The following is a 72089-nucleotide window of genomic DNA, read 5'->3' as shown; positions in this document are numbered from 1 at the left end:
GTAGGTTCAACTCAGTATTAGGTGCCAAATCTGTAATCTTTCCACAAGTCAAAGCATTCACACAAAAATGTCAAGAAAAAGAGCTTTTTGATGTTCGCTCTTGGGCTCAAATTCAACTCACAGTTCTTGGGTTTAATTTTGTGCTTACTAGTTCTCTCCAAACTCAAGTTTAATATCACATGCCTTCAATTCTTAAGTTATCTACCTAAGTAATGATTTTAGCATTTCTTCAAAAGTAGGGTCTAAATGCAAACTTTAGCTCATGCTTTTACAGATATAAGGATTGTGTCCTACACCTAAACTAGTTGTCATGCAACCTTAGATTTGGTTCTCAGCCCTCAAGGACAAATAACGAAGTTTAGATTCGAAGGAGGTTCACGGTTTTAGGTCCTAAACATGCGAAAACATAAATAAAACCCAAAAAACGCTAGACACGACGCAACAAAAATTTTAAAAATTATACAATTTTTGTAAGTTTGTCTACCCCTCCTCCTCACACTAAAAATGTGCAATAAGTTCCAACATTGCATCACAAACCATAAAATACAAGTGCAAAAAGTTAGGGTGGAGAAGATAACTTACTGATCGGCCGGGGGGTATGGCCACGGCATGTTGTAGCACTCACAGTAGTCCGCCGCTACATATTCAAGACCTATGAGCCTCCGGTCCATGTTCTGCTCAAAGTTAGTGAACCGTTGGTTCATTTGTTGAACGGTGTTGAAGGTCCAAAGGTTAAGGTCTCTCATCTTTGCCATCATGGTGTTAATGGCTTGGAACTGGGCCTCCATCCCCGACTCTTGGTGTTCCGCGTGGTCTCCTGCTACTGCAGCTCCTTCCTCTTCCGCTCCTTCTTGCTCTTCCTCTCTCTGTTGTGGTGGGTTCCGCGCTCGTTTCCGCGCTCTTCCGCTTGAGCTTTCTCCTCTAGATGGGTCCCTATTTAAAACTGCATGAAAAGTAGATCTTCCCAAAAATTTGGAGTCAAGCAAAGTAGGGTAAAAGCCATCTTCCTTAATTTCCAAATCTTTGAATTGGCTACTAAGGAAGTTGGTTACCAAATATCCAAGACCAATCGACCCACGTTTCCTACTTGTTTGGCTTTGAAAGCCTTCAAATATGGCTTTGACATTATCAACGGGTTTATGATTGACCACACACCACAGTATGAGCAATTTTGTGCTCGAGACCTTATTGCTCTCGGTTTTGCCTAGCAAGTTGTGTGCTACAAACTTGTGTATAAGGTTTATCATTGGGTCTAGGAGAGAGACAGGGGTAGCAGTGTGGGAGTCATAATTTGATGACCTTGTTAATTGGAGCCAAGCATCAGACAATGTCACGGGTTCCTCAAAACCCGAGACTGCCCCTGGTGAGTTACGGACTCCCATCAAAGCTGCTATCGTAGTATCACTGAGACGATAAGGTGTACCATTCAGTCTGAAGGAGTACTTATTAGTTCCTATGGGCCCTTCCTTTCTCAAGGTGGTCAGAAATTCTATGGTGTATTCATAATAGGTTAGGGTCCTTTTTGTGGCTAGTTTATACCACCCCTGGAATTTCAGGATTTCGATGAAATCCTTTTCCCAACCTAGAGATGCTAGACACCTCGGATCAATGACAATTCGTGTGGCAAGGTCTTGCTTAGAAAATCGATCATATAACAACCCCTCACGCTCATCGACTAATCCAAAAGGAGGATTATACTTAGCTTGCAGGGCATCGTTGAACACGATGTCAGAATCGGCTTCATTGTCAATCGTGACCTTGGCCTTGCCTTTCCTGCCCATAGTCCCTGAGAGATAGACCAAACGAACTAGTTAGAATAAAATACAACATAAACCCCCAAATAACCAATCAAGAGGCATAAACCATAGTTTAGAAACTTAAGGACCAAAACCATAAGCTTTCGGTCCCTAAGTAATTCACCCGTAATCCTAAATTCGTGTAAAATCAGAGATGCCCAGTGACCAAAATGTGTTAAGAATGTGAAATAGAGCCTCATTGGCAAGTTTCCAACTATAAACTGAATAGTTGAATTTTGAGCTAAAATGGAGATTTTACCTAAATTGGGTAATTTCTCCAAATATTCACAAATTAAGAACTACAATCATGCCCAAAGCACATATTGATCATAATGTTAATATATATTGCAAGAAGATCAAGAATTAAAAGCAAATAAGAGATTATTTGAGATAAAAGATAAAATCCCCAAACCCTAGGTTTATCTCAAATCTCAAAAATTAACACCCTAAACTAAAATCTAAGCCTAGAAACATGTTAGAAATAAAAAAAAAGTAAGAATCCATACCTTGTTTGTTGAATTTGGGTTAGTATGGTGGATTTGGGGGGTTAGGTTGTGAAAGAAAAAGAAAAAGGGAGAAAGAAAGAAAGAAGAAAAGAAAGAAGAAGAAGGTAAGGAAGGGGATGATGAGTCATCCCCTAATATATATATATATATATATATATATATATATATATATATATATATCCCGAACAACCCCGTGTCGGCCGAGATGGCTGGCTCGGCCGACCAGCTCGGCGAGCAGGGCGTCAGCGCCCTGTTGAGCGATTTTCGCAAGTGCACGGTATACGCTTGTAGTAATAAAAGATATCGAACCCACAGGGAACGCTTTTTAACTAAAACTTTATTTAATTCGGTTTTAATCACGTGTTTAGGTTTAATAAAAGAAATACGTTTAATTGATGGAATTGGTTTGGGTAAATTAGGATTAGATTGAAGTATTATATCGAGTTTAGAGAACAGTTCTGTCTCGAGATTTTGATTACAAGACAGATACTTCCGTAATTGGAATAAATAGTAGGTATAAAACTTATTTTCATAAAGCAAAGAAAGCAACTTTAACTTTGTAAAGATTATGAACATGTAATAATATAGCGATTTATTCAATTAAATGGCTTTGAACCGTAGAATCTCTCTGGATCGGAGCAGATTTCTACCTTAATCAAACTAGTATTTTATGTCTGATAAGCCGCGATCAGCGATCATGTCATCCATAAAAACTAAATTTGTTAAGTGTTCAACAAAGTTCTTATATGAATAAGATGGAATAGAACGTTTTTAATAAAAACACCAATTTATCATTTTGAAAATCATTTTGTCAGAACAATATCAAAATAACAACAGTAAGAATGTATTGAATAAATAAGTATATCATTAATGAAATGTGAATTTTCACAAGTTAACAGAGAAGTAGAAACTTGGATAGCATTGCAACAAAAACTTTGAGATCCGGGTTGTCAATCTTTCCCTCAAACTCCGTAGGTGCGTCAAACCTCATACGCTTCAGCCGTCAATTCTTCTCGCTGGATCTTCGGAATAGAGACTGGTCAGTCCACTACCAGAATGAAAACTTGTCTCTGATCAACCTTAGAAACTAAACTAATACTGTGTTTATAACTAATCTAATAACAACTTGTGTATAGCAAGTTTGTTTACACAGAAATGAAATCTAACTTTCTGATTCTTTTCTGAATCAGAAACTCAACATAATAACTTTCTTCTCTAATTTCTCTAACTTTTCCAACCTCTCAATTTCTGAAATGGATCACTTATTTATAGTTGTTGAAGGGTTGTAAATGATGGGTTGTGTCCGTTGGTGAAGGGTCGCTTTTATCCAAACGAACAGTCGCGTTTCTCGGATTAAAACATGTGAATTATGTGCAGAATACTTCGCTGTCGCGACTGAGATTCTGAAAATCTCAGTCGCGATAGGGGGTACAAGGGCGAGTTGAAGACTTCGTTCTTCTTCCGTGACGCCTTTCGTAAGTCGCGACTGAGATTATGAAAATCTCAGTCACGACAGAGAGTTATCTCCCTGTCTCTCGACTGCTTCTCGTCCTCCTTGAGCGTTCTTCTAACTGATATGCATTCTCGGTACGTTTCTTAGGTTTTTCCTCCATTTTAGCTCCGTTTTAGCTTCGTTTTAGCTCCGTTTTAGCTCCTATTTGGATTTAACCAAATAATTAAGTACCTTGCATCAAAGAAGTAAATAAAGGCATAAAAGCATTCCAAATGAATATAATTAGCACGATTTCAATATAAATTAAATGTATTTATGTATCATATTTTAGGTATATTTTGGGCTTAACAAACTCCCACACTTAAGCTTTTGCTAGTCCCGAGCAAAATTTCACTGAATTTATTCTTTAATCAATCTCTTTATAAATAGAACATATATCCATATATTCCTCTTTGAATTAGTTAAACCGAAAGATAAACTTTTCATGGTAAATTTATATGCAAAGTATCAAACTAGCTTGTGTAAAAGAGATATATTATTCGTCTTGTATTTCAATTTTTATATTGAAGTATTCGGGACGGTGTAAGCACGCATGTTTTTGAATCTTTCGTCTCAAGGCATTTCTAAGCACAAAATTTCCTTTCCCAAACCTAAACTATTACAAATATAGATTTATTAAGGACTTTAGGTTTAATATATTTGCTTAGTCACGCCCGTGATAAGGGTGGTCTCGTCCGTGACTTAATTTGAATTAATTTGCTTTCGTGTTCGTTTAAGAGGTACCGACCATGCCATGGGTGGACGCAATCGTTACTTAAAACTTTAAACACGTTTAATTTTGCTTTAATTTCTAACGTTCCTTTCATACCTCGACCGTGATAAGGGTGGTCGCAATCGTGGCCAAAAGTAAACGGTACTTAATGTTCTTCCCTTTCATACCTCGATTGTGATAAGGGTGGTCTCAATCGTGGCCAAAAGTTAAGAATACGACTACTTGATTAAATTAACACGAGTATAAAATTGGGAAAAAGAAAAATAGCACATTCATCCTATATTGACTTGAAATTCAACATGTATTATGGCTAAAGTTTCCTTAAAAACTTCAATTGGTTTTTAATGTAAGACGAAAAATTATATCGAGCTAAAAAGCTAAAGTTGTTAGTTCGATTTATGCCTATAAACCTAATTGAAAATTGAAAATAAGATTTATATTTATCATGAATTCATGATATAAAATAGAGATTTAAAACTAAAGAAATTTTACTTATATACATTTACTCGAGACGTTTTTGATAAAATCGTATCGGAGATTTGTAAAAATATTTGTAAAATATGGCCCGTATAGAAATATTATTTCTAACAATAATGATAACCTTAAAATATGCTTAACATTATTTTGAAAGTTAAAGTGTTTGAAAACATATGAAATATATACTTTAACAAAAATTTATCCTTTATGAAAAATTGCTATTATTTGTGAAAAGTGTTGCACTTTAAAATTAAAATGAATATGAAATATCTCCTCCCACACTTAATTTGGACCATGTCCTCATTGATGCAAAAAGCGATAAAACACGAAAAATAGTACGAAATAAACCATACGAATTAGAATTAAAAATATAGTACGATAACATTCAAACATAATAATAAAAATAATTGTACCAAACATAAATAAAAATATTGTACCAAATTGAACAAGACATAATAATAATAACGAAAATGAGTTAAAGATGGAAAGGATAAAACCTATCAAGGTGAACTCGGTGGAGAAGGCGTAGTCTCAACTCCTTGGCGTCGGAAGAAAGATATCAACCGGCGACGAGTAGATTTGTGCTCACGTCTCAACGTAGTGATATTGACATCCACCGTGTTTATCCTCGAACTCATTTTGGTATTGGCGGAAACGACTTCATCTAACCGCAAATTCATGTGACGGTTATGCTCGTTCATTTGTTGCAAAACACGTTGCCATCCAACTTGTTCTTCTTCATTCGGTTCCACATTTGCTTGCTCGTGGGCATGAACATCAACATTCTCCTCCTCCTCCTCTTTTTCATCAAATTCCTCTTCATCATCCTCGTCATCATCTTGGGCACCTAAACCTTGAGAACCTGAGGCTTCACTACCCATGGTAGCAAAAACACGTCTTGTGCGATCCACATAAGATATAAAGGTGGGCAGTCCCATTTTCTTCAATAAATTGGCCTTTTGAAGTGCCGTGAGATCCAAGAAAGGTAAACCAACATGAGGCATATTTTGATAATCTACTAATTCACCCCGAGCACCCAAAACAATGCCGGTAATTAAATTACCCATTGGCACTTGCTTATTGCGGGACTTGGAAGCTCGAACTAAATTAGTAAATATCATCTCGATACTATCAATGGTCAAACCTTTAAAAATAGCATCTAACACAACCAAATCACGAAATTGCACTTTGGAACTTTCAACCCGACCAAATAAGGAAAATGATAAAAAAAACTTGTGAAAGAAGAAGATACAATCATCCTTAAGCAATTTACTAGATGTATTCTTTGGATTAAAAACATCTAAACCGGTTAAAGATTGCCAAACTGTATTTGAATTAAAAGGCTTTGGTTTGGAATAAAAATTCCGAGTAGGAAAGCCAAACCAACGGTTCATAGCCGCATACCCAACGTCATAACGAACTCCATCATTCCGAAAAGAGATAACTCCTTTCTTCTTGTCATAAGTTAGAGTAACCAAAAACTCAATAATATGCGATTTAAGACTAGGAAAACGCATACTAGAAAATCGTTTCCAACCAAGAACGGAAAGATATTCATCAATATGCTCGGTAAAAGAAAGTGTGTTTACCGTGTCGGTGTCAAGAAAAAGCATGTCGACGAACTCTATTTGGCTATTAGAAAATCGGCGATATTTGCGTCCTTCGGCTTCCGTCGTAATATCGAACGGTGCTCCATATTGAACCCGTAATCGATTGACTTCGGTGGCCTTGGTTTTGTTAGCAACGGTCTTTTGTCTAGGCATTTTTAGTGAAATTTGGGTGAAAGAGATGAAGAAAATATGAAAGGATGAAAGGGAGAGTAAAAGATAATGGTGATGAATTAGGGAAGAAGAAGATGAATAGGGTAAGGATTTATAGGGAAGATGAGTGAATCTTGGTATTGGGAAGAGAAAAGATGATTGATTGGTGTAAAAATAGGTGATTTAAATAGGTGTAAGTAATAGGTATTGATTAGGATAGATGAATAGGTAAGTAATTAGAGTAGGAATAGGAGAAGAATCAAAATTTCGCCCAAATCCCGTGACTGGAAGTCGCAAGTCGCGACTGAGATTTTTACAATCTCAGTCGCGATAGCAAGTACGTAGGGGGTCTAAAATTTTGCTGAAAGTGGTCCTCTTGCTGTCTCAACTGAGAATTCGAAATCTCAACTGAGATTTTGGAAATTCTGGGTAAAATTTGGACTGTTTTTTATGATTTTAACACTTCTAAACCAATTCCTCTTATAATTAAGCGGCATTAATGTGAATATTAATCGCTGAAACTGAGATAAACAAAACTGAAACATTAATTTAAAGGAAAACCAAGGGTTGTTCCTTAAATAAAAAGAATTAAACTAAAGAATTAATGCACTTTTATTTAATCTAAAATATAAACAATACCTTATATCCCTAAGTAGTTGACAAACGACGTGCATTGGCCCTGTTAATCTTCGTTTGAATGAAGACTTGCCTCTCTGGTGCAGAAAGGAATGTTGGACCAGAACGAAAAACTCATTTTACAAGCCCCTCGTTCTCCAAGAACTCGTAGTCTAGAATAGGGAATTGTTCTGTATCAGTCCAAGGGACAGAAATGGTTCCCTTGGCTCCTAATATGATTCCATAAATGATGTTGGCGAACCCAATCTTCCGGTTCTTCGAACGGGAAGCAGCAACTAACCCCTCCATTAGAATCTTCGAGGAGTTCACTGAGTTGCCTTGGAAAATGTCGCCTAACACATAGAGATCAGTATCTTTCACAACATTGCTACTGACTCGACCAAAAAGGCTGTGACAGAGGAATTTATGTAGATACAGCATGGAATTAGAATTGATGGATTTGTTGAAGGCAAGACGTGGATTGAATCGCCAAAATCCTGTTAACATCCTCCATATATCTCTAGAAGTCATATCCCTTCCAGGATGGTGTTGAGTTGTGTTTCGGGGTGGAAATCCAAACCAATTATGTAGTTCTGGATATCCAAAAGTGAAGACCTGCCCCTCACAACGAAAATTGAGACGAACACGTCTCTTATTGACGAATCGAACAGTGGATAAAAATTCCAGAACCCAATTTCCAATTATAGGAAATTTCATAGAAGCAAATTTGGTCCAACCCAAATTAGTAAGATATCGATCAATGTCTTCGCTTATCCCGAGTTCCTCATTCAGAAACTCGTCCATATACATCATGCCAAAGAATTGAGCATATCTGAATTGCAGAAAGCGTTTCCCCTCGTCATGGTTATAAATGGGAAACCAGGCACCATAACGATCGGAGATATCAACTTTCCCGATTTGAGCAGAAGTGTGTTTTTGAACATTTTTCAAAGACTTAGTCATGTCTGTGAGAGAGAAGAAAATGAAGTCTGCAGGATTTGAGAATTTGAGAAAGAAATTCAGAAAGATAAAATGAAATGGTAGAAGTCTGATCCTACAGGAATATATAAGACTTATAAGTGAAAGGTTGTGTCTGTTAAAAAAAAGGTGCCAAAGTGATACCTCTTCGATTCAACTGACAGAAATTTTAAAGAAAGAAGACTGTAATCCCTTACAGTTATTTCAATTTCAAAAAGATAGAAAATCTCAACTGAGATTTTCGGAATCTCAACTGAGATTTCCAAATCCTGAAACATGGAGAATCTCAACTGAGATTTCTGCATATTTAATTTCTTAATAACACTTAACACTTAATGAAATCATTTTCAAAACATGACTAAATTAAAATTTTAATGTTGACAAAACTCATTTGTACACAAAAATAAAAATAAAAATAATAAAAATAAAAATTAATGTAAATTAAATTAAATTAAAAAAATAAAAATAAAAATAAACTAAAAAGAAAAAGAATAAAAATTATGAACATAAAATAAGAAAAACTATAAATTAAAAATATGAAAACTAAATAAATTAATTTCCATAGAATTTATCCACGGATTCAATTGCTTGAATTGGAGCTCCGTCGAAATAAATCTTGCAACGATTACCATTAACCTTAAATCGATCGCCATTGGATTTTTCTAGCTCCAAAGTTCCGTAATCAAATGTTTTAACAACTAAAAATGGTCCAGTCCATCTAGATTTTAGCTTACCTGGAAATAACTTTAATCTCAATTAAAAAGTAAGACTTTATCCCCAACATTAAAGTTTTTAATTTTGATTTTGGCATCATGCCACTTTTTAACTTTATCCTTATAAATTCTTGCATTTTCGTAGGACAAATAGCATAATTCATCCAACTCGTTTAAGTCGAACAAACGCTTTTTTCCTGCGCTTTGCAAATCATAATTAAGGGTTCTTATAGCCCAATATGCTTTATGTTCTAATTCAACCGGCAAATGACAAGCTTTACCATAGACTAATCTATAAGGTGTCATTCCGATAGGTGTTTTAAATGCAGTACGGTATGCCGATAATGCATCGTTAAGTTTATGTGCCCAGTCTCTTCTAGAAGACGAAACTGTTTTCTCAAGTATCCATTTGAGTTCTCTATTTGAAATTTCCGCTTGACCATTCGTTTGAGGATGGTACGGCGTAGAGATACGGTGGTGTACTCCGTATTTTTTCATAAGTGACTCAAACCCTCTATTTACGAAATGAGTACCACCGTCGCTTACCATAACTCTAGGAACTCCAAATCGACAGAATATTGAATTTAAAAACTTAACAACTACTTTAGAATCATTTGTCGGGGTTGCAATTTCTTCAACCCACTTTGAAATATAATCTACGGCTACTAATATGTAATTTTTTCCAAAAGAAGTAGGAAAAGGACCCATGAAATCGATCCCCCATACGTCGAAGATTTCAACTTCCAATATGTTCGTAAGAGGCATCTCATCTTTCCTTCCTATATTCCATGTTCTTTGACATTTATCACAGCGAATAATAAATGAACGGACATCTTTAAACAGAGTAGGCCAAAAGAATCCGCATTCAAGTATTCTAGCTGCTGTTTTGCTTATGCTATTATGACCTCCGTAAGTGCTAGCATGACATTCCAACATTATAGAGTCATATTCAAACTCACTAACACATCTCCTAAGTATTCCATCGCCGCATGTTTTGAACAAGAATGGATCTTCCCAAAAATATTTCTTAGCTTCTGAAAAGAATTTCTTCTTTTGCTGAGAAGTCAATCCATCTGGCACAACATGTGCAGCTAAGTAATTGGCTATATCCGCATACCATGGAGCTATGACACTTTGTACTTGCATGAGATGTTCATCGGGGAAATCATCTCGAATGCCTGATGTTTCACCGATGGGACCCTTTTCATCCTCAAGTCTTGATAGATGATCGGCGACAAGGTTTTCAACTCCCTTTTTGTCTTTAATCTCAATGTCAAATTCTTGCAATAATAAAACCCATCTAATAAGACGCGGTTTTGCATCTTTCTTAGCAAATAAATATCGTAAGGCTGCATGATCTGTATAGATGATGACTTTAGATCCTAACAAATAAGATCGAAACTTATCACATGCAAAAACTACTGCTAACATTTCCTTTTCAGTTGTGGTGTAATTTAACTGTGCACCGGACAATGTGTGACTCGCATAATATAACATGAAGTTTCTTATCCTTCCTTTGACCTAATACACATCCTACAGCTAAGTCACTTGCATCACACATAATTTTGAAAGGTAGATTCCAATCGGGTTTCGATATTATAGGTGTACTGACTAAAGCTGTTTTCAAAGTATTGAAAGCTTGTAAACAATCCTTATTAAAAAGTGGAATCTTTCATAAGCAAATTAGTAAGTGGTTTGGAGATTATAGAAAAGTTCTTTATAAACCTTCTGTAAAAACCTGCATGACCTAAAAATGATCTTACTCCCTTAACAGTGGTTGGTGGGGGGTAATTTTTCTATAACTGAAGTCTTTGCTCTGTCCACTTCTAAACCTTTTTCAGATATCTTATGAACTAAAACAATTCCTTCGTCTACCATGAAATGACATTTTTCCCAATTTAATACTAAATTCGTTTCCTCACATCTAGACAATACTTTATCTAAGTTCTGTAAACATGCATCGAAAGAATCTCCATAAACTGAAAATCATCCATGAAAACTTCCATTATATCTTCAATGAAGTCATTAAATATTGCTGTCATACATCGTTGAAATGTTGCTGGTGCATTACATAGACCAAAAGGCATTCTCCTATATGCAAATGTTCCGTAAGGACATGTGAAGGTTGTTTTGTCTTGGTCATCCGGGTAAATGTAAATTTGAAAGAATCCGGAATAACCGTCTAGGAAACAATAAAATGCATGACCGGCTATCCTTTCGATCATTTGATCAATGAAAGGTAGAGGGAAATGATCTTTCCTAGTTGCTTTGTTTAGGTTCCTATAATCTATACAAACCCTCCAACCGGTGGTGGTTCGTGTAGGTATCAGTTCACCTTCATCATTTCTTACAACAGTTATGCCTCCTTTTTTAGGTACACAATGGATTGGACTAACCCATTCACTATTCGAGATCGGATAAATGATTCCATTGTCTAAAAGTTTAGTAATCTCATTTTTTACTACTTCTTTCATGTTCGGATTTAAGCGTCTTTGCCTATCCGCTTTAGGTGGCTTATCCTCTTCTAAGTGAATTATATGCATTACGATACTAGGATTAATTCCTTTTAAGTCTGAAATTTTCCATCCCATACTTCCTATCCTATTTCTAACAACTTCTTTCAATTTTTCTTCTTGATCATTTGTTAATTTGTTAGAAATAATTATAGGTAGAGAATCGCCTTCGTCTAAGAAAGCGTACCTCAAATGACTGGGTAACTTTTTAAGTTCTAATTTAGGGGGTGTTACAATTGAAGGCGGAACTGGTCCATCTTCTCGAATCAAAGGCTCTGGGTCCTTATCTTCTAATTCCTCACCTATTATAGGTTCAATTATTTCTTCACTCTGAATTACATCATTGACACATTCCTCGACTAAATCAAGTTTCATACAAGCGAATTACTCCATAGGGTATTTCATCGCTTTGTTCATATTAAACTCGATCTTATCTTCTCCTATCCTTAAAACTACCTTCCCTTCCGACACATCTACTAGAGCGCGTCCCGTGTTCATAAACGGTCTACCGAAAATTAAAGGGCAATTTACATCATATGCAAAGTCTAATATAACAAAATCGGTAGGAAAAATAAATTTATCGACTTTGACTAAAACATCTTCAATTATACCATATGGCCTCTTAGTGGTTTGATCCGCTAATTGCAAAACCATATTGGTACGTTTAATATCTTCTTCTAAACCTAACTTGTTAAAAATAGACAATGGCATTAAGTTTATACTTGCTCCTAAATCACAAAGACAACTTGGGAATTCAATATCTCCCAACTTACACGGAATAGTAAAACATCCGGGATCTTTGAGTTTAGTGGGCAAATTACTTGACACGATTGAACTACAGTCTTCAGTTAACGAAATGGATGAAATTCCTTCCCAACTGATTTTCTTTGAAATTAAATCTTTTAAAAACTTACCATAGTTAGGAATTTGTGTGATTGCATCCATAAATGTCAAATTGATGTGCAAATTTTTAAGTTTATCCAAAAACGTTAGAAGTTGTTTGTCATAGTCCTTATTTCGAACTTTGTGCGGAAAAGGTGGCTTGGGTACAAAAGTTTTGGTACTTGTGTCGAATGGTGAACTATTTGTGTTTAAGATATCTTCTTTGGACTTTGGTAAATCAGTTCCTAGTAATGTTGCATCTTTGGGCATTTCAAGCCCTTGATAATTTTTCCCTGAACAAAGAGTGATAGCTTTCACCTGCTCTTTCGGATTTTCTTCCGTATGGCTGGGAAGACTTCCCTCTTTTCGGGATGGAATTGATTTAGCAAGTTGACCAATTTGAACCTCCAAATTATGGATGCTAGATGAGTGGTTTTTAATAAGCTGGTCGAATTTATTTTCGATCCGTTTAAAACCATCGTCGTGATTACTTATTTTTCCACTGATAGCATCTATAAACTTGTCGATTTTAGAAGATAAAGTGCTAATCGTATATCTTGACTGATTTTGATAATTAGTGGTACGATTTTGATTAGCACTTGCATTATTGTTATTGTTATCTTTCCAGTTAAAGTTAGGATGATTCCTCCATCCAGAGTTATACGTATTAGAATAAGGATTATTAGTTTGGTTTTGCCCTTGGACAAAATTTACCTGTTCGATCTCACTCATATTTTCGTAATCCACATCCGTTTGGATTGGATTACCATTCGTATCGCGTGGTGCCATAAATTTGTCAATTTTGTGCGATAAAGCAGAAAATTGGGCTTGTAGCATCGCGACTGGATCAAATTCAACTATACCTTTAACTGATGGTGTGGTTGAGGATGATGGTTTTGCCTCCGGTATATGTCCACGTTCCGCGGGCCACATACTGCTGTTGATTGCCATTTCCTCCAAAAGTTCTCTTGCTTGGGCTGATGTTTTCTTCATAAATAGCCCTCCCGACATAGCATCTAATGAACCCCTAGTTGTAGGATTTAGTCCATTGTAAAATGTTTGCATTAAAAGTTCGGCGGGTAATTGGTGGTGTGGGCATAAACGTTGAAGTTCTTTAAAACGTTTCCAAGTTTCATAAAGAGTCTCATTATCATTTTGAGAAAAAGATGTTAACTCTTTTATGACTCTTGCGGTTTTTGCTAAAGGAAAATATTTTGATAAAAATGCTTGGGCTAATTGTTCCCAAGTGGCAAAAGTTGCGGCTGGCATAGAAGTTAACCATTCTTTGGCTCTATCCTTCAAAGTGAAAGGAAAGAGGCGAAGTTTGATTGCTTCTGCAGTCACATCTGGGATTTTAAAAGTGTCACAAATTTCAAGGAAATTTGTTAGATGGGTGTTGGGATTTTCGTTAGGTAACCCGTAAAATGTTACATTATTTTGCAACATATTAAGCAAAGCTGGCTTAATTTCAAATTGGTTTGCGGTGATTCTGGGTCTAACGATACTATTGGTCACACCGGCCACACCTGGCCTAGCGTAATCCATAAGTGTTGGTGGGTCTGCCATTTTTTCTGGCTCGATAAATGTTTTTACTGGAGTCTTATTTTTGTTTTTCTTATTTTTCTTGTTCTTCCTAATGGTTTTCTCAATTTCTGGGTCTATAGGGTCTGGTACAATGCCTGAACTTCGAGAACTGCGCATGAACCTGAAATCTTGCACGAACCAAAACTACCTACAAAACAGAATTTGAAAAATAAATAAATTAGTAAATGAAAATTATTAAATTATAAAAGTTAAAATAAGTATGTTTAAACCTAGATTCGAAATAAAACACGAAAAATTTAAAATTTTGTCAAAAATTTTGGCGTTCCCCGGCAACGGTGCCAAAAACTTATTGAGCGATTTCCGCAAGTGCACGGTATACGCTTGTAGTAATAAAAGATATCGAACCCACAGGGAACGCTTTTTAACTAAAACTTTATTTAATTCGGTTTTAATCACGTGTTTAGGTTTAATAAAAGAAATACGTTTAATTGATGGAATTGGTTTGGGTAAATTAGGATTAGATTGAAGTATTATATCGAGTTTAGAGAACAGTTCTGTCTCGAGATTTTGATTACAAGACAGATACTTCCGTAATTGGAATAAATAGTAGGTATAAAACTTATTTTCATAAAGCAAAGAAAGCAACTTTAACTTTGTAAAGATTATGGACATGTAATAATATAGCGATTTATTCAATTAAATGGCTTTGAACCGTAGAAATCTCTCTGGATCGGAGCAGATTTCTACCTTAATCAAACTAGTATTTTATGTCTGATAAGCCGCGATCAGCGATCATGTCATCCATAAAAACCAAATCTGTCAAGTGTTCAACAAAGTTCTTATATGAATAAGATGGAATAGAACGTTTTTAATAAAAACACCAATTTATCATTTTGAAAATCATTTTGTCAGAACAATATCAAAATAACAACAGTAAGAATGTATTGAATAAATAAGTATATCATTAATGAAATGTGAATTTTCACAAGTTAACAGAGAAGTAAAAACTTGGATAGCATTGCAACGAAAACTTTGAGATCCGGGTTGTCAATCTTTCCCTCAAACTCCGTAGGTGCGTCAAACCTCATACGCTTCAGCCGTCAATTCTTCTCGCTGGATCTTCGGAATAGAGACTGGTCAGTCCACTACCAGAATGAAAACTTGTCTCTGATCAACCTTAGAAACTAAACTAATACTGTGTTTATAACTAATCTAATAACAACTTGTGTATAGCAAGTTTGTTTACACAGAAATGAAATCTAACTTTCTGATTCTTTTCTGAATCAGAAACTCAACATAATAACTTTCTTCTCTAATTTCTCTAACTTTTCCAACCTCTCAATTTCTGAAATGGATCACTTATTTATAGTTGTTGAAGGGTTGTAAATGATGGGTTGTGTCCGTTGGTGAAGGGTCACTTTTATCCAAACTAACAGTCGCATTTCTCGGATTAAAACATGTGAATTATGTGCAGAATACTTCGCTGTCGCGACTGAGATTCTAAAAATCTCAGTCACGACAGGGGGTACAAGGGCGAGTTGAAGACTTCGTTCTTCTTCCGTGACGCCTTTCATAAGTCGCGACTGAGATTATGAAAATCTCAATCGCGACAGAGAGTTATCTCCCTGTCTCTCGACTGCTTCTCGTCCTCCTTGAGCGTTCTTCTGACTGATATGCATTCTCGGTACGTTTTTTAGGTTTTTCCTCCATTTTAGCTCCGTTTTAGCTCCTATTTGGATTTAACCAAATAATTAAGTACCTTGCATCAAAGAAGTAAATAAAGGGGTAAAAGTATTCCAAATGAATATAATTAGCACGATTTCAATGTAAATTAAATGTATTTATGTATGATATTTTAGGTATATTTTGGGCTTAACACGCCCTGCTCGCCCGAGCTGGGGTGCTGATCGATTTTTTTTTTTTTTTAAAGTATGGGGTGCAAAACTTGACAATGCAATAACAAAAAATGCGAATTAAAATATAACAACCAAAATTAACACAAAAGGAAAAGAAAATTGCAGAAATAATTGTTCAAGTTTTGGATTTAAACCGAGGAGAACCCGATTTCTCCCCCTTACTCAATCCTTTCTCAGGATCTTTGGATTCTTCTCCGTTGTGCTTGAGAGAGACCCATGTAGCCTTTCCTGCCTGTCCCTATTGATCTGGGCTACCTGATTGCTTAGATCTTTGCAGAAAGCTTCGTTATTGGCAAGCCTAGCCGAAATCTCTTTCAAGAGAGTGACCACCTCGTCAGATTCCTTAGGAGGTTGCATTGGCCCTTGGTTCTGCTGTTGATATGGGGGCATGCCAAGCCCCTGCTCTCTTTGTTCCTGAACAAAACCGCTGGGAAGTCTAAGCACATTCTGATTTGAATTTCCGTAAGATTGGTTCGGGTGCTGAGGCCTCCTATAGTTGTTGTTGTTGTTGTAGGAGTTGTGGTTGTTGGGGTTGTAATTGTTATAGTTCTGGTTGTATCTCGGTTTCCCCCCAACATAATTGACCATCTCCACCCCATCTCCAGCGAAAGGGCTACCTGCTTGACAGTCCTTTCCATGGTGGTCGCCGCCACAGTGCACACAGGTGGGAGGTTGGCTAAATTTAGCCAATAGGACGTCCATCTTCCTACTCAAATCCGCAACACCCGGATTTTGTTCTTGTTCTTCCACAGCAAACACCCACTGCCTTGTGGGGCCAGCGAGTTTCTCCTCTTGCCACTACACACTCTTCCTAGCCAGCTCATTAATCATGTCATACGCCTCTGTTGCTATCTTTCTAAACAAATCTCCACCCGCTGCGGAGTCTACAATAGCCCTGTTAGTGGGTGTCAATCCGTGATAGAAGACGCTCACCAATTGATGTTTGGGTATGTCATGATGAGGGCACATGCGCAGTATTTTTCTGAATCGGGTCCAAGATGTGTGGAGCGCTTCGTGCTCGGGTTGGTGGAATGAGGTGATATCACCCCTGAGCATTGCTGTCTTCGAGGGAGGAAAGTAGTAGGACAAGAATTCCTTCTCCAATCCTGCCCAAGTTGTGATTGATCCGGGCTCCAGTGTTCTTAGCCATTCCAAAGCTTGCCCAGTTAGAGAAAATGGGAACAACTTCAGCCTAGCAGCATCTTGGGGAACCCTATTTGTTCTCGCAGTGTCTGCGCACATTAGGAAGCGATCCAGATGATCATTCGGGCTCTCATGTGCTTCCCATCCAAACAGTCCGGTCTGTTGAATCAAGTGAATTATGCCTGACTTGATTTCGTATGTGTTGGCCGGAACATTCGGAGCAGCAATGCCGGACAGATGCTGGTGTCGGTGTGGTGCCAGAATCTCACTCATCAGACGAGTGTCAGTTTCTGGTCTGGTGTTCTCAATGTTCCGGTCATTGTTAAGAGGAGTAGTCTCAACCATTTTGATAGGCTCGATGATCTCATCTTGCTTCAGCGTTCCAATCTGTTTGCTCCTGCGAAGAGTACGTTCAAGTTCAAGGTTAAGAGGGACACACGGTATTCCCGCTGATCGTGTAGGCATATGTTGAGAAGAAATAAATAAAAGAAATAAATGAAAGCAGAAATTTTTCCTACGGAAGAAAAGTATAAACATCTAAAACATTTTACAGTGTTATCATACAAGGTCACACAGTTTTATACAAGTGTTCTTATCGGTTTATATTGACAGATATAGATTGGTGCATATGGTACAAACTAGTAGAGATAAACAAGTATGTACAAGTATGAGTCAAAATATGAACAAGTATAAGCATAAGAATGGACAAGTATAAAAGATATAAATGAGTATAGATAAACAAGTATAGATGATATTAACACGTATAAACATACATTTGTATAAACAAGTATAAACGAGTACCGGTATGAACAACTACACATGTTATAAACAAACACGAAAGGTATGAACAAGTATAGAAGAATCATATATACGTAGGTACAAACGATACAAACAAAGATATTCACAAAAGGAATCGTATCTGAACAAGTATTTGTATATGTAAGTATGAATATAAACAAGTATAAATGATATAGACAAAGGATATTCACAAGGAATGCCAAAACTAACAAATCGACCTTTGGTTCGATATTGCAGAAAAAATAAATCCCCGGCAACGGTGCCAAAAACTTGATGCACCTCCCGTTGAGAAGGCTCACTAAGGGATAAGTGTACCCCGTCGTTATCAAGTAATAAAATCCGAAAAGTCCAGGTATCGAATCCACAGGACTTATTTACCACAAGTATCGAACTACTTGGTCTCAGGTGTTATCTAGGCTTTGTGGGTTTTGAGTTTGTTTGTTTAAGTTAATCTACTCCTAGGTTGAATTACGCTACTCCTAGCTAAATTATACTAATTCTAACTAAGTTATTCTATGCCTAATTAAGTTAAACTACTCCTAATTAAGTTATACTACTCCTAGGTGATCTTTCACTAATGCAATTACCCGAAGGAACATGGTATGAATGATAATAATGAAGTTAGGTTATTAGGTCTATTGATTAAAACCCTAATCTAAGTCACTTGATTCAAGGCGATTAACCCTACTTACCCTCCTAAAGTTCCTAGTGCGTGATTCCCTTGTAAGGCCGAAACTAGGTCTAAGGCTCAGCAATTTGGGCTTAATCAACTAAGAGGTCGTCAATCTCCTAGGCTCTGACTAGGTCAGATTCAGCTCACAATATGTGCCTGCTAGATTTTGGGGCTTTTGAATGAGTTAAACCAATTGAATAAAGCGTAAGACAAAGATTAAACAAATAATCGTAGAACAGAATAAGAGCTAAAATATTATTAAAGGCGAAGAACAATGTCACAGGATACAATTAGCCTAGGATTCATAGACTGTATCAAAGAGTACAAACAAGGAAAGATAAAAGGAGATACGAAAATCCCTTTCAGGGAACCTGTCTACTCTACAGTCGGCTTCCTAGGTCTTAAGGACGGACCTTGAATAATCCTTGGTGGAGATGCGGAGCTTCGGAGCTTCTTCAATGGAGGTTGGAGAAGATGGAAGAGGTGGAGAGGATTTCTCAAGGGGGAAAGGCTAAAGTAAATTACAATAATGAAAGATAAATTCTTATTTATAGACGTGGCTCGGGCCCTCTTTTTGACCTATTTCGTGTCCTTATGCAGGTGGGAAGTCGTGGGACCGGTCGTGGAGTCGTGGGGGCAAAACTGATATTTTTGACCAATTCCTTGCGCGGCCAGCTCACGGCGAGCTAGCCCCCAGCACGCCCGAGCAGGCCCCTGGAGGCCTGCTCCGTGAGCTGGCCTGTCCAGCTTGCCCGAGCTGGACTAAAGGCCAGCTCGTCATGAGCTGGCATGGCCAGCTCGCCCGAGCATGCCCTTAGAGGCCTGCTCGGTAAGCTGGCATAGCCAGCTCGCCCGAGCTGGCCCCTGGAGTCCTGCTCGGCGAGCTGGCCCAAAAAGGCCAGTCCGACGAGCGGTTTTGCCCTGCACGCTTCCGCACGGTTGCTCGATGTCCCATGATGTAACTTTCGCCCGAACTTATCCCTGCGCATGCACGAAAACTCCAAATAGCATTAGTCTCAAGGCTAAATTGACTCGCCAATCACTCATTTTGAGCAAACGCTCCGTTTGGTGCGACTTTTGGCGGATCAATTAGCTCTAAAAGATGACGGAATTATAACATACATGCCATTTTGGCCTTATTTGCCTAAAATGATCAGAAAACGAGCCTAAACAACGAAAAGTTAATAAACCATTTCCAATTCCTAACTAACTCACACAAAGGCATATAAATGCGAGAATTGCTCGCTTATTCATGAAATAACACTAAAAACCGTCCTAAAACCGTACCCAAAGATAGGGGTTTTTGACCCCTATCAATGGGCTGGGCCTCCAGTCAGGCATTCTTCTCTAGAGGCGATGGTATCCATCCGGGTCCGATGGGTGTATGGCGTCAAGGACCCGATTTGATGGTGCTTGGAGAGGGATTTTCATATACTTCATCTCAATGTTTGTTACTACCGTTTAATATTCTGTCAAAGTTAACAATCAACTTTTTAGTCCTATTATTCCGGAGATGGGTCTTTACAAGGGGGATCCTCCTGCTCCCTATCTTTTTCTCCTATTTGTGGAGGGACTTTCGGTGCCTTTCTATTTTTTCAGGCAAGTATTGTTGATTGCATGGTTGCTAAAAAGCTACTTGAATCTTATGAGGCTACTTCAAGTGAAACAATTAATTTTGCAAATTCTAGATATATGTGTAGTAGTAATGTGGCTCCGTAGCTCAGTAATGTTGTTTCTGCTATTTTAGGGGTTTCCAATCCTATTTGTAAGGGTTGGTGTTCGGGTCTTCCTTCTATGGTTTGGTGTAAAAACAAGGCTATATTTGCTCATTTTAAAGGTCGTCTTTGCTAGAAGCTTAAGAGATAGAGAGCTAAACCTCTATCTAGGGGGGAGCTTTGTTGATTTGAGCTGCAAGACAAGCTATTTTTATTAGTGTATTTCTTCTACCTATTTCAATGATGGAGGAGCTGCAACGAACGCTCAATTCTTTCTGGTGGGGTAATAATAACAAAAAGGCCCGGTGCTTAAATTGGATATCTTGGGAGCGCCTTTATGTTCCTAAATTTGTAAGGTGTCTTTCCTTTCGTAAGTTCACAAACTTTATATTGGCTATGTTGGGTAAACAAGGTTAGAAATTTCTAGTTGGTCCAAATTTCTCGCTAGTCGTATCTCCAAAGTTAAATACTACCCACAACAAGGTTTTTTTATGCTCGTCTTGGGCATTCACCTAGTTACATTTAGAGGGGTATTTGGAGCTCTCAATTGCATCAGAATGAGGGGTTCCATTAGAGGATCAGAGATGGGAAAGATGTTAGTGTCTGGAATGATTAGTGGGTCAGAGTGATGTTGTGATGTGGGATGCAAATCCTTTGGGTATGTACTCAGTTAAAATCTCATAGAGACTAGCAATAGAGGTTCTTGAGCCTAATGATCATTTCAATGTTGATGGGGTTTGGCATCAAATTTGGAACGCCGAAGTTCCAAATGAAATTCGTTACTTCTGCTGGCAGTTAGCTCAAAATTATCTTCATGTGCGCTCAAATCTGCAAGCTTGGGGTATGTAGTTGTTGTCTGCTTGCATAAACTGCAATTAGAGGGTTGAAGATCAATGGCACATCTTCGTTTTATGCACGAAATCTGCTGCTATTTGGAAAGAGGCAAATTTATTGCCTTTAGTTTCACCAAAAGCACCAATATCTTTGTCGTTCTAGGAGTTGTTCTTTGCTTTACTTTCATTGAGCTCCAAATAGGTGAAAGCTAAAATCATGGTGTTAATGTGGGCTATTTGATAGGCTCGAATTGATCTTCTTTGAGAGGATATCTCTACAGTGACATGTCAAATAGTTTATCTTGCTCTTGATATTCTCTATAATTGGCTTAAAGCTCAATGCCTTAAAAAATTTGTCAATCCATTAGTCGATCCCATTTGTTCTCTTTGTCATATACCCGCACCTCTTTTCCTTCTATGCAATACACATGCTGTGATTTGTACTCACACTTAATTTACTAGCTTTAGTGTTTTTCTTTGGGATTTTGAGGGTCATTTTGTTGAAGCTAGGATGACCACGGTGAATGAGTTGCCCTCGGTTAAGGAGTGTGAAAGTTTCACAATTCTTGAAACTTTGAATAGGGTCTCATTGAGGGGAATTACACATGCTATTTTGGAATCATATTCGAAGGAGACAGTAGATTCTATTCTTTCTTCTAAAGTGGATCTTTTTGAGTTAGATTATAGAAATGTATTATCATTGGGTCGCATCTTTTAGAGAAATGCTTAAATAGACTTGTTCGGTTTGAGAAAGCGACATGATTTTGGTTGGATAAATAGGTAGATGATTATCGTCTTGGAAAGCTCCAGTGTTAGTTTGGGGAGTTACGCGCCATGGTGCAACAGTACTGGAATGCAAATGGCAGTTGGGATTGGATTCAATTATCCATCTTGTTGCCTCATATGATTGTTTTTTTAGCTTGCTTCTTATGTCATATTGGATCTACAAGATGGGCGATTCTATGCAGCAACGACTTCGAGTGCCTTCTCTGTTAGTTCGGCGTACATCTTATTATGTTCTTCGAATTGGCATGGGAGAATGAGCATCAACTACACTGATTGGTCTGGCATTTAGAAGCTTTAAGTGAATGAACAAGTTCATCATTTCCTATGGATGGTCCACCATGATGCTATCCTCTTGCACTACACTAGATTCAGACAACATTTTTGTACAAACGATCGTTCACCTTCGTGCTTTGAGTCATAAACTACCCTTCATCTACTCCGAGATTGTTACGATGCAGGTTCAATTTGGAACTGTTTTATTCCACGCGCCTAGAGACATAGCTTCTATGGACCTGCTTTGGATGAGTGGCTGAGTGGAAATATAAAATTGAATTACCAGTGACCATCTATTTCTTGGACGATGCTTTTCTCATTGATTTGTTGGTGAATTTGGCGTTGGAGTAATGAAAAGGTTTTTAATCCCGCGGGCAACAGCTGTTGGGACAAAATTGGCTTCATTATTATGCAAGCTAAAAAGTGTAGTCTGGGTCTTTTCAATCTGGATTCTCTTAGACCAGAGGAGTTCCATGAAATCCTCATTGTATGGAAGCCCCCATAGGATTAGGTTAAAGTTAATTGTGACGGGGCTAGCAAAAGAAGTCCAAGACATGCTTTGATTGAGGGCCTGGTGTAAGGTGGGTCGAGAATGTAGATTGGTGGCTTTGCTTGTAACTTTGGGGTTTGTTCTGCTGCCCTTGCTGAACTTTGGGGAATGTGCTATAGGTTAGAGTTGGCATGGACGAAAGGTCTTAAAAAGGTAGTTTCTCTTATGGTAGTCCGGTTTATTCAAGATTCGGGACTTTCAGTGCATCGCTATTATTGGTTAATTGAGGGTTGCAAAACTTTATTGAAGCAGGATTGAGATGTTAAAGTGGCATAATGTTTCTGAGAGAGTAATATAACATCTGATTAGTTGGCGAATTTCGCCAGGAACTCTTTCCTTAGATCATCACGAGTGTATTCTTCTAGTTGATTTGAGTGGAGCTAGTTTCTTTTATAAAGTCCATATATAATCTTTAGCTGTTGTTTTTTCCGCTCTTTTTTTTCCTTTTTTGTTTCTGGGTCTCCCTTCCTAAGTTAACAAAAAAAAATAAAAAAAATAGAGAAAGAAAGAAAAACAGCTACTCTTCTCTTGTGGAAGTATTATTATACCAATTATTAAATTTTTCTTTTTTATATGTGGTGATATACAGAATTTGACAGAATGTATATATACATATAATGCATCATTGAATTGCTTTTTTATTTTAAGAAAAGGGATCATTAAATTATTAATCTATTGTCAATGACATGTTATTAATTAAGTATGGGCATTCATTGATATCCCATCATTTTTATAATTTCCAAGTGGAATTGATTAGCCTTCAATAACAATATGGGAACCGACCAGAAGAAATAATATTAAATACGACAGATTAATTAAATAGAGATCAAAACCTATTTTTGATTGATCTGTTACATAAGAAGAGATGAGTGATTTTTTTTTTTTTTTAGCGGCCCGGTCGCATTACGCGTCTCCGCTGAACGAGAGTTCAAAGAGGGGTCCCACCACAAGGGTGTACTGGAAGCAAGCCTTCTTCTGCTAATTTATTTGACAAGAGGCCGTTTCTATGATTCAAACCCGCTCCTACGAAAAGATGAGTGATATCATTCTTAAATTAATTAGTAAATAATTAGCAGTATTCCATTCTTGAAAAGAAAAGCAATTTTTATTGGACAACAGTTGAGCAGCCGCTTCTTATGGTTATGGTTAAAAACATTATATAAGCAACCGTCCAAACCTAAACAAATCTTAAATCCCCCCAAAACAAACAGCTTTCACATCTATAATTAAACATTGGTTTAATACATATTTAGCCTTCTGTATATGTCAGGAAAAACAAATTTCAATTGCCCTATATGTTTTAAAAAAGTTCTGTTTATAATATAAATTTGTTAGAGTGATAATTGACTCGGGAACGTAACTATTAGCTCTTTGAATTTTCTTAATCAACCAGCTAATAATTTTCTTAAAATGATATATTGCGCATACCTCCCAACCAATTTACTTAAAGCGTAAACATTTTAACTTTTTAAAAATCTCTCATTAAATTGTAAATAGTACGTTTTAAAAGTATAAGGATCAATTCACTTTTTTAAAAAGTACAAAAAGGTATTAGTATATTAGCCTTAAATATTTAAGGTAAAATAATATTACGTGAAGTGCAATTAAAAAACATAGCTCAATTGATATATTTCTAGTTTCATAGGTGAGAGGTTCTAAAGTTGAATATATCCTCTTAAAAATATATATATATATAAAAACTCATTTTTATCTATATTTGAAATTGTATTTTCTACTATTTCAAAATGGAAAAATTTTAGAGTACTCCTGAAGTAATACTCCCGACTAGTGAATTCAGGACATATGTATATATAGTTTTTTCTTCCACCAATCATATCCATGTAGTGGGATTCAAAAATGATTTTTATTGATCAGAAATATTACTCCCGGAATACTATAAAATTTCTCTTCAAAATGATATGTTTACAAAGCATTACTCGTGCAAAAACTGTTTTGAAATTATTAGAGATGCAAATTACAAAAAAAGATACAATGAAAAAAACTATTATCAAATTATTACAAATATGCAAATACTAAACAAGGATTCAATAAATAACACTATGTTGATCAAAACTAAAATATCAGGAGTAAGATTAAAGATCTATTTAGTTCAATGGTTAATGTTTGTATGTGAGGGGTTCATTAACATATTTGAGATACTTCCTTTTCATCTTATAGATCTAAACACTTTCATTCATTTTGAACAAGAATACCCGTATTTCAATTCACTTTTTTCTTCAATCTCAAACGTCCTCTTCGTCTTTTCATCGTTTCATCTTCTCTCTTTCATTCCCTTTTCCATCTCCTTCGTTTTTTATTTTACATACACATTATTCAAGTACGCGATTGGTTAGTTAAATGCTTTCTCGTTGAACCCGTCATTTCCAATTTCCTCTATTTTGTCGCATCGATAATTGCTCCTGTTTCGCATTTGCGACATAGTTGTTCCTGTCGCAAATGTGATTGGAGCAACTATCGATGCGACAAAAATGGAGAAAATCGGAAATGACGGGTTCAACAAGAAAGCAGTCAACTAACCAACTGCGTGCTTGAATAATGTGTATGTAAAATGAAATATATATGAATATGCTTAGATCTTGTATTAAATTTTATTGTAAAAATTTAAAAGAAATGAAAAGAAAAAGAAGGTTAGGAGAGATTACGATATGTTTATCCAAAAAGAATGAAAATGTCTAATTTGGTAAAAAAAAAAAATGTATCAAATATGTTAATAGATCCTTAAAGTTTGAGATTAGTAATTAACGCTAATGTTTAGTGTTCCAATTAGTTATTTATAATTAATTGACTAATATTTTTCTTGAAAAAAATTGACTAATAATTAATACTTAATAACATTATAATAAACTGTTTAATATATAAAATATCTACTATAAATCAGTGAATAAACAAATTATAAAAGTAAATAATATAATATAATACAACAACTTAAATAATTATATAAAAATAAAAGTAATTTAAATAAATAAAAATAATAACTTTCTAAACGAGTGTCAATTTATTAATTAAAAAATAATAATTTTACTAAAACTTTTCGTAAAAGAAAATATTGTTTTCATAAAAAAAATAAATAAAAAAACTACTGTTTTTATATAATTAAACTAAATTTTCTAGTTAAAAAAAACACTTAATTAATTGATTTGAATCACTCAACTTAAACTAGATTTCGAGTTCGAATCCTAGAGAATCCCCCTCAAAGCCTACATTAGTTTTAATGGAAAGAAATTAAAAAAAATCCACCTAAAAAATATCAGACGAATGTCGAACTAAAAAATACATATAAAAAATATCTCACACTTGAACAGACCAACTCGGAGAAATACAAACTTGCTTTACCACGAGACCGGAGGAACTTTAAGCCACTAATAGATAGAGATGGATTGGCCCATGAGTGGATATAACAATCTATATCTACAACTGAGAGGGAATGACTTCTGTCCAATTGATATAGTATTGGACCCATAAATTATACGCTCGCAAAAGACTGAATTAGCCTGCTTGGTACATATTTTGCGACTGAATTGGCATGCCTAGTACATATATCTTGTAAACGTACACCGTGGTTTGAAAAGAAAGGCTCCTATTCGTACCCAAAAATGCATAATCGACAAAACTAGATATAAAGAACACAGAGAGTCTTCCTCAATCAAGAGGAGACCCGGCATATATATAACCAAGTTCATCTCGAAGCTTGCTTCCCAAAAAGAGCTTTCTAGCTACTGGCCCCGACCAATGATATTTAACTAGTATCGAACCGAACTATAAAAATAAAAACTATTTTTAAAGAAAGAAAAACAATAATAGTGTCTTAATATGTTAAACCATAAAATAATATAAGCTCAACCTACCCATTTGTATGATTAGGATTATCATATGTAATTAATATGAATACATAATTCATTTTTTTAAGCACTGAAATCACCGCCCACCATTGATCAGCCATCAGCCTCCACCAGACGGGCTTTCGTAAGGTTTCACCATCTATTGACGCTGACAACTTCCCTCATTATGGACCACTTCACTTTCCTGTCCACACCCGCCCAAGTCGATCAAGTTGCCACTTCTCCGCGCCACCTCTTCCTTATCTTCTTATCTCCTGTTTTTGCTTTGGCGGCATCTTTTTTATTTTATTTTATTCGTATAAAAAAAAACTCAACTATGAATTCATCCAATCCATGGCTAATTTTTCTTCTTTCATCGTATACACAGTTAGTTTCCCAATCGTATTATTGGACGAACCGTACAACCAAAATCAACAACAACAACATCTACTAATTCAATTTCAATTTCATCTGTTACTAACTAAAATTATATATACCTATCCATCACTTTGAATCAGCAGAGCATTTTCGCCATCTCTGTATCTATATAGATTTTTTTCAATTAAAATTAAATAAAACATCAACACTATTACTAATTACTAATCAAGGATCATCATCATCATCATCTAGTCTTCATCGGAAAATTCAGGACTAGGATACTGGTTCAAGTCAGGTTTCTCCGATGCTACTTTGTGGTTGTTACGAGCTGTTTGTTGAAGCGCATCTACCTGAGCTCCGACTTCGGCAGCTTTCTTGCGTATAGAAGCAGCCGACATATCATGTAGATCATCGTGCTCTTGATAAATCAAATCGGGGAAATTAAGTCTAGCAGAAGGACCACGAAGGTAGAAAACGGCGGTGTCGTAGGCACGAGCGGCGGCTATAGGTGTTGAATAAGAACCAAGCCAAATCCTAGAGCGTTTGTTAGGTTCTCTAATCTCGGCGACCCACTTCCCCCACTTTCTCATCCTTATACCTCTATATGGCTTGGGCTTGTCCTGTACCTGCCTGAGCTTCCTTTTCTCCGGGGTAGGATTTGTAATTGTAGCGGAAGAAGTAGAGCTGGAACAGCAGTCCCCAAACTCCATGTCCGATGAAAAAGAGAATATAAAAGCTTAAACGGTTGGGTTAGAGGACATGGGTGTGTATTTATATAAAGAAAAAAGAATGGGTTTGGGATATAAATAATAAATATAGAGTGTTAATTTAGAGAAGAGAGAGAGGATAGAGTTTCTTAGTTGGCTGCTAGCGTGTCGTCCTGGCACGGCCGCCACGTTGATCTTCCCTTAAAGAAAAAGTTAAAATTGGCCGACATACTCCATCCCTTCTTTTCTTCTTCTTTTTTATTCCCAGATTTATAATGTTATGTTTGTACAACTTGTCATTTTTATTCTATATATTCTTATCAGTTCTAGCTTATTCTGTTATCTCTATTTCTCGGTTACAGATTTACATATTTGTACTTTTCTTCATCAACAAATGGAACAAAGTTCATTTTGTATGTATATTCCTTTAAACTATTGTAATATATTAAACTATTAATAATAAGTACAAATGCAGGGTATTTTAGGTTATTTATCAATTATATAAAGGATAGTTTAGTCTTTATCATTGTAAGAGTATAATACTCTTTATTCTTTTTAGATGTAATATACATTTAAGAGTTAATTTTAGGATTAAGAAATTTATATTGTTTTCTCTCCACTCTCCGCCCCTCAACACTTCTCCTATTTTTTCCTTACGTTTGATGTTGTGGTCCATAAAATAAATTTTACTTTTTTAGAAGTATATTGTAATTTTTATTATAAAGTATAAAAAAATAAAAATAAATAAATAATTCCTTTCCGCATCCACTAGTCCCAGCTCATGGAGCTAGAGCCTAGCCTTTCCTAAAGGAAGTTCTAAGCGTCAACTCACATAAAAAAGAAGAAAAAGAAAAAAACCACAAAAACCCTTTTTCAGTACCACCAACGTCACTTCAACTAACCATTTGGAATATCAAAGGGACGAATTTTTCACGAGATCAAAAGTTTCAAAAATTAGCCATTCCGAGAAATCCGAGATATATTCGTGGGCCTAATTCGGATCCATATGTAGAGAGACATAAATTTTAAAAGTTAGAGTACGTGTCTGCCATACCAACGTTACTTCAACTTACAGTTCGAGGCATCAAATGGACAAATTTTTTTACAAGGTCGAAGGTTTCAGAAATTAGACATCCCGAGAAATATGGGATATATTCTTAGGCCTAATAGGAGCAATAAGTTTTGGAAGTTAGAGCTCATGCCTAAAACATGCGCAATACTTAGTTAAGTTAGTTGTTATTAGGGGTGGCAACGGTGCGGGGCGGGGACGGTATTGCATTTCCCATACCCTCCCCAATTGTTACGGTGACGGTTTTGGGGAATCCCCATTAAATGATTCGGGGATATTTTTCATACCCATCCCCTCTCCATACGGATCCCCACGGGTAACGGGGATTCCCCATACCCAATAGAAAAATTAATTATATAAAAAATTAATTACAAAAATAAAAAAAAAATTATACCAACAATTGCTGGTAAAATGTACCAGCAATTGCTGGTACATTTAACCAGCAATTGCTGGTTTGCGTTAACCAGCATTTGCTGGTACATTTAACCAGCAATTGCTGGTTTGCGTTAACCAACAATTGCTGGTTAAATGTACCAGCAATTGCTGGTACATTTTACCAGCAATTGCTGGTAAATTGCAATATAATCCCTATAAAATGTTAACTAGAATTAAAATACATATAATTACGTAAGAAATTCAAATATTATAGATGTAAGAAATTTAATACAATAAAATATCCTAAATACAAATTGAAATAACATCTGAAATAAGAAGTTGTTTTCATAATTGCAAAGCATAATCATTTTGTTGCATTCTTGTTGCCCTGACTTTTTTTTACTCTTGTTTTCATCAATCTGTAAAATATAAACATTAATTTTTATATGCATTCAATAATAAATTAACAATGAGAATTTAAAAAAGGTACCTGAAGTGCATCCATATCTTCTATAAGCATCCATACATTGAACAGCAAAAGAACTCAAACATTCAAAGCATAAACTTTGGATTTTTCACTCCAAAACTAACATTTTTCACAACCTTTACAAGTTAATAGAATTTATAATGTGCTTTACCTAAATATCGGCTCTACTTTTGAACGGACGGAGCAGAGGCACGCAGCAGCGTCGCTGTTCCAGACGAAGTCGGGTGAGAAATTGCAGGCGCAGGATGCAGGTTCTAGGTGGAATGAACGGATAGAGCAGCGGAGAAGCAGGCTGCAGGTGGAGAAGTCGTGAATCGCTGGTGAAGAGTAGATGTAGCGTAGGAGGCGGCTGTTTTTGTAAAAAGAAACGAGATAAGGAGAGTTGATGCTGTAGGGCAAGTTTTTAGGTTATAATTTACTTTAGAAAGTTCAATATTGCCCCTATTGTTTTTTTTTCATAACAGCCCATCTACTAATTACTTTTGATACTTTCATTTATATAAAAATAATATTTAGAAATTAAAATTAATAATTTTATTCGGGAATCCCCACGGGGATTTTTCGGGGATCCCCACGGGAATTTATACGGTAACGGGACGGGGATCCCCACGGGGCGGATATAGCAATTCCCATCCCCATCCCCGTTTAGCTTTCGGATAAAAAAAATTCCCCATCCCCATCCCCAATTTTTACGGTTATTCCCCATCCCCGTCGGTTCGGATACCCGCGGTTTTGGGATAATCCCCTCCCCGTTGCCACCCCTAGTTGTTATCCCTACTCTAATTCTAACTAACTTAACTACCCACCTTCCTAGCAACTAAATAAACTAAAAATATGGGAAGTTAATAGTTAGTGGAGGTAAATTAAAGGGTAGTTGCAACTAAACACACCCTCTTCAACTATAAATAGAGGCAAATCCTCTCAATTCAACACAACAAATACATCCAAAACATCCAACACAAACACAATTCTCTTTTTTCAACTTCTTGAGTTTTTTCCTTTAGCTTGTTGCCTTGATTTTCAAGTTTATCAGCTTTAAGTGAGTTATTCTTAGCTTTTTTTCTTTAGTTCGTCTATTCCAAGTCCGCTTTTTAGAGTTTTCATTGTTCAAAGTTCATAATTTATGCTTTTTGTTCTTCTTTTACACATTCTGTCCAGCCATCTTCATAGCCTTATTTCGATCATTTCAAGTCCAGTTTAGTACTAAAATTTGCTTTATTCTTCCTAACATCTTGAATTTCATTTTAAACTTTCGCTTTGTTCAATTTTGTGTCTGAAAACTCATTTTTATATGCGTTTTTGCATCTAGATCTTCTGTTTCAGCTTTCAAAAATCTATTTCTATTTATCTTTTATGACAACATATCAATTCAATTTAGAGTTGTGCCACTTGTTTATTATTTCAAATGAGAAATTATTATTTCAATCATTCAAATGCTAAATAACATATTAGGCTTCACTGTTTTTATTTTAATTTTTTCATACATTTATTTGATTGTTAGATTCGAAGTTTGTCAAATACTTTTTAATTTTTTTTTAATTAAAGTTTTATGTATACATTAAAATTTAAATATTAAGGGTCTGTTTGGTATGTTGTAAGTAATGTAATCAATATTGTAATGTAATCAAATGTGTAATGTAATATAATCAAATATGTAATGTAATGATGATTCTATTATCATGTTTGGTTGGCAAATTTTAATAAAATTGATAAAGTGCAATTATCATTACAATACGTATGTTTTATTTAGTTAATGCAATTTGCATGTTTTTTTGTGTTTTTCTCATTTTTTTCGTTTTTCACTTTTTCCCATTTTCCTTTTATTCGTGTTTTCATGTTTTTTTCTGTTTTTTATTTATTTATTGCTCCTTTTTTTTCATTTTTCATGTTTTTTTGGCATTTTTCTTCTTTCGTTTTTTACATTTTTTTCTCGTTTTCGTTTTTCATGTTTTTTTTCATATTCCATCATTAATAATAAAAAAATATAATGGTCAATCATAATGAGGATTCATGCCTTTTTTGTTCGTAATGCTCCTTACATAAATTTGCAGAGAAAAATTAAGTGATGTATGTGTGATTCCACTAGGATAAAAACGATATACTAACCGAACATTATAATGAATTTCTATTATTATAATGGATATTCCATTACAAAAACGGAGTCTAAATTTCTAATTTAAACCACTAGAATCATTAACCATTTAAATTGGTGAGTAACCTTAAACAAAATAATGCATTTGACATATTGAAAATATTATTGTATAATTTGTTGATTTAATGTGGAGGTTTGCCTAATTGGCCGAAATGGGAGACCAATCATATCATTGTTTATTCTTAAATTCCTAATTATGAGTCTAACTATACATATAGTGTTACCATTTACGTCTTGTCAATGTACTTAACTTGTCACTCTTTCTCAACATTCAACTATTTTATGTATACAGTCAGTCCATTTTTATTTTGAATTTTTTGAGGGCATGTCGGTTAATGTTATACGAGGTGGAAATCTGATGGATCTATAAACAAATACTAGGGAAAATTTATTATAGTTATATGTTTATTTATGTGTAACAAAAGAAAATAAAAGGAAAAGTATGAAAATAAATCATGGATTAATCCATTTGTAAAGACAATTATCGTGATTTAAGAGAGTGATTGTTTCAGATTTTTGGATAACTGTTTAGCGTTTCACTTCAAACCACAAGAAATGTAACGTTTGATTAGATTTATATAACCACAATGTTTAGCATTTTCTCTCGAAACTGAAGCGTTTTGGAGTTTTTCACGAAAAGTTCTTTTTTGGAGCTTTTTATGAACAGTTGTTTCTAGTTATCTGTTATTGATAAAATTATCCTGATTATTTTCACGAAATAGATTTCTTTTTTAATATTAGTTCTATTTCTATAACATAATTATTGAAAGAATAAAGTTTTGTTGCATTTAATAAAAAAAAATTATTTAGATTATTTTTATTAATTTGTATAATACAATCTTTATTTTTTAATTTATTTAGTGATTAATTTTAAATAAATATCTTGTGGTTTCGTGTTTTTACAGAACAGTATATGCGGGTTTTTGTTACAAAACCGAACCATGTGGTTTGTAAAATTTTTGTTTTTTATTGACTTTGCCAAATTTGGCTCATAACGACCTCAAAATGCAAATTAATAGAATTTTCAGCGTTCGAACATTAATTTTCAAGCGTGATTCTTGAATTTCTAGAATCCAATTCAATCGGAAAAGAGGAAGAGGAAGGAAGGAAAGAAAAAAAAAAAAAGTCAAAATTTTAACTTTCCCAAATTACCCCTCTAATTTAATAGAGTTACCTTTGCCTTGATCTTGGTAACAGTGCAAAACCACATGGTTGCGTTTGTAAAAAAATACCATAGATATCTATCTACAAATCAATGATACCATATAGTACCTATATGTAATAAACCTATAGTTTATATATATATATATATATATATATAGTCTTTTTTGTCGATATGCAAATTCCTTTTTCATAGGCGATTTGCAAATTTAGATACATAATTTTTATCTAAATCCAACATTTTGAACCACATGGCTTTAAAACGCGTCTGCATATACTAATCAAACATCTCTTGACGGCCGACCTTTCAAACAATCAATGCCACTTTGTTCTGCAAACGATCCTCATACGTATTTTGATACCATCCCACAACATACACCACAACATGCATCTTCAAATCCCTTCAACGAATAACATATGCATATCATTTCTAATTCATTCCACACAGGGATATCCAAGGCGTTTAGAAAAACATCTCACACCAAATGTTTCGACCCAGAGCTCCGCCACAAAAGAGGCGACTACTTGATAAGGAATATGGGCCAAAATTCACTAAACCTAGCTCAAGCACCCCCACACAACCGGCTCATCAGGACGATCCAATTCTATACCCATGGAACAAACTCGGCCAATTCAGACAACTCTATATAAAGACCTTCAAGCTCCAATAGGGAAGTCTGCTAAATCTCTCTCTCTCTCTCCACTTAAGACTCTATCTCTCTAAAATCAGTACTAACTTGAGCATCAGAGTGTTCTAGGGACTAATCCCCATGCAAGAGCCGTTCGAACCCCGAAGGCCTACATAAGTTCCCATATCTACATTATAAACTATTTCAAACTTCTCTTATAACTATTGGATTTTTCTAACTAATGAACGGGAAAAGTGCCTTTTTGCTTTATAATATGGTTGCATAAAACAAATCGGAAAATTGAAAAACCGATTTTCAACACCAAAACCATACTGAAAAATAGATTTACCGAAACCAATTAACTAGATTATAATTTTTCATTTTAAAAACCGATTGTTATCCGAAATTAGAAAATAAATTGATTACGTATATACATACACATGGAATTCATAGAAACATATGTAAAATTTTAATTATACATAGATAAATAAATGGGTATTTATAATTTATTTTTAAGTTAAATATTTAAAAGAACTTTAAATTTATTTGTTTTAAATGATTTTTTAATTAAATTTTCATTTAAATATTTTTATTTAATATTTAAAGAATTACATGTTAATTTTAAAAAGGTGTTGTTATACTTAGCAATGGTTTCCTACACTTAGTCTAAGGGAAATGACGAAACTTTCCTTTATTACTTTGAGGAATCAAAATTGATTTTTTTTTTCTCTGCGAAACATGGGCGTATGCACAATACACCTCACCACTTGGTGAGGCGTATGTATAATACGCCTTATCACAAGGTGAGGCGTATGGATAATATGCCTCACCACATGGCGTGGCGTATGGCTGATACGCCTCACCATATGGTGAGGCATACAAACAACACGTCTCACCATGTGGTGAGGCATATTAGCCATGCGCCTCACCACGTGGTGAGGCGTATTTTGCACACGCCTACGTGTGAAAATGTGCTTTTAAAATAATTTTAATTATAATTATTAACATTATAATTAAAAAATATACATAAAGTACTAAAATGTGTTAAAATATACATAAAATGCTAAAGAATTCTAAATATTAAAAAAGTACAATAAGTCAATTCGGCTGGTTCTATTCCTCCATAATCTGATCCAGCCGAGTCCTAACTGGTAGAGCCTGCTCAGCGAGGACGAGTGCGATCGCCTGCTGAGCGACGTCTGCCAAACGGCTAACCTACTGCACAAAATTAAATGTTAAAAAAACAACATAGGTAAAATAATAATAAAAAAATAAAAAAAAACTTACATATTAGTTATTGGAGCAAGAATGGTGGACCAACGCATCCTGAGGGGCACAAAGCAGACGAGGATGTGAATGTCGTTTGTACCACTCCATATACCCAGCAACACAAGCATCGGGATCGGCTCCAACTGTTTGGCATCTCCTCTGATCAACGCCACAAGTAAATGGAAATCTCCACCAAGTATCATCAACTCTCACTCCGGAATGCGTGAGTCTGTACGATATAGACTTCCATGGCCGAAATGCAGTAGCAGGTCTAATATGCTTAGACGGAATAGTCTTAACATAACCGACCTGACGCAGGACTCGGTCGTGCATATATGCGGGTTTTTGTTAAATATCTTGTGGTTTCGTGTTTTTACAGAACAGTATATGCGGGTTTTTGTTACAAAACCGAACCATGTGGTTTGTAAAATTTTCGTTTTTTATTGACTTTGCCAAATTTGGCTCATAACGACCTCAAAATGCAAATTAATAGAATTTCCAGCGTTCGAACATTAATTTTCAAGCGTGATTCTTGAATTTCTAGAATCCAATTCAAGCGGAAAAGAGGAAGAGGAAGGAAGGAAAGCAAAAAAAAAAAAAAGTCAGAATTTTAACTTTCCCAAATTACCCCTCTAATTTAATAGAGTTACCTTTGCCTTGATCTTGGTAACAGTGCAAAACCACATGGTTGCGTTTGTAAAAAAAATTCCATAGATATCCATCTACATATCAATGATACCATACTGAAAAATAGATTAACCGAAACCAATTAACTAGATTATAATTTTTCATTTTAAAAACCGATTGTTATCCGAAATTAGAAAATAAATTGATTACGTATATACATACACATGGAATTCATAGAAACATATATAAAATTTTAATTATACATAGATAAATAAATGGGTATTTATAATTTATTTTTAAGTTAAATATTTAAAAGAACTTTAAATTTATTTGTTTTAAATGATTTTTTAATTAAATTTTCATTTAAATATTTTTATTTAATATTTAAAGAATTACATGTTAATTTTAAAAAGGTGCTGTTATACTTAGCCATGGTTTCCTACACTTAGTCTAGAGGAAATGACGAAACTTCCCTTTATTACTTTGGGGAATCAAAATTGATTTTTTTTCTCTGCGGAACATGGGCGTATGCACAATACACCTCACCACTTGGTGAGGCGTATGGATAATATGCCTCACCACATGGTGTGGCGTATGGCTGATACGCCTCACCATATGGTGAGGCATACAAACAACACATCTCACCATGTAGTGAGGCATATTAGCCATGCGCCTCACCACGTGGTGAGGCGTATTTTGCACACGCCTACGTGTGAAAATGTGCTTTTAAAATAATTTTAATTATAATTATTAACATTATAATTAAAAAATATACATAAAGTACTAAAATGTGTTAAAATGTGTTAAAATATACATAAACTGCTAAAGAATTCTAAATATTAAAAAAGTACAATAAGTCAATTCGGCTGGTTCTATTCCTCCATAATCTGATCCAGCCGAGTCCTAACTGGTAGAGCCTGCTCAGCGAGGATGAGTGCGATCACCTGCTGAGCGACGTCTGCCAAACGGCTAACCTACTGCACAAAATTAGATATTAAAAAAAACAACATAGGTAAAATAATTAAAAAATAATAATAAAAAAAACTTACATATTAGTTATTGGAGCGAGAATGGTGGACCAACGCATCCTGAGGGGCACAAAGCAGACGAGGATGTGAATGTCATTTGTACCACTCCATATACTCGGCAACACAAGCATCGGGATCGGCTCCAACTGTTTGGCATCTCCCCTGATCAACGCCACGAGTAAATGAAAATCTCCACCAAGTATCATCAACTCTCACTCCGGAATGCGCGAGTCTGTACGATATAGACTTCCATGTCCGAAATGCAGTAGCAGGTCTAATATGCTTAGACGGAATAGTCTGAACATAACCGACCTGACGCAGGACTCGTTCGTGCATATATAGCTCAACAATATCTCTACACCGTATCCACCCGGCGTAGGACACTCGAAGCTGATCATCATCGACGACTGGACCATAAGGCAACCACATCACCTGCAAAAAAAATTATTTAATAACATATTAATAAGGAATGACATTTGTTTAAGTAAATTGTTGCAAGTTATAAAAATTATTTTACCTCGGCTGCCGTCATCTGGTCTAACTGTGCACGAAAGCTCACGAGTCGAGAGCCCTTCCTGCCTAGAGTCCCGACATCCCATCTGCATGCCCAGGGAGCAGTTTCTGGAGTCTGGAATGGTAGTCGATAGGACTGGAATGCCGGAAAGTACTCATATATCCATGCCTGGACGAGGGTCAAACATCCGTACATATGTCCGAGCACTCTCCTCTACTCGCCATCCCTAGCTGCCGATATAAAGTGGCAAGTGTAGCAGATCCCCAAGAACATCCAATAGCCCATGTGATGCCTGCGTGAACCTCCTAGAGATGGGACAGCCTAATCCTATCACCACTCTTTTCGATAAACAAGGTGGATCCTAATGTAAGTCATAACCATGATGTTGCTCGAGTCCCGATATCTCGACGGGCTCCCGGCTGGGTAAGGCTATCCACAACATCGGCAAAAACTCCTCCACCACTCCAGTAGTGCTCCAACTACGATAACAACTCCTCCTGCGTAACTCCAAACAGATCCATACACATAGCCTGTAGCCACTTAATACTGCATGTATCCAAAATCATCTGACCGGCCACTAGAATAGAGAGAATCTGCCATCCATCGTGTAAAAGGATAGTCATCTCCCAGAACGGTAAGTAAAATGAGTTCGTATCGAGCTGTCACCGCTCCACAAACGCAGATATCAGAGCCGCATCCAAATTTCTGAACATCATGGATGGAAGGTGAGACAACCCAATCCTCTCTACCACAGCTTTCAGCTGTAAACATGGCACATATACAATTACTGAATATTTTTGAACAAATAATAAGTAAAATAATTTATTGAGCAAATTATTATAACCTCGGGTGTCGTACTCTCATACCATAGATGTAATGTGCCACAAGCTACTGATCTATTGTAGCACGTAAGAAGATCTCGATGATGTCCCCCAACATCCGTGAGGCAACGTGTCCAAAAAACTAGGAATCATGGAACCATCACTCGGGCCACTGTCCACCGGTCCCGAAACAATCCAACTACGGTCCTCAATAGGTTTGGACCGTTTTCTGGTCCCTGAAATAATATTGAATTATAAATAATATTAAATTATAAATAATACTAAATTATAAATAATATTGAATTATACCTGTACTGACAAATCGTCCACCCCTGCGATGTCTGCTCGTGCCCTGAGTAGGCTGCACATCATCATCATATCCTTGTCGTCGCTGGACCTCGGCTAGCTCCTCAAAATAATCATCCACCACAGCATAATCATGATCTCGCTCTCCCATATCCTCTGCCTCCTCATCCCCCAACTCAGGCTGATCCAACTTAGGCTAATCTACCTCAGCCATGCGCAACTGCTGCATCTCAGCCGCTCTCTGCCTACGAGCTGATATATCAACACCACGCGCTCTCGTATGACGTGGTGTAGAATTCTCACCAATATCTAGCTGCCTCAATGCTGGCGGGAGAGATTTTCCAACTACACCTCTACGTGTATTAATCACATTATTTAATAAAATTAGAAACCGTTTACAAATATTATTCGTTTAACTAAATATTATTTCTAACTACTCCCTCTGGTCCAGTTTAGAAGTCGTTTTAGACTCTTGCACAAATATTAAGAATGCATTTAAAACTTACTCAAAATTCCTAATACTATTTCAAACTAATAACTCTAACATAAATTCGTAACTATTATTTCAAACTAATATTTCAAATCATATTATTTCTACAAAAAAAAAATATATTATTCGAACCAATATTTATAACTCTAATTTTAAGAAAAAAAAAAAAGGGGTGTATGAACATCACGCCCCTACACAGGTAGAGGCGTATTGTTCATATACGCCTCCACCACAAGTGGGGCATATGAACAATACGCCTCTACCTGTGTAGGGGCGTGATGTTCATACGCCCCCTCTATGGTGGAGGTGTGATGCTCATACGCCCCCTCTATGGTGGAGGCGTGATGCTCATACGCCCCCTCTATGGTGGAGGCGTGATGCTCATACGCCCCAACACTTGAAAAATTGATTTTTTGAAAAACAGTCGATTTAACTATAAAAACCGTAAATAAAACAATTTTTCGGATGAAATTACGTACCATGAGTCCTTTCCCGCAGCCGCTCCTCCCCCGATCCATGTTTTTCTTTACCAAATTAGTCCGGATTAGATTGTAGAGAGTTTTGGTTTTTTGAGAGGATTTGGGAAGTTGAGAGGATTTGAGAATTTGATGAAAAGGTATATCCGTCTTCACTATAGGCTAAGTGTGGAAAATCTAGGCTAAGTATAGTAATTCACATTTTAAAATCAATAATTACATATGAAAATTTATTTATTTTAAGTGAAAAGTCATTAAGCTACTGAAACTAGTTTCACACCGTACCAATATTGGTATATATATGATCAGCAATATTGATATGCAACTTAATGACCAAATAGATCTAAGCTTATTAAGTCTAAGTCTTAGAATGTTTCGAAACTCCACCGTATGGTTTTAATAAGCCTAAATCTAAAGGTGAATGACCAAATATTATATGATTATTAAGGTCCATGTGATCAAAACTGATGATATGAAACTAATTCCGGGCTATAAAAAAAAATATGTCAAAGGTGTTGTAGAAGGGTAATTTGATATTGCCATGGACATGGTGAGCTCACTTGACTTGCTTGCATTCCTAATATATATGGACATTGCATTATATTCACAAAGTCATGCTTTAAGGATAAGTATTAAATTCTGTAATAAAAGATACTACTAATAAGTTATTCCCACAATAATAATAATTATCATATGAGTCGGCCAACAGTAGATAACATTATTGGACTGCACCCTTTAATATTGTCCGTAAAATGTGAAGAAGATATTCCATCAAACTTCAACTCAATCTCACCAATCAATTACTAACATATCCAAAATGCTTTATTCAAATTACCAAATTCACATCCAAAAGAAAGTGCTATTTTGACCTTTGCTGATTCATGAAGATAATTACCATAAAGGAAGCTAATATTACATAGAAATTGGCCAAAAAAAACATCAATTGGTATGGGAGAGTCGTTTTCTATCATAATAAAGAAAATGTTTGTATTTTGGTATTTAGGATGCAATAGTAATGGATAAGGTTTTGGAGTGGAGAGCTTGAAATCTACTTAGGACCTTTGGTTTTGTATAAATAAGAGCTCCTCTTTTACTTGTTGGAGAAGTATTTAATCTCACAGCCGACATACTCTTTATTTCTCTCCTTTTCTTTCAGATGCTTTTCTATTTTGCTACCTAAACATCGCTAGGAAAGTTTCGGCCAGCTTGATGTTTGTAAATAACTTTTCATCAATGAATAACATCTGTAAATGGATTTTTAAGGTTTAATACAACTTTTTTTAAATATAATAATGAAATGATCATTTTAAGGGCAAATTACAAAACTAGGTTAAATGGGAGGTCCATTTACATATTTAACTCATTTACTCAACCTATTACATATTTAGACTGTTTTTGTGTGACTTTCCCATAATACTCCTAACCTTCCCACTTCCCCAAACACGAACGGTCTCTCCCCCCTTCTCGTTGGTTACGCAAAACAGTTGGCTCCTCCATTAATGATTCCAAGACTTTTCATCTTCCTATCTTCCTTTAAATTGCACGAAATCTGCACCATTTCTCCAAATCACAATGTATTTCTCTTCTTACTCTCTTCATCTCTTGATTCTGCAACTTCCAAATCCTAGAAAATGAAGCCATGGTTCTTTATCTTTCATTTCCTGCTCGTTTCTTGGTTTCTTTCTTCTTGTGACCATCGAAGAAATGGTGATTCTACGTTATTTTCATCGTTTTTCCTAGTTTATCATATTGTTTTCGTCGAAAAATGTAAGTATATACTGTTTTTTCTGCGTTTTTACTATAAATTCACTTTAGCATATGCCGTTTTCGCGAAGTCTGCGTGGAGAAATTTATCGATTTCACTTCGCGAAACGATGATTACGCAAAGTTTGCGAGGTAATTCGATAAATTTCTCTCGCAAACTCCGCGAAATCATCATTTCGCGAAGTCAGAGCGTCACATTTCTCCTCGCAGACGTCGCGAAATCATTGTTTCGCTAAGTAAAATCACCTTCTTCCATGCACATTTATGTTCGCATACTTAGCGAATCCTAGTTTCGCGAAACCAAATCTTCCTTTTTTCTGACTAACACGATTAAATTTTTCTGGAGGTGGTTGAATACATAATATTCATTTCTGGAAGTCGGCGTGCTGGGGTGCCATGAGAGACATCTATTCCAAAAGGCCTGGACTTCCAACCATCGGTTGTGAATATGAGTCTACACTGTGGGACAGTTCCATCCCTCTGGTGAATAAGAGCCTATGTATCGTGAGACATCCATCCATCGGTGGTGAATAAGAGCCTATGTATAATGAAGTGATTTGTTAGGAGTTTATTGTGGCAATCTTGTTCTGTACCGTGAGACACATCCATCCATCGGTATTGAATAGGAGCCTATGTATTATGAAGTGATTTGTTAGGAGTTTATTGTGGCAATCTTGTTGTAAATTTTGATAATGTTATGATTTTAATATTAGAATCCGTTGTTGTTTGGCAATTTTTGTTATGTACCACTTCGCGAATTAGCTTAAAAACACATTCAGGCTTCGCATATGCTAATTAAATTCATCAAGTAAACCAAACATTAGCTTTGCAGGCTTCGCATACGATCGAATCTGCGAAGTCAGACGGGAGGGAGACAGACGCGCGTAAATATTGAGGGTATTACGGGAAAGTCACACAAAAACATTCTAGATATGTAGTAGGTTGAGTAAATGGGTTAAATATGTAAATGGACCTCCCATTTGATCCATTTTTGTAATTTACCCTAATTTTAATAGTAAACTAACAAAGATTCATATTCTTATTAAGTTAGAACTTGAAGGAAATAATAGTGGCAAATGGGTAGAACCCTAACTCTCAAGGAGTAATTTTGATTTCAATGCATAAAAAGATTTATTCATTACAAAAAGAATGGTTTATATACCCTTTAAATCCTAGACTAGAAAAAATTTAAAAGCCTCTAAGGTATAACTAACATATTCTTATTTATAAAAAGATTATTTTATCCGTACTGTATCTAAGAGTTCTACAGAATTTAAATTAATCTCTAAAATCTTTCTAATTCTCTGCATATCTATATCTAAAAGTTCTACATAATTTAAATTAATCCTTAAAATCTCTCTAATTCTCTGCATATCTATATATAATATAAAACAGTAACGATGAAGCTGATGTGTGACTTCCTCCTTTTTTACTGATGAAAAATATAATATAATATATTACCTTTATTTATATTATTATATTTATTTATAAAAAGATTATTTTATCCGTACTATATCTAAGAGTTCTACAGAATTTAAATTAATCCCTAAAATCTCTCTAATTCTCTGCATATCTATATCTAAAAGTTCTACATCATTTAAATTAATCCCTAAAATCTCTCTAATTCTCTGCATATCTATATATAATATAAAACAGTAACGATGGAGCTGAGGCGTCACTTCCTCCTTTTTTTACTGATGAAAAATATAATATAAAATAATATATATATATATACATATATATATAATATAAAACAGTAACGATGGAGCTGAGGTGTCACTTCCTCCTTTTTTACTGATGAAAAATATAATATAAAATATAATATATTAACTTTAGTTATATTATTATATTTATTTATAAAAAGATTATTTTATCCGTACTATATCTAAGAGTTCTACATAATTTAAATTAATCCCTAAAATCTCTCTAATTCTCTGCATATCTATATCTAAAAGTTCTACATAATTTATATTAATCCCTAAAATCTCTCTAATTCTCTGTATATCTATATATATGTAATATAAAACAATAACGATGGAGCTGAGGTGTCACTTCATTATTTTTTACTGATAAAAAAATATAATATAATATATAATATATTAATTTTAATTATATCATTATATGTATCTATAAAAAGATTATTTAAATTAAATGTGAAAATAAAATAATAATATTTAATTTATATAGCACCTTTATATCATTAATTGTAATTATTAAATTATATTTTTGTTAATATTTATATATTAAGATGAATCTGTGCATCGCACGGGTCAAAAACTAGTTCTTATTAAGTTAGAACTTGAAGAAAATAATATTGGCAAATGGGTAGAACCCTAACTCTCAAGGAGTGATTTTGATTTCAATGCATAAAAAGATTTATTCATTACAAAAAGAATGGTTTATATACCCTTTAAATCCTAGACTAGAAAAAATTTAAAAGCCTCGAAGGTATAACTAACATATTCTAAAGTATTAGCGCTAGGAAGGCCACAAAATAAAGTAATGGTAAACTAGTAAATAACTTAATGGTAGAAAATGTAAATAAGGGGTGACAGACTTGTAATTAGGATACCAATCAGAAATGAAGAACTTACTGATTAGGTCAAATCACACGTCGTGTGGGGTATATGACAAGTCATGTGGGCTAAAAATCTGATCATCACACGACGTGTTGGAATCTTCGCACGCCATGTGAATTAATTAAAAAGAAGCAGAACCTTCCATTTTCTAGCAGTGTGTGGGTGTCTTTGCTCTTTTTCTTTGATGTTGCTCTTGGAGCCACACGACGTGTTGCTGTTTGACACGTTGTGTGCCCCCTATTTCATTGAACCCCCAATTTCCTTATTGATTCCCTCATCATTATCTCCTTCCCGAAAATAATTGGACTCAAGTCTTGGGTAGTTTACTCGAGAGACACATCCAGCTTGAAATGACTCAAATCTCGCACATTAAATGATGGAGATGTATTTCCCAACCAATTCGGGAATGCTACATGATAAGCATATCTCTTAGGTCGAAGCTTGCTACTCGAAGCACTAGCTAAACGCTCTTTACTCAAATACACCATTACTTTATCCTCGACTTCAAATTGCACATCCCTTCGGTACTCATCGACCTTAGCCTTCAACTTGACATTGCGCTCCTTAAGCTTCTCTTTAACTACTCCATGCATTTGTTAGATTTCATGAGCTAGTCTTTGAGCATGAATACTAACCTTTGCTCCTCTCGGTGGCTTATTATGTCAAGAATGTAGTTGGGCACTTTAGTATAGACCATCCCAAAATGCGACTTTCAAAAGGTTCTCGAATGAATGGCGTTGTTGTAACAAAATTTCATTTGAGCTACCGCAAAGTTCCACGTCTTCGGTTTACCATTGCACTTGCTTTTTAAGAGGTTTCCCAAGGTTCAATTCACTACCTCGGTTTACCAAAACTTCTCATTTTCTCATTCTCTCAAACTCTCAACTCTCTAATCTTTCATAAACTCACAGCTCAGAACGAGAATCATGTCGGGAATGAAGCACGGCAAAGGAAAATGACCAATTCATGGCAAGGTGTGTTTTTTTCAAAATCCACCTGCCCTTTGGGCAGGCGGATGAACTTTTCGCATGTTCGCCTCCCCTTTAGGCTGGTGGAAAGAAAAAACGCCTACCCTTTGGCCATGCGTTTTTTTCTGAACACCTCCTTTACGGGTGGGCCGAAATATATTTTTTTGCCAAAATTCTAATTTTCTTAAATAATTGTTGTTTTTACGTTAAATTTGTATTTATTTTTCATTAATTGACGTAAATTAGTGCGTACAAATAGAATATTAGTGTGAAGTTATTAGACTTAAGTACTGAAATTACTAGTAAATAACGGAAATGCTTAGGGGTTAGGAACAGATTTCAATTAGATTAAATAACAACTGATGTTATTCGATTGGTTTGTCATTTTTCAGAGTTTTGAGGTGGACGGGAGTTGCGGACAGCGGAAGACGACCAGACGTGGTGCAACTGCCTCTGTTTGGAAGGATAGAGAGGCATAGAGGCTGCAGGTGGCACAGAGGATGCACGAGACACAGAGGCAGCATATGTAGTAGAAGCCTACTGTGAGACAGCACATTAGAGCTGCTGTAGAGGAGCACACAGCTCGTGATGAGCATGTAGATGATCTCGGCATTCATATGGACATGGATGAGACTGATATGAAATGACTCGGGTCATGAGGCAGCTGCTAGGATTCCCCTTCATCAGGTGACGCAGAGGAGAGGAGGCCGTTTTTTATTGCAGAGTCGTCAGCTGGTAAATAATTTATATTCGTGTTTTATTCTGTTATTAATTCACCTTAGTTATTATTATAACGTTGTAATCGTTTATATGTAATATGTGTAATAAAATTTCAGGGAGCAGCAAATGCAGTAGGGATGTTAATGACGATTCGTGGCTCGTGACGGAGCAGGTGCCCGACGGTCCGATCGATGGTAGCATGATTCCTAGCTTTTATGGGCACGTTGCCGCTGGGAGATGGAAAGGGTAGATGAGGAGCCTCCTCAAGTGCCATATTAGATCGGCATGTTGTAAAAAACTGGTCAATTTTTTTTTGAAGAAACTTACCTCGTCTTTGAAATCGTCTATTTCTGGAGTTCTCGGTCCATTTTTTTTAAATTTCAGTTTTGTTCGTGAGAGAGAATTAAATAACAGTTTTTTGTCAAAAAAAAAAAGAAGGGCAAAATTATTTTTATGGAGCTGTAACAAGTAATTAGGGAGCGGTGAATAACAATACCCTAAAAAAATTATATTAGTTGTAACCAACCATTAAACTCAATGTCACCAAGTGTCACCAAAATTAGTACCAAACTCTTTTCGGTTATAACTTTGTGATAAAATTGTTGTGTCATTTTCTTTAATATTTTGTTTAATAAAATTATTTTGGAACTAATAATTTTCATTTAATGAGGCAAATAATTTTTTAGTCAATTAATAATAAATACTTTCTTTCAAAACAATACTCAGTATCTTCCAAAAAAACTACTCAGTTAAAAATGAGGCAATTAATTTTTTAATAGCTTTATAATAATTTACATACAAGTAAGAATAATTCATTTAATTATTTTGTTACATAAAAAAACTACTAATTAATTAATTAAAAATTAGTAATATTATGGTTTTATAACAAATGACCCCACAAATTAACAAATTAAATTACAAACCATTAATCATTGCCATTGGTGGAGATAGGTGTTGCTGGTTCTTTAGCTTTTGGGTTTGTGATTTGGTAGGTGCTGGTTTCATGTTCGACCCACTATCAAAGCTAAAGGCTATGGCCCCTGTCTACTTGGCTAGAATTGTTAATATCACACTAATAACACCACATTGTCTCTTTGTTTTGTTTCGAAAGCCAATTAATAAGACCAAATTATTGTGGTGAAGCTTTTAACCTGTTGGTTGAGAGTTTACTTATTACTGTAAGGTCATAAGTTCGAATCACATTGAGGTGGAGTAGATTTGAGATTTTCCTTTGTCTTTAATGTAATTTTCCTTTATTTAATATAAATGCATTGGCCACAACTTTTAAAGAAAATATAATAAGAGTGATTTCAAGTAGGACTAGGGTTTCATATGAAGCTCTTTTACATGATAGCTCTGCTCTTGCTATCAAAAGGCTTAGTGCTTGCAAGTATACATGTCCATGGGCTGGTTTCGATCCGGGACTGTCGGGGGCTTTTGTGTAAAAATGATTATCCCAAATCCAGCCCAACCCGCTATTTAATTTACACAGGCTCAGACCATGTTGGCTCGAATTTAAAAATTGAATCTCAAGCCCAGCCCATATAAATCTACCTAAAATATATACACAATTTTTAATTATAAAAAAATAAAATTTATATTTAAAAATAAATATTTAATTATAAATATATAAATTCACAAATTAATATTAATAAGACGGATTGCACCGGTCCGTGCTATTTTTATCACATGTTTGTCCAAAAAATAGATGGACTTTAAAGGACCTAAACCGAACTTGGTCTAAAATCAATTTTCATCAACCAAACCCCGTCCAAGGGACACAGACCTAAGCACACAGGACTGGTACCTAAGCCCGTAGACAGGTCTACTTGTAAGCCAACAAAGCACAATTAGCTTCACAAACTGGTGTACGAGATGTACATAACTTGGACATTGTAAAATTTGGCCTGTTTTAAACTAATGTCAGAACTGGACAGAACATCAAACCGAATTTATAATTGAATTAAGAGTCACTTGGTTCATCAAATAACTCGGATTGGTTAGATCAGATAACGTAACATATATATATATATATATATATATATATATATATTATTTAAAGTTATATATCCATATCCATAAATAAGAAAATGACAAAAAAAAAATCACAGATAATAAAATAGTGATGTGAAAACTGAGAAAATGTGTAAGAAGGAACAAAACCATGTGCTAATGTCAATTATTTAGTGATAAAAAGATTCTGGTGGAAAAGTAAATCTTTGTCAAATACTATTGAAATCATCCGAGAATGGACCTAATAACTATAACCGAGGTCACACCTATTTCCGGCCAGACCGTCGATTCCCAATTCGATTCTGGATCAGTCCGATATTTTTACACATGCAGAAACCCACAACCACCCAGACCAGAGACTTGGCCAGTTCCAGTTCAACCGGCCAGACCATGTTTAATAACATTGTTTTAAATATAGTTTGGTATTAACTACTTCTAAATCAGTTTTCACATAGCTTCTTCAAGTCGTGAAAACTACTCGAAAATCAGAAAGTCTATGTTTTGAAACTCAGTGGGATGGAGTGATTAAAGGATTTGAGGATCGATTGATGAAGTTAGGGATTTGAGCGTTCAGTGATTAGAGAAGAAGTTAGGGCTCTGCTTTCGATCCCGAAAAAAATTAGGGATTTTGCTGCGTATCATAAAAGAAGTTGGAGCTTTCAAGTGAAAAACGAATAGTAATCACCACTCTTTCATTGTTTGTGAGTGTCAGTCCAAGTCCTACATGTTTATGTGTCAATTCGGTAAACATCTGTCAATTCGCTTGACTTTTTCAAAATGTATGTAATAAACCTTCCGCATACAGTCTACTTTTTGCAACCGATAAATTTATTGTCTATATTTTAAACAATGACAGGACTACTTAAACACTTTAAAAGTTAAAAATATAAATCAAACTTTTTGAACAAGTTTAAAGAAACAACCGACTTATTGACTTTTTTTTAATGGTGTGTTGTACACCTTTATTCAGATGAGGTTCACAAAAGAAAAGGTTTTGATTAAAATGTGTTTAATTGATGTGTTAAGATTTTAAACAAAAGTAATCTTTCATTCAACCTAGATGGGAGAGTTATTCAACCTAGATGGGAGAGTTGTTCATGCATCGGATTGCTTCCGGTATTTAGGATCTATAATCCAAACGGATGGAGAAGTAGATGAAGATGTTCCTCATAGGATTAAAGCTGGTTGGTCGAAGTGGAAGAGTGCTACGGGTTTCTTTTGTGACCCCGGCATGCCTAATAGATTGAAGGGAAAATTCTACCGCACGGCAATTAGACCAGCATTGTTATATGGTATGGAGTGTTGGGTAGTGAAACACTGTCACATCCATAAGATGTCGGTGGCGGAGATGCGTATATTGAGATGGATGTGTGGTCATACGAGAAAGGATCGAGTGAGTAATGAAATAATTAGGACAAAAGTAGGGTCACATCTATTGAGAATAAAATGAGAGAAAACCGACTAAGGTGGTTTGACCATGTGAGACGTAGAGCGCTTGATGCGCCGGTTAGAAGAACTGAAAAGTGGCAAAGGGATGTAATGGTGGGGGTAAGGGAAAACCTAAGCAAACTTGGAGGAGGGTGATCGAGAGTGATATGAGTTTACTGGGAATTGAGGAAAATATGGTAGTGGATAGGACGGAATGGAGGGAGCGAATTTGTGTTGCTGACACGACTTGATTTCACGGTTTTATATGATGGTTCATGTTAGCCGACCTCGAATCATTTCAGGACTAAGGCTTTGTTGTTGTTGTTGTTTGAAAAATCTTTCATTCAACCTTATTAACCCTTACTCGTACCAAAACTACCTTCCCAAATATAGATTTATCATTAATCTTTACTTTATTAACACTCAAACCTCTTCCCAAATAAAGTGTTAATATCTTGTGAAATCGATCACTTCATATTCATATTGCTAATGAATGGCTTAATTAATGCCCTTTCAACTTGGTCCAAAAAATTGACTCCCTGAGACTTATATTGTCTCTTTAACTACATGAACTGGTTTAAAGTGACATGATCAACTACGAAATCCACGTGGCAGAACAAGAGAGAATTTGAATAAATTGAAAGGGCTATCACTTTAAAGTTCAATGAGAAGCAATCAATCATTATAAGCAAGTTTAGAGGAACAATATATCAACAACAACAACAACAACAACAAAGCCTTAGTCCCGAAATGATTCGGGGTCGGCTAACATGAACCATCATATAAAACCGTGAAAATCAAGTCGTGTCAGCGACACAGATTCGCTCCCTCCACTCCGTCCTATCCACTACCATATTTTCCTCAATTCCCAATAAACTCATATCACTCTCGATCACCCTCCTCCAAGTTTGCTTAGGTCTTCCCCTACCCCTCACCACTACATCCCTTTGCCACTTTTCGGTTCTCCTAACCGGCGCATCAAGCGCTCTACGTCTCACATGGCCAAACCACCTTAGTCGGTTTTCTCTCATTTTATTCTCAATAGATGTAACCCCTACTTTTGTCCTAATTATTTCATTACGCACCCGGTCCTTTCTCGTGTGACCACACATCCATCTCAACATACGCATCTCCGCCACCGACATCTTATGGATGTGGCAGTGTTTCACTGCCCAACACTCCGTACCATATAACAATGCTGGTCTAATTGCCGTCCGGTAGAATTTTCCCTTCAATCTATTAGGCATGCCGGGATCACAAAGGAAACCCGTAGCACTCTTCCACTTCGACCAACCAGCTTTAATCCTATGGGCAACATCTCCATCTACTTCTCCATCCGTTTGGATAATAGATCCTAAATACTGGAAGCAATCCGAGGCCTGAACAACTCTCCCATCTAGGGTGATTGTCCCTGCCTCCCTACTCCTACGGCCACTAAACTTACACTCCAAATATTCTGTCTTACTTCGACTCAACTTAAAGCCTCTAGATTCTAGAGTTTGCCTCCATAGTTCCAACTTCATCTCCACTCCTTCTTTCGTCTCATCAACCAACACAATATCATCTGCAAACAGCATGCACCATGGTATACCATCTTGAAGTGAACTTGTTAGTTCATCCATAACGATGGAAAAAAGAAATGGGCTTAGTGCGGAACCTTGATGCACTCCAATCGTAATAGGAAACTCTTCAGTTTTCCCAACACTAGTACGTACACTCGTGCATACTCCCTCATACATGTCCTTTATGATGTCAATATATTTCCGCGAAATGCCTTTCCTTATCAAGGCCCACCAAAGTACTTCCCTTGGTACCTTATCATATGCTTTCTCCAAGTCAATGAAAACCATATGCAAGTCTTTCTTCTTATTTCGATAGTGCTCCATTAATTGTCTCATTAGATGGATGGCTTCCATAGTTGATCTTCCCGGCATAAAGCCAAACTGGTTTTCCGAGATCTTCACCGTCCTCCTTAGCCTTTGTTCAATCACTCGCTCCCAAAGTTTCATAGTGTGACTCATTAATTTGATTCCCCGATAGTTGGCACAATCTTGGACATCGCCTTTGTTCTTATACAAAGGGATTAAGGTACTTTTCCTCCATTCTGATGGCATCTTATTGTTTCTCCAAATTTTGTTGAAGAACGTCGTCAACCATTCGATTCCTCTTTCTCCCAAACATCTCCAAATCTCAATAGGGATGCCATCAGGTCCTACTGCTTTCTTCAACTTCATCTTACTTAATGCCATTTTGACTTCACCCTTTTGAATTCTCCGCAGGCATTCATGATTTATCATATCGTGATGGATACTTATATCTCCAACATCTTGTTGGCGATCTCCATTAAATAAGTCATCAAAATAGGACCTCCATCGTTCCTTGATATCCTTATCTCCAACTAGGACTTTTTGGTCCACATCCTTCACACATTTAACTTTTCCGAGATCTCGCGTCTTCCTATCTCTCATCCGAGCAATTCTATATATGTCTCTTTCCCCTTCTTTCGTATCCAATCTTGTATACAGATCCCGATTCACCTTTGCTCTAGCATCTCGTATGACCTTCTTTACTTCCCTTTTAGCCTCTTTGTATTTTTCGTAGTTCTCGTCACTCCTACATTTCCCCAATAGTTTATAGGATTCTCTCTTACTCTTTACTGCTTGTCGTACTTCTTCTGTCCACCAAGATGTGTCCTTACCCGGTGGCATGCTACCTTTAGATTCCCCTAGAACTTCCTTCGCTACTTCCCTTATACTATGCTCCATCTTATTCCATATTGAATCTATATCTGAATCCATATTGCAAGTCCAAATATCTTTTTTGGTCATCTCATCCACAATTTTTTGTTGATTCTCCCCTTGCAATTTCCACCACTTAATCTTAGTTTCTACTTGAGGTGTTTGTTTTCTTATACATTTCCTACTTCGAAAATCTAGCACCACTACTCTATGTTGGGTTGTCGTACTCTCACCAGGGATCACCTTACAATCAATATAACTCTTTCTCCAAGCACTCCTTACTAAGAAGAAGTCAATTTGGCTCGCATTACCGCCACTCCGATAAGTCACTAAGTGGGATGTTCTCTTCATAAACCATGTGTTCATGATACTCAAGTCATAGGCTGATGCGAATTCCAAAATATCATTTCCTGCTTCATTCTTATCTCCAAAACCATACCCTCCATGAACACTCTCAAACCCATCTCGCCTAGAACCCACGTGTCCATTGAGATCACCCCCTAGTACCATTTTTTCATCCCTAGGAACCTGTTGCACCACTTCCTCTAAGTCATCCCAAAAAGTTTGTCTTATAGACACATCTAATCCTATTTGTGGCGCATATGCACTAATGACATTCACAACCTCATCCTCTATCACTAGCTTAACACTCATAATTCTATCGCTCTTCCTAGACACCGCTACTACCTCATCAATATACTCCCTATCAATAAGAATACCTACTCCATTTCTACCCTTATCCTTTCCTGAGTACCAAAGCTTATAACCCCAAGGAGCTATCTCTCTAGCCTTGGCTCCAACCCACTTGGTTTCTTGTAGGCATAATATATTTATTCTCCTCCTCTTCATAACATCTACAATTTCAGCTAATCTTCCTGTCAAAGAACCTATGTTCCATGTCCCAAAGCGTAACCTACTACCCTTACCCCTACCCCTACCATTACCGTGGACTAGCTTATTTACCCGCAACCCTTGCATATTTGACACCACCCCCGGGTCCTGGGGTGGCGCGCCGCTTCGGGGCGACGACCTAGCAACCCTTGCACATTTATCACTACACCCGGGTCTAGGAAGTGCAGCGCGTCGCTGAGTAGGGAACGCCCCAACGGTATTTATATTATGGTTCATGTCATAAGATGTGGCTAAGTTTTACGCTGGCCGCCACAAACCTACCGCAACCCTCCTCCTTTGTCCGGGCTTGGGACCGGCTGTCACTTTAAACAAATTCAAGTGACTGCCATAACTAAGTTCAGAAGCTAACAAGACATTTTATAAATTTAGGAGACCCATATTTGGCTAAGTTTAGAGAGTCCCTAATGTATTAAACCTAAATACATACAAGGAGACTTCTTGATTTATGAAATAACATATCAATAGGCGCACCGCTAAGATTGGGGACATGATTGACAATATGCTAAGAGTTTTTATTTATCTTCATCTAATGTATTTGATAAATTGGTTCTAACCTTAATGAATGAGAACAAGTTCATACACTTGGTTAATGAGTTGTCATAGAACTTTTAGTGCAAGAAAATTTGACCATGATAATATTAGTAGAAGAGACCCTAGGTTTATGTTCCTAATGTCATTCATATGAAAAGTAAAGAGTTTACTAAATATGCTAATTCTAGTTGTGCTGAATGCTTATTTCATGTACCATTATTATACAAATTTACATTTATTCTTTATCTCAATTGCACTTTTGGTTAGTTTATCTTTTATTTGCATTCTTCTGTTTCAATCAAATCATTTGAAAGAAACTAACTTCATCAGATCTATCTATCGTTTATTAGAAAACAGAAAACCTCACACTGTTTTAATCCCTGAACTGAAGACCATATTCATATTCTCACTATCTATTACTTGATACCTAATGCAGCACTTTTAGTCTCACATATTAATACAGCAACTTCCCATGAACTATGTAACAAGTTTAAGGCATATTGATACAGCTAGATGCATGCACCATTCATTGGGTAACTGAGTTTGACACCAAAAGCCAATGTAACTGATTGGAAATAATATTATTGATAGATATGTAATGCTAAAATCACATCAAAATAGAAAAGAAGATCAAATCTAATTTCCTACATAATATCTAAAATAAGAAATAATTATCTATCTAATGTAGGAAATAATGAATTTAATTTAATTTAATAAACCAATAATAATAATCCTACTTAATCTAAATCCTAAATAATGAAAGTGGTGAATGAACATTGAACCTCCAAAGAAACCATCTTCCATGGAATAGAATTAAAAAATACACTAAAGATTTACCTCAAATTTGTATGTTGTTGAATGGAGTTTGCAATATTGACTCTTGTTCCCTCCCTTGTATGATTGATCAAGATGGGGTGAGGCTTTCAAAGTGAATGTTTAATTGTGGTGGGTTGAGGAAGCTGTCAAAATAGATGATCCATCACAACTTCATTCTATTCCTTCCTTCATGTATTCATTTACAACACAACATCTTATTGTCAAGAATAATGTGCAAGTTTACCTACCAGAAGTTAATATATAAGACGCCAAGTAGTGATAAGATACTGACAAAATAGGCAAATGAAACTCATCTTGCCTTCATATGTTCATAAATACCATAATACTATATGAAATTTCTCTTTGAATTACCAACAGATGCCATTGAACTCATCCAAGGGCTTCTTTGGCTTTCAAAACAAACCAACTTCAACTCAGAGCTCCTATTCTCAATGCCTGAAACTCCCATTATCTTCATTTCTTGCTCGGATCATCAATCTCCCTAGGAAGTTTAGCTACGGAATCACACACACACACACACACAAGAGTCGAACAGTATAGAACTAGTGCACGAACCAAGGTCAAAATCTCTTCCTTCAAAATGTCCCCTATCACATACTCATCCTCACATAATATAATTAAAGTACTCATTATCATACTTTCACCTCAAAAGTCAAAACCATATAGTTGAAGACACTTTTCACACGAGATGAAAGTAAGCTTGCAATCATAATTTCGTTTTGTAGGTGAGCAAAATCATGTGAAACAAGTTTCTACTGAAAAACAAACTGCATAATTCTTTTCTTCCATTTGAACTTCAGCATCTAGGAGCATCTAATTGGCAATCAATTTGATTAGCTTCATCAGTATAAAAATACAATAATCCAAAACAAACTAGACTTGTTCAGTTATAGGTTCTATTTTGAACAGAAAAATCTAAATTCTACAAAGCAAGTATACGCTCAACCTCCGGTATGATTTCAGCATAAAAAGGCCATTACCTATTGGATTAATTTCTGCGATTAGTAAGATAGTCATATTGGATTAGTTCTAATACTACATCCCAACTCTATACCAAAAAATTAAAACTAGAACATGAAAAAGAAAATGCTGATGTGTGTGCATCCAAAAGAAACGAAACTAAACTTTAGAAGCAGAGACGTACCATTTTTGCAAAAATTGGATGCCATTAAGATCAACTTCATAAATAGATGAATGGATGAAGTTCCATGAACAAGGAAGTCAGGTTCCAGCGAAATTGCACACAGCCAATTGTATACAGTAGTTCAGTAGCTTACTACTACTAACTCTGTTCAAACTCAATCTGCTCTCACAGTTTTCAAATTGTAATTCTTTTATGTCAAAGAAAGAAAAGAATTGCAAATGTATCACAAAGACTTGGATACCTATACAAAGAAATCCCCTTCTACCTCTTCATCTTCACTGTCCCATAACAAAAAATCCCCCTCATCTTCTTCTTCTCCCTCTGAAAAAGCTGAGGTACTCACGCTATTCCATCCAGATGTTGATCCTGCAAGTTGATTGAGGACGTTATCCATGTCACTCTCTGTGCTATCATCATCAAAATCTGTAACCGTAAAAAACCCATTATTCTCTGCAAAATCGTCACTTTCCCTATCCTTGCGCACCAAATCATTCTCTGTAACTTTTCCATTCTCAACCGCAATCCATGGCACCCAAAAATCAGCATGCCTCCCCAATGCTCTATCCCTATCCCCAACTACAACTGTCCCCAAATTCGCCTCCCTTGCCCTCCTCAAAATGTCGGAGAAATCCGAATCATCTGATATTAGAAACAACCAATCAATTCCTCTACTCATTGAATGCTCAATCTGCCTCTTCAATGCCCAATCCGCAGCTTGTGGTTTATCCTCTACCGTTTTCACATAAACCCCAGCTCTCCTAAGCTCAGCCGCCAAGCCATACCCAACTTTCGGAGTCACCAATTTCCTGGCCTCCTCGTTATACTTGTGATTCCCAGAAATGAACCTCTCCTTATAACGCTGCCTTTTCTTCCCTTTTAGAGACCTCATCCTGTTAACTTTCTTTTGCCTCTCGCGCTCGTGAAGCTGCTTAAAATGCTTCTTGAGATCCAAATTTGTTTTACACTTACGGCCACACACTCCACAAATGTAAAGATCCGATGGAGTGACCAGTCCTTTCCTTTCAAAAATGTCCAATTGTTTCCTCCCGCGCCGTTCCTCTAGCACCCAGTGCGGAAGGTGGATAAAAGCATGGCGATTGGCGTAAGCAGACATCTCAATAATTTCACCGAAGCTCTGAGCAAGCTGCTTGAGTGCCATTGCAGCAGGGTACGGAGGGCCACGAGGGGGTTTATTATCGAGGTCCCATAAAACAACGACCTTACTCTTTTTAGAAGTGTACATCCCTTGTCTGTTCTTCACCATGTCAATTTCCGATGTTGAGGCGGAACTGGCCGTGACTAAGGATCGGGGAGGATTAATGGGTTTAAGAGTGAAATTGAGTTTGTTGTTGAGATAAGTGGCGGGAGTGAAATGAAAAGTAGGCATATGAAGGAGAAAAGGGGGTTTTAAGATGCGGATTGGATCGCAGAGTGGAGCCATCGATGAGTTGGTGAAATCAGGCGAGATTGTTCTGTTTGTAAATTAGCTTTGGGAAAGTGATGAAGAAGATATATATTGAGATAAGATTAAAAAAGGAGAATGGGCTTCATCCTATCAAATTGGGCTTGCATTGCATTATCCATCTCTCGTGTTTCCCTTCTTTATGTACATCCATTTCCTTTTCTTTCTTTCTTTTTCTAACAAACAAACTTTATTAACTTCTTCCCAACAAAAAAAAAAAAAAAATTATAAAAATACTCATAATATTTATGACTATAAGTAATTTTACTTTTTACTAATATCTAAAATGGTATAATTCTAACTCTAATTTTGATAGCCAAGAGCAATTTTACTTTTAAAATTGACAAGTTTGATCAATTTTAGACATTATTATAAAATACATATATTTTGTTTCTTATTTTGCATCAACTGCACGTAAATTGATTCTAAAAAAAATTCATATTTTTTTGTGATTTAATAATAGAATTGAAGATTAATATTTTTAAATTTTGTGAAATATTTAAATTTATTTTTGTGTAATTCGTACAAAATACAGTATATTTTTTATTTTATTTTTAAATGTTTTCATGTTTAATCATATGTTTATGATCTATTACTAATGAATGATAAAATAATGCACATGTGAAGTGTAGATGACAAAATTCATTACTGAGAAAACAGTTTGATGAATAATTTCTCCATTTAACCCAACTTATCAACGTTAGGAGTAAAATTGCTTTTGACGGCTAAAATTAAGAGTAAATTTATATAATTTTAGATGTTAAGGATAAAATTGTTTTAAGTATAAACATTAGAGGTATTTTTATACTTTATCCAAAAAAACAAATTTATTAACTTAACAATATTAAATATTATATCACCGTATTGATGGTCCATTTCCTTTCTTCTTTTAAAAGAAAAAATTCCAAAAAAATACCTATAATTTATTAGACTCTAACTCTTATCTATCACACTACTCAGTTATGAGCCGTTCTATTTGATAGTCTAGGAACAAACGGCACTAAAAATGCTTTTTTTTTTGCATAATTTTCTTACAGACTTCGATCATATCACCAAATAGCGAAAATATAAAGTAAATCCAAGTTTGCTCTGTCAGCAATCTCCTTTGCATCCATCTCAAAAATCACTGCCTCTATTTCCTGCTCCTGATCCTATTGCAGACTCGCCCACAGCGCATACGCCTCCACCATTCAGCAATCTATTTATTAAAAATTTGCTCTTACTTATTAAAGATAAATTATATTTATGGCACACGAACTTTATTTTTATTACACTTTGGCATTTCAATTTTAATTTTATATTTAAAAATACTATTATTTTAAAAACTTTATACACTTTCATATATTTTTTTATTATTATTTTTCTCTCTTCTATCTAATTTGAATAAAAATATAATAAATTTACTTTACTTAAATATTTTATTAAGATTTATTAATGAGAGAATTAAAGTACGAGTTTATAGTAAATAAGATACTAGTAGGAGAATTTAAGCACAACTCGATATTTTTATTTTAATATTGGATTTTATTAACTCGTATTTCGATTTTATTATTGGTATTGCGTAAAACGTGAACATTAAACTTACCATTTAAAACGACCCTACATCCTTTATGTTCTCATGCTTACGGAACTTCTTAATGAGATTATCGTCTATCACACCGATCAAGATGATGCAAGCTATGAATTTCTTCTTCCTCTAAGCCAGATAAGTTTCTTTATCTCTTAAATGTCGAGCAATGGCCCCCTTTTCAATTTCAACATCAATCACAACCATAAAGTTACTTGGCCAAGGTCAAAGCAACAATACATGCATTCACAGAGAGAACCATTATTCATTTGTTGAAGCACCCTAGGATCAGTGTGGAACAACCTTGTTTTTAGTATCACCAGTGGAACCCTCCTTAGCTACAATGGGAGTCCTTGAAAGTTACTCTCACTCAGGTTTATCGTCGAGGAAGCTTACATTAACTCCAAAAAGTGATAACAATTTGAGAATCCAAATTGTAAAGGAGTCTAGAAAAAAATGCCTTAGTATGAATGATGGGATACCAAATTCCTAGCCACTCTCACAGAAAATCATTGAAATTACTTTACCTTATTAACTCGAATCTGTCTTGCCTACTATAAGTATGGATTTTTCTAACTTGTGTTACGAAAATATAATTTTATCCTAAGGAGGAAATATTGCTAAAATCTCGCATCTCAGTTGTAATGAGGAAATGAGATTTTTTCTCTTTTTTTAAGGAGAAGGATGGTCGTCCTTCTTATGAAGGAATGGCATCATTCCCTACTAGCGTATTATCCTTCTTGTAGCCAATTTACAGCATGTTTTTTATCCTTTTGTGAAATTTCTATCTCTAAGCAATTAAGAGCTTACCTATGACAGTTGAGGTCATGGATTCGAATCACATCAGGGTGGGGTGGGTTAGGGGGTTTCCTTTGTCTTTAATGTAATTTTCATTTGTTTAATGCAAGTGCATTGCGCACAACTTTTAAAAAAACAATTGTCCTTTCTGTTAGAGTAGGAGAAACTAACTAAAAAGCTAATTTTAGAAACTAAAACCTAAACCAAATCAAAAATAGATTATCTGAAATCAATGTAATAGTTTATGGTTTTTCATTTCAAAAACCGATGGTTAACCAACAAAAACTAATTATGTATACAAACTGATAACATCCGCAATGTTGTTGTTAGGACTTCGCTGGGAATATTCCCTGAAAGGATGATCAAAAGGAAGAAAAGTCATAAGGGACCCGCCAGGTCAGGATATATAGCGTACATCTAGCGTAAGGGCAGATGAATGAAACGCATACGGTGACACGCCCTTGGCCATCCGAGGTCTGCCACATAAAAGGATACGTCCTTACATGATCCGCCACGATAGGACAGTAAGCTATTACACGGTGGAATCACCATCATTAATAAACATTAATAATGCCTTAAAGACAATAATAGCTCAGAGGTAAAGATCAAAGTGAAGTCGCATTAAAAGGGCATTACACTTTATTAAAGGGGAGCCATTACAGTTATCACTTAATCCTATATAAATACCCCTGTAATAAGGCGTCGAGAGATACACACTATCTAAACCCTACTTATGATTACAGATTATTCTCCCAAGTACATTACTGATTTAGGCATCGGAGTGCCCCCGATCGAGCACAATGGCACCCCACAGGGACATTATTCAGTGTAAAGAAATCAACGTGATATCAATTGAAGCCCCCCGAAAAGGTCTATTAAGTCTTTTAGGGCTTTTCATCTCCTCCGCATGCAGGTGACATTTATTGCTTTTGACAAACGCTTTTTCCCATGCCAGTTAGGTGTTAGCAGGTGGCAATCTCCGACACAAACTCCCAAACTATCTTTCATTTCACCTAATAAAAGTGCCTTCTTCTCCATTCTTTCAATTTTCCTACTCCGGTTGCTTTTTCAGTCTCTGCAAGAGTTTTTGCGATTTTCCTCCATTTGCACACTAGATTTCCATGTAAGTTTACCTCTTGCGCAAGTACTTAGTTATTTCCACCTTTATTGTTTTCGATATGCATTCCTCGTCCTCTACTTCTTCTTCCAAAAGAACCATAGACATCGACCAAAAACCCTCTGTGGTGCCTTTATCAGTTACAATTCCAATTGTAACAATGGAGGCCCATAATCCCACATCTGGGGATGAAGCCAGTTCTTCTGCCCCTAAAAAGAAAGGGGTGAAAGTCCCAAAAATGGAGGTGACCCCCTCGAAATTTGACCCCACCCTTTTGGTGATGCTTCAATCTCTTTATCCTTAGCTTCGAGCAGCCGAATGCTTAATTCCTACGTTTTGTCAACGACCCGCCTCCCCTCCAAAGGGTTATTTCGCCATATATCAAAGCCACATAGAAAGAGGTTTTACCTATCCTGTCCCCAAGGTAATTGGGGACATTCTTGAATTTTTTTTAACATCCCGATTTGCCAATTGCATCCAAACAGATGGCTTGACCTAGTGCTAGATTCTTACTTAGCGGCGAATCTAGGTCTAGTTTTAAGCCCCCGAATCTTTCGGTCACTCCATACCATGTCCACGCGCGGCGTGGAGGATCATATCACATTTTCTGAGTTAAAGGGCTATTCGCCATTTCATAGCAAGATGTCGAATGTCCATCACTGGGACAAAGGTTTTTCTTTGTTAAGATAGTTGAGGACGTACCTTTAGGTTTTCCCCCCATTTAGAATTATAACCCGAAAGACCGGGCGAACAGAAGTTTTACCCTCAACCAAGAGGAGAAAAATATTTTAAGGATACTCCGTTCGGTTAAGTATAAATTATGGGCGTATGATCAAGCACTAGCGATCATGAAATCGGGCGAACTTTTAGTAACGTTACAAAACGGGGAGATCCGCTACACTTCGTTCAAAGCTTTTGAAGGTATTATCCATGCTTTTACCCACCTTTTTAACTTCTTTCTTGTTTTTTATCCCTTCTTGCAGGGGGAGAGGAGAACTAACGCCAAAGATATCATTGCGAAGAAGCAGAAGCTTCAAGCCGCTCTTGACGCCCAAGAGAGGGCGAATGCCTCCCTGAAAAAATAAGAAGGGAAGCGCCCTGCGGCTGAGGTCCAACCTTTGCCTCCTCCATAAAAGGCCAAAGCTGATGGTCCTTCTCAAGGGAAAAATACACAAATTGGTGGATCAGACCAACTGGTGGTTGCCGCTAAGGCTCCCAAAGTTTCATTATTCTCCTCCTCCTTCACTCAGGTTAGCATTCTCTTTGTTTTATTCCAATTTAATTAAAGATGTAAATGTCTTAACTCGGGCCATCTTTCTATGAATTTTTAGCCAACGAAGCCAGACCTCGAAGGTTATTAGGTCGTGACTCATGGTCCCGAGCTAGTTCTTACATCCGATATGGTGATGCATGACAATGAAGAGGCGATCGGAAAGATCCCCAGCGTCTTAGAGACGAGGGCTAAGTACAAAACTTCTTCCCACCTTAAGATGATCAAGCGTAGGTCTTTGGCGGTAAATGACTTTCTCTAGCCTTTTATTTTATCATTTTTCATCTTTGCCTTGAGTTATGGTTTTTTTATTATTCAGACCATTAATCATGTTAATGTCGTCGTGGCGGACATCGCCATAAATACAGTGAAGGAAGCTCGTCTCAATGAGTTGGAAAGCGAGGCATCCAAAGCTAGATCTGATGCTTATGCGGCGAGTGCCTTGGCGAATGACTTAAAGAAAAAGATAGCCCAACTAGAGGCGGACCTCGAGCTGGAAAAGGCGAAAGTCACCAAGTTATCTGGTGAACTTAAGGCAGAGCAAACTCAATAGGAGAGAGATTGGGAACACCTAGAGAAGGCATGTGGACTTCGTGCATACTACTATGGTGAGCGTATCCTGACTGCTTTTAAGAGAGATTTTCCAGACTCCGAGATTGATGACCCCGAAGAGGAGGTGCCTTCTATTAATGAGGCCTTCAATTATTCCACCCTGAAGAACGCTAGAGCCGTCATCCGCCAGGAGGCGTTGACTCCTCCTACTAAGAAGGCGGAGAAAAGTGAGGGGGTTATTGACTTGGAGACGGAAGAGAACACGCCTGATGTTGAGGTCAAGAACGACGCCGAGGAAGGTGATACTCCACTTGAGGCGGATCCTTCCAGCTTTGTTGCGGAAGATCAACATGACCAGGCTGATGAGCCCACCGCCAAGTCTCTCGAAGTTACTCCAGGTGATCCCGTCGTAGGAGACAAGAATAGTGACTCCCTCACCTCTTAGCTTTTGTTTTATCCTTTTCTAAAGCATGTTATGCTTGTGTAAAGATGCTACAATTTCTAACACTTTTATGAGCTTTTACATTCTATTTTTGAGTTCTGCATTGAGAAGTTTTTTTGTTTCTTCTTTTATTTGCATGTTTGAACTTGAGAATATTTTTTAAGTGTTTAAACTTATTCCACCAAATCGCTAGGGTAGGTGGCCAGCCATCCCCCAGGAAGCTTGCGATAAGCTTTAAGGATTTCTTTCCTTGAGAAAGATGCATCCGCCCTTGATAGGATTTTTAATGACCACTTCTCTGGGAAGTGAATCTATCTGTAATAGGACCTTTGATTTTGGATCCGCCCTTTGAAAGGGACTTTGTGTAAGATTTCTTCACGAGGAAGAGAATTTGCCCTTTGAAGAGACTTTGTGTAAGATTTCTTCAAGGGGAAGAGAATCTGCCATTTGACGGGACTTTGTGTAAGATTCCTTCACGGGGAAGAGAATATGCCCTTTGAAGGGACTTTGTGTAAGATTCCTTCATGGGGAAAAGAATCTGAATCCATGCCCCCCTTTTTTTAGTAAGAAGACATTTATGTATGCTAGCACTCCGAAAAGAAATGTTACACAAAACTAATAATCAAGAGTAATTTATCTAATGAGCAAGAAATTGCTAGCCTTTATTACAACGGATGATGACCCTTTTGTGAGCCTCGTTAAAACCTTATAACAAGAAAAAACCCATTGGGAAAGAATCTTTCCCTAAGGAAAAAGAGTACTCAAGGTCTTGTGTTACATTTTATTTTTGGAATTACTTGCGGAGATTTTGGATGTTCCAGGTTTGTGGTACTTCCTTCCTGTCCATTTCCTCTATTTTGAAGGTGGCGGCTCCAATTTTTGCTATTACGCGGTATGAACCTGTCCAGGTTACGCCCAACTTTCCCTTTTCCGTCCGCCGATTGAATTTTATTCGCTTTCCTTAGAACTAGATCTCCTTTATTTAGTTCCACCAATTTAGCATTATGGTTGGGGTAAGAAGCGATCCGCTGCTTGTAGGCAGCGATCTGAGTATAAGCTCTATCCATCCTTGTTTCTAGATCATCCAAACTCTTCCTGAGCCTTTCGTCATTTTGTTGCTCACAATAAAAGGAAACCTTGTAACTCGGATTTTTTATCTCTATAGGAAGGACCGCTTCAACTCCATAACTAAGGGAAAATGGTGTTTCTCTAATAGCCACTCTAAGGGTGGTCTGGTACGCCCATAAAACAGACATCAATTCATCCACCTAGCATTTCTTCTTTTCCCCTAACCTTTTCTTGATTCCCTTAACAAGGGTTTTGTTTGTAACTTCAGTTATGTCGTTAGACTGAGGATGATAGACAGAAGTGAAATTGTTGATGATTCCCCAGTCTGAGCAATATTTCTTAAACTCCTCACAATTAAATTGTGTTCCGTTGTCTGTGATAATCGTGTGTGGTACTCCAAATCTTCCAATAATGTTGTCAGGGACAAAATCGACTATTTGCCTTGCTGTGATGACTGAGACAGCTTCTGCTTCCGCCCACTTTGTGAAGTGATCTACATCCACTATCACGAACTTGCATTGCCTCTTGGTGGGAGGAAAGGGTCCTACTATATCAATTCCCCATGTGGCGAATGGCCACCCTTCTACAATCGATCTTTGAAGGGATTTAGGTACATGGGTTTCATTCGCATGAATCTGACAGTTATGGCATGCCTCTACTAACTTTCGTGCATCTTGTTCTGTTGTATGCCAGTAATACCCTGCCAGCTTTGATTTTTTAAAGATAGCGGCGTACGCTTGATAGGGACATTTTATCCCTATCATTTAGCGTGATTTATGGTTTAATTTTGAGCTAATAATTAAGTTTAATTACAAAAATAATTGTGTTTTCACATAAATAATAAAATAAAATAAAACATATGTTTTTGTTGGGGTTTAGTGTCCTATAGACAATTGTTCTAGGATACAAACTTAATATAAATGAATTGTTCTTTATATCGTTTGTTTTAATGAGATATGTGTTTTATAATTATATAAAAGGCAATCCCTTTTAAGCACTAAATAAAGTCTAATGAAAGGAAATTCGTAAGTTTGTTTAAAGTGATTATAAAGTGTTCATACAAGCATGAAGTGAGACAAAACTTTATAATAAACTAATAAACTTAAAACCACCCCAAGTCAAGTGATATGTTTGGGATTGATATATCACTGTTGAGACTTGTATGTAACAATGTCTTCTGTCCGACAGAAAGCTGATCTCACAAGCTTCATATATACAGATATCTGGACAGTTACATAGATCCGATGAAAAGTTGTTCATTAGGATTGGGGATCCGATTTGAGATAACAGGATGGGTAGATTCGTCCTTGTCACCTGTTCATCTCATTGGTATTAATAGGTATAACTAATCTTCAGACTCAAAGAAATATTAATTGGTATTCTGGATTACGGAATGTGACGCTTTGACTCTGGTGTAACACGATCCTTAACAGAGATGACTCTGGGGTATGAACAGTAGACGTTGGGTATCACAGGAAGTGATTGCGGGATCGTTATATATTGGATTGAGCATTTATCACTCCTGATGAATGGGAGATACATCCAAGGATCGCTTGTGGAAGACTCGACTCTAAATCCTTGCAAGGTGATAGCTTAAGACTTGAAATACAGATTTCACTTAACCTATCTATTTGAGTTGACTCAGCCTGTACAAGTAAAACGAACGTCTCGCTATATGTGACTTGACATCATCCATAGTCATAAGATTCAGTTCAAGGATGTAGTTGATAAAGGATCGAATTATACTGTAACTAATACGGAAAGGTTAACGACAGAATCAACCTGTCTTCTTATGGCTCTGGGGCAATGATTACGGACTTGCTAATCACATACTCTGTACATCATTTCGTTATGCAAAGATTAAATATAATTATTTGAAAATTATTTAATAACGTTGCATACGGCTAGATGCAATAAGAACCTAATGGGTCACACATAAGACTTGGAACCTAAAAGAGAGATAGATGTTAATTAATTGATGGAAGCCTAATTGAGCCCAATAAGGCCTATGGACCAAAGGGGGGGTCGAAATTCATGTAGTGAAATACATGAATAATTAATTTGATTTTGTTAATCCTAATTAGATTAGGATTATGAATTAAATTAATTAAGAGATAAATAAGTTAGGAGTTTTAATTAGATTATAATACTCCTATTATTATCCAATAAGGTTATTATTATTATCCTTAATATATTAGATATATAATGAGATAATAATTGGGAATTCTATTTCGAATTGAATTCCTATTCAGTAACCTAATTCTATCTAACTAGGGATTAGATACAAGAGATTATAAATACCCCTCCCCTAGGATTTTCGAAATCAACTAGTGCAAACCCTAGTGAGATTTTCGAAATCCCCTATAGTGCAAGAGAGAGAATTTCGACACCCCAAGTTCGAGGACGAGATTTTCTACGGCTTCCTTCCGATCAATTGATTTCATCTATTTCTTTTATCCTTGATCTTGTGTTGATTAATTAGAGGCAATCTACTTTGGTTGCTATTCAACGGTTGATTCTAACTTAATCTTTCCGTGTTTTATTTCGTACTTGGGAACTCGGAAAAGAGTTGTGGGCACTTCATTAACAACGGTAGATTGATCATCAAAAGGTAATTCTTCTTATCCCTCTTTATATGAAATAACGATTAACGGATCCTAGGGTTAATGGAAATAGGTTAAAATTTTTATATTTCCGCTGATATACCTTAGCCTAATTTCCAACAGTTTTTAATGAATTTCCTTCACTTTTGATTAATTTCAGAAAAATAAAACATCAAGCTAATTCGGTCCTCGTAAGTCGTATTTTGCAGGTACGGGTTAAGAATGAACAATTGATAATGCAGCAAGCACGCGGGGCGTAAACCATCCCACGCGGGACGTAAACCATACCAAGTGGGGCGTAGAGCAATTCCCACTAAGTCACGGCAGTCAACCTGCACGTTCCCACATAGTCAACACCTGCCACGCGGGGCATAGAGCAGAGCACGCGGGGCGTGCAAGGTGTGAAATAGTGACAATTGTTCCAGGAGCTCAACCACGCGGGGCGTCCCCAGATATACGCGGGGCGTACAGGAGAAATGCTTCAATTCGGAGTTCCAAAGACTCACCCACGTGGGGCGTACCCTGGTCTACGCGGAGCGTGGATGAGTCAACTCCTCTGAAATTAGTCCACGCGTAAGAGAAAGCTTCAACGAGATGGGTAAATGACAAACACGCGGGTCGTCCTCTTATCGACGCGGGGCGTGCCATGTGAAACCTGCATTGCAAATGTGAATTCGTACTTGTAACTTGTGTATTTATGATTTTACCCCTGAAATTGATGTGTATAAATAAGAGTGATTAACACTCAATTCATTCATTCAGATTTTATGTAACTAAACTCTACCACCTTGAGAGCTTGTTCACTTATCCTGTCACTCCGTCGAAGTTCCATTCCATCCTCTTCCACCAAGCTCGAGAGTTCCACCTCTAAAACCTAAGAGATGGGCCTTGAGTCCGGTTAGCTAGTTCCAAGGGTCGATTCTTCCCTTTCTACTTGCTAATTAGCTTGTACTCTTCCTATGTACTAGGCTTGGTTGTATTCCACATTTACGCGTTCCATATTTATAATATATGATTTGCAATTTCCGTTTCTCTATACGTGTTGATATTTACTACTTGTTTTGATATTCGTAATTGATTATTGTGTAGGGGGCACGATTACCGATGCCTTATCGGGTTATCTTTAGGGAACCATATAGGTGCTGCCCTAGCGGAAGTGACGCACCGGAAACTGTAGGAATTGACAAGCTACGGAACTTACGGGCCCTAGTTTCTGATCCCCAGCATTAGACACGCCTTTAGGAGGAATCACGTAGTTTAAGCACTTCACGGATCGGTCGGTCTATGCGTAGTCGTCTTTGCAAGATTAAATTATCAATCGTATATATTCGGAGTTGATAACATTGGGATATTATCCAAAGGATCAAAAGAGATATTTACCTCAAAACGGCCGTGTATTGATCACTCGATGTCGGAATTCTAAGGCGAATCAAACGAAGAGATCCGATGGGCGGATCAATGAGACTACGCCATCTGAGATCCGTAGGCAAACCTACATAGAGATCCGCCATAATCCCTCGATCCGCCAGTTGAAACAGTTGAGCCGATTCCTTCATAAAAGCTATTAACGAACTATTAATGAGCTAACGGATGTGCTTAAAGGAAACCAGTAACCGCCATTAATGGAGCATTAATGGAGACTTTCTAGTTACTAAAGGTTACAACTTCATGACTATATATAGCTTGTATCTCGAGCTATCAAGGTACATTTTTTTACACATTTACTTACCTTTCGCCAATTCAGTTTACTCTCTTGTTCCTCAATACTGACTTTGGCATCGGAGCTTCCCCCCATCGAGCCCAACAACGCCCCCACAGGGACGGAAGCTAATCGGAAATTCTCCATAAGTCATTAATTGGTGCGGTGAACGTGGACTCCTTAATCAAATAAAGGGTTTTCATTCACGTCAAAAGATATGACGAATGGAGAACAGAACCCCTCCTCGGGGGTCGAAACACCATTGGTAACACCATCAAGCCAACCTGTCACCAGTGCTGGTCGCGCTGACTCAAGTGCTCCAACGATGCAGGCTGAAGGGAGTATGGCGCCGGATGCATTCATCGACATGTGTGCGGGAGCAATAGGAAGAGAGTTCGGACCTGAGATGGGTAACCGCCTACGGTCATTCATGATCATTACTCCGCTTTGGAGCATGGCACCCACTTTTACTGTATCTCAATGGCCACAGGCGGCTATAGGATCGAATGCCCATAACTCTTCATTTTTCCAAGCTCAAACTACAGATTCCTTGGTAACCACCACATTACCACCTGGCGAACGGCCGATCAATCGGGAATTATTTCCTGACGGAGCATAAGGAAGTCAGAGGAATGCTACAGCCTTTCCTGGCGGATCGGCAAACCCTAGGGTTTCTCTCGGCGGACCCGCTGCACCTGGTCACTCACGGCCAAATATTCCAGGCGGTGGATCGGAGGGCCAAAGGCACAAAAAAAGAAGAAGGGGGAAAAGCAGGCGATCAAAGTCACCTTCGCCCAGACGGAGATCCTCCCGACGAGGTAGATCACCCCCATCCTCCGGACGGAGATAAGGTAAGCGGCCAATAGAGACACCTCGTTCAGATAGGCCTCCACCACCACCGAATCAGGGGGAAGATAGGCAAGCACCTCCTGGAAGACATAGAGGGGATGATGGACAAGCTCCTCCTGGAGGACGTGGAAGTGGAGGTGGACGTTCGCCATCAGACCCGTCGTCCGACTCTAGCTCCTCATCTTCACCAAGTCGATCCCCGCGTCGGGGACGCCCCAGGGCGGGTCCGAAAAATTTTGACGATCGAGTTAGAGCTGCGGTGCTCCGCATAAATGAAGAGAATGTCAGGCATAACCCATTCGCCAATCGTGATTCGCCATTTACGGCATGGATCGAAGCTGAGGAAACAGATAGGCATTTCAAAATACCTAATATCCCGGTTTACATGGGTGCAGACAACCCGGAAGCCCATGCCAGAAAGTATAGAATGTTGCTCAGCCTTAACCGTGCAAGTGAGGCGGTCTTATGCCGGATGTTTATCACCACATTAGGAGGCCCTGCTTATGATTGGTTCCAATCTTTACCTCCCGGATCAATAGACAGCTGGGATCAGTAGAGTAGGGAATTTTGTGCTAAATTCGCCGGGTGTATCCCTCCAGTGGTCAAATCGCGGAAGCTTTTTGAATTGAAGCAGAAGACGAATGAACCCCTTCGAGAATATGTAGACAATTTCAACAAATTGTGCATACGAATTGTCGATGTAGATGTCTCCATTGCAGTGGAAGCTTTAGTGAAGAACACCACGTGTAAAAGCTTGCAGGAAGATCTAATTAGGAAGAAGCCCAGAGATATGGCAGAACTAATTGAAAGATGCAAAGACTTCATGGAGGTCGATGATATCCGCAGGGAGTCCTTATCTCCACCAAAGAAGGATAAAGGTGAATCTCGCCATCGGGATAAGGAGAAAGATAAGAACATTGATTCCTCATCTAGAGGTCGGCGGAGGGGATCCAAGAACAAATCGGCATATGTGTCATCATTTACGCCGCTCAATGCCTCTAAAAGCGAAGTGCTGATGTGGATTGAGAATAGCCAGCACAAGCGGAGCATTTCATACCCCGAACCAAAAGGGGGGAGTATACCTACACCGGGAAAAATCCCAAAAATTATTGCAAATACCATAGAAAGAATGGCCATGACACAGACGTATGTTGGGAGATGGCCAGGGAGATAGAAAGGCTTGTCGAAAGAGGAAAGTTGGACAGGTTCGTCCAAAATGATAGTAAGAAGGGTGATGGAGACAGGTCGAGAGATGATCAGAAGAAAAAGGCAAAAGGGACCATCAATGTCATAGCAGGCGGACCTGGATACCAACCTGTGTTGAAAAAGGTGAAAACAACTGCTCTGGATAGGACATCACTCAATCGCTTTTTTGCGGATGCCGGCTCTGAGATCTCTCCTCATGTGGATGCCCTAGTCATTACTATGATGGTGGAAGGCTGGGAGATGAAAAGAGTGATGATTGATATGGGAAGTTCATGCAATATAATCACGAGAGGAGCATTCGCCAAACTTATGGTCGACCCCATCCAAGTGGAAACCACCATAGTAGACATTCTGGGAGTAACAGGGCACACCATCCAAACAAAGGGCCGGTTAACATTAGATTGTGAGTTAGCTGATGAAGATCAAGTCTGGAAAGGAGATCTGGAATTCTCCATCCTGGATGGCCAGTTAGCTTACAATATTATCCTGGGGCGACCCTTTATCTCCGAAGCTGCAGCTCTCATCTCCATACGCCATTTAACCATTTACATCCCCACGGCCAAGGGAGGTGTAATGATCCAAGGGAATCAAAAAGTGGCTCAGGAGACATACTCGGCCTCTTTAACGATTCGTCCGCAGTCTAAGAAGGAAGACGAGGAAGAACTCGTCACCATGGCCTTGGGTGAAACGGAGATGTACCTTATGGCGGATGAAAAGCAGGTACGGGTGGCTAAGGGGCTGAAGGGAGAGATCAAAGAAGCGATTACCAAAGTTCTCCATGATTCGGAGGATGTCTTTCCGTGGAAAGATGAGATTCTCCCCGGAATTAGTCCAGACGTGATCACCCACAAGCTCAACATTGACAAGGATGCGGTCCCGGTGGCGCAAAAACGACGAAATCATGGCCCTGAAAGGCAAAAGGTGATAGAAGAGGAGATCACCAAGCTTAAACGGGCGGACGCCATCGAGGAGGTGCTTTATACACAGTGGCTGGCAAATGTGGTTCTCATCAAAAAAGCAGGTGGATCGTACCGCATGTGTATTGACTTCACAGATCTCAATAAAGCTTGTCCCAAAGACAACTACCCCTTGCCATGTATTGATATCTTAGTGGATGGAACCGCGGGACACGCCATGTACTCCTTCACCGACGTGATGTCGAGTTATCACCAGATCCTAATGGAGCCATCGGATAGAATCAAGACATCATTCGTGACTCACCAGGCCACCTATTGCTTCAAAGTCATGCCCTTCGAGCTTAAAAATGCAGGGGCAACTTATCAACAGATGATGAACAAAATATTCGGAGAAAGCAAAGGTGATAACTTTTCTGTCTATATAGATGATATGATCATCAAGAGTACCACTGTGGCAAAACATGCGGATGATATAAAGGAGGTACTGGGCGTACTTCGACGTCATGACATCAAGTTAAATCCAGAAAAATGTACCTTTGGAGCAACGTATGGAAAATTCTTGGGATTCATGATCAGCCAAAAGGGAGTAAGCCTAAATCCCGAGAAAATCAAAGTTGTCCTGGAAATAAAAGCGCCACAGAATATTAGGGAGGTGCAACGTCTTAACGGGTGCATCGTAGCCTTGGGCAGGTTTATCTCATGTTCTGCTCATAGATGCCAACCCTTCTACGAAGTAATCAAGAAGCAAAAGGCATTTGAATGGAACGAGGATTGTGAGAAGGCCTTTGAAGGGATCAAACGGTTTCTCACGGAGCCGCCCCTGATGAGTCGGCCTCAGAAAGGTGAGAATCTCTATATGTATGTTTCGGTAACAGATAAAGCCGTTTGCACAGTCATGATAAGGGAAGAGGATGGTCAGCAGTATCCCATTTATTACGTGAGCAAAGTATTAAAAGATGCTGAAACCCGATACTCCAAGCTCGATAAAATGGCGTTGGCCGTTGTCACCACAGCGATTCGCCTTAGGCCCTACTTTCAGGCTCATGCTGTCATATTTCGCACAAACATACCAATGAGGAAAGTGTTGCAAAAGCCCGAGACCTCAGGAAGATTGATGGAATGGGCAATTCGCCTGGGAGAATTCGATGTTCGTTATGAAAGCCGATCAGCCCTGAAAAGTCAAGTCTTGGAAGACTTTGTGAATGAATTCACTGAAGAGGGAATGAATCTCCTCAAATCTAAAATCGAGGAATGCACGATGCATACAGATGGAGCTTCCTCGGCAGAAGGTGCAGGTATAGGCATCGTGATCAAGGGTCCCCAATATATAAAGCTACGGTATGCAGCAAAATTGGATTTCCTTGCAACCAATAATGTGGTGGAATATGAGGCCTTAATATTGGGGCTACGCCTGTTAAAGGAAATCACTCCTGAGCGGATCGTGATCTACAGTGATTCCAAATTAATGGTTAACCAGGTGATCAAAAATTTCGAGGTAAAAGCTGATGTTTTAGCCAAATACATTGATGAGGTTAAAAAATTACTGAATCACCTTGAAGCCAAAGAAACTAAGTGGGAGCTAGTCCATATACCTCGAGGATCGAACACAGAGGCGGATCACCTAGCTAAAATGGCTTCCAGCAAGGAGAACTGGGCGGATCTGCAGTGCCCATTCGAAGTCAAAGCAGCCCCGGCATTCGCCTTGGAGGAGGTATCCTTACTCACGACAGTGGAAAATGATTGGAGATCATCAATCCGCCAGTATCTGATAGATGGAACTCTGCCTTTGGACAAGGAAGAAGCTCGATGGATAGTAAGGAAGGCGGCCTATTTCTCCATGATTAATGGTTGCCTCTACAGAAAGTCTTTTAGCCACCCCT

At 37.1% G+C, this 72089-nt stretch overlaps 2 protein-coding genes, 2 long non-coding RNA genes and 1 other non-coding gene across 11 annotated transcripts; 1 reads left to right on the top strand and 4 right to left on the bottom strand.

The window, feature by feature from the left end:
* Positions 1-13546: 13546 nt before the first annotated feature.
* Positions 13547-13653, top strand: LOC136201689 (small nucleolar RNA R71). Its single transcript, XR_010674032.1, has one exon. It is a non-coding gene; the product is annotated as a small nucleolar RNA R71 (small nucleolar RNA).
* Positions 13654-26967: 13314 nt separating this feature from the next.
* On the bottom strand, positions 26968-27717 carry LOC136201113 (ethylene-responsive transcription factor RAP2-1-like). The gene has a single exon (XM_065991694.1). The coding sequence runs from the start codon at positions 27622-27624 to the stop codon at positions 27163-27165; it is 462 nt and encodes a 153-aa protein (XP_065847766.1). The 5' UTR covers positions 27625-27717; the 3' UTR covers positions 26968-27162.
* A 1566-nt stretch (positions 27718-29283) lies between these two features.
* LOC136235115 (uncharacterized) lies at positions 29284-29819 on the bottom strand. Its single transcript, XR_010691654.1, has 2 exons — positions 29704-29819; positions 29284-29484 (listed from the first exon to the last, which is right to left on the bottom strand). It is a non-coding gene; the product is annotated as an uncharacterized lncRNA (long non-coding RNA).
* Positions 29820-36478: 6659 nt separating this feature from the next.
* Positions 36479-37939, bottom strand: LOC136234714 (uncharacterized). Its single transcript, XR_010691446.1, has 3 exons — positions 37799-37939; positions 36936-37693; positions 36479-36850 (listed from the first exon to the last, which is right to left on the bottom strand). It is a non-coding gene; the product is annotated as an uncharacterized lncRNA (long non-coding RNA).
* Positions 37940-53195: 15256 nt separating this feature from the next.
* On the bottom strand, positions 53196-56134 carry LOC136235773 (uncharacterized). 7 transcript variants are annotated; one of them, XM_066025788.1, is made up of 3 exons: positions 54660-56134; positions 53867-53996; positions 53197-53738 (listed from the first exon to the last, which is right to left on the bottom strand). In XM_066025788.1, exon 1 carries the CDS (start codon positions 56098-56100, stop codon positions 54901-54903), a length of 1200 nt encoding a protein of 399 aa, XP_065881860.1. In that variant the 5' UTR covers positions 56101-56134; the 3' UTR covers positions 53197-53738; positions 53867-53996; positions 54660-54900. The 7 variants fall into 7 exon arrangements, with proteins under 7 accessions (XP_065881859.1, XP_065881860.1, XP_065881861.1 ...); XM_066025787.1 differs by having other exon boundaries at positions 53196-53996; XM_066025789.1 differs by lacking the exon at positions 53867-53996 and having other exon boundaries at positions 53202-53738.
* Positions 56135-72089: the final 15955 nt, after the last annotated feature.

The sequence above is a fragment of the Euphorbia lathyris genome, chromosome 7 (assembly GCF_963576675.1).
Source record: "Euphorbia lathyris chromosome 7, ddEupLath1.1, whole genome shotgun sequence".
Classification (NCBI taxonomy): domain Eukaryota; kingdom Viridiplantae; phylum Streptophyta; class Magnoliopsida; order Malpighiales; family Euphorbiaceae; genus Euphorbia; species Euphorbia lathyris.
This window is presented reverse-complemented; position numbering and strand designations above follow the sequence as displayed.

What these genes read in the sequence shown, in the direction of transcription:
- LOC136201113 (XM_065991694.1), bottom strand. Translation starts at nt 27,624, where the DNA reads ATGGAGTTTGGGGACTGCTGTTCCAGCTCTACTTCTTCCGCTACAATT.
- LOC136235773 (XM_066025787.1), bottom strand. Translation starts at nt 56,100, where the DNA reads ATGGCTCCACTCTGCGATCCAATCCGCATCTTAAAACCCCCTTTTCTC.